Source organism: Arachis hypogaea, chromosome 11 (genome assembly GCF_003086295.3).
Source record: "Arachis hypogaea cultivar Tifrunner chromosome 11, arahy.Tifrunner.gnm2.J5K5, whole genome shotgun sequence".
NCBI classification, from domain to species: Eukaryota; Viridiplantae; Streptophyta; class Magnoliopsida; order Fabales; family Fabaceae; genus Arachis; species Arachis hypogaea.
In genome coordinates, this window is record NC_092046.1 from 12,258,739 (window position 1) to 12,330,827 (window position 72,089).

Below are 72,089 nucleotides of genomic sequence, written 5' to 3' on the forward strand. Positions count from 1 at the left end.
TAGCCTAAGTTTTCACGACACCGTACATATTATATACGAGAAACCAAAACCATACCTTGGCCGATTTTCTCGTATATCCTAAAGACACTCAAGGTCTCTGATCCTCAAAATTCTATAGCCCCAAGGTCACTCCGAACAAAATTCACCCACCAAGATACCCAATTCAAGCTCTCAATCTCTTCAAGAGTGTTCCACAATCACATACTCACTACCTAATACACATTACCATATTTAAATACCAAATTTCAATACCTAAACATATATAATCAAGGGATTCACTAGGGTTCGAAGGTCTTTACCTTAATCGTACCTCAAGCTAACAAAAACCCATTAATTCCTCAAGTTAATTTGACCATAACATCAAGACATGAGGACTTTCAATACCAATGGCTCATAATTTCGAAAAATTAGGGAAAGATGAGACTGAGAGAAAAGATGAGAATTTCTTACCAAATTTGTACTGGGCTTTGTAAAGCTCGACGCGCTGGTCGTGTGGCCGCAAACGGTGCGGCGATCGAAGTTCAGAGCGAGAAGTTATGTGGACTTTGGTGGAGGGTTAGGGTTATTCTCAATCTCTTCTCTCCATGTACATGTTTCAGCGTTTCATGCTGAATGAAGGAGGAAGAGTGTGTTTTATTAAGTGTGTATGGCTTTGTGGGTTGGGCCACAGGCCCGGTTCGTCCAAATTTTGGGCCAAATTCTTTAAAATTAGTGTCAAAATTCTTATTTTAATTGGCTCTACCTCATTAAACTATAAAATTTATATTTCTAATTTTCTTAATTAATAATTATTTTATTGGCTAATTATTTATAAATTTTGTGAGTTCTACAGTCACCAAACCCAAAACATTAACCGCATTTAGAGATAAAGCAATTGGGCAGGTAGAGATCGAAGAACTCAGGGAAGCTAGGAGGGCCAAAAAACAAATGCCCCGAAGAGATGAAGACAAGCATGGGAAACCAAATCAGACACGAGAACACAAGAAACCGTTGAAACTGACACCAACGTTTGACTCGTATACACAATTCAACACTAAAAGGGAAGACATAATCAAAGAAATCCTTCATTTAAAGATCATAAAACCACCCAGCAAAGCAGGGACTTATCAAGATCAGAAGTACATGGACAAGAGCAAACTCTACGCATTCTATCAAAAGTTCGGCCACACAACCGAGGAATCCTTGGTAGCAAAAGACCTATTAGAGCGGTTGGCACGATAAGGATTGCTAGACAAATATGTCAACGGCCGAATCCAAAGAAATACAATGGACCTCACAACAACAACTGAACAACCAAACCTTACCTTGTCATCTAAAGATAAAGGAAAATGGCACACTCCATCCCAACTTCCTACACCACGGGGAGTTATCAACTATATTTCAGGAGGTTTCGCAGGAGGTTTCGCAGGAGGGGGATCACCAGCTCGGCCAGAAAACGAAGTTATCGAGCAATGTTAACTATGGAGGGATCTTCGTCAATACAATAGTCAATCTTTCTCGCCAACAACATCACTTTCAGTGTCTCAGACTTGCAGTTACAATGCCCAAATTTTTATGATCCCGTGGTAATCTCTATAAACATAGGGATTTAACAGTCAGGAAAGTCCTACTCGATCCAGTAAGCAGTGCCAACGTGTTGTTCTATTCAACTTTCCAAAAGATACAACTTAGCGAAAGAGCATTACAACCTTCAGCTGGCAAATTGGTAAGGTTCTTCGGAGAAAGAGTTTCCGTGACAGGTTATGTTTGGTTGAGAATAACCCTAGGGGAGTACCCATACTCGAAAACCCTAGACATTCAATTTTTAGTAGTTGACTATGTCAGCCCTTATAACATTATTTTGGGACGACCATCCCTAATTATTTTTGGAGCTATTGTTTCTACAATTCACTTGTGCGTAAAGTTTCATGTGCAGGACGATGTCGTTGCAACCGTACATGCCGACCATAAAGATGCAAGACAATGTTACAATGCAGGTTTGAAACCAAGTTCACCATCGTCAGAACCTATTCAACAGGTCAACTCTGTATACAACACTAGTCGACATCCCAACCCTAGCTGAGCTTGACCCCGGGACAATGTCAACAACCGACCAATACTAATGGATGAACTCTGCAAGGTACAACTCAAAAAAAATGAATTCCAATATACTAATATCGGATCTGCTTTCCCTATAGGTAAACCACAAAACCTCACCAAATTGCTTCAGTCCAATGCTGATATCTTCGCGTGGACCCCAACAGATATGCCTGGAATCGACTCAAATATCATATGTCATAAGCTCGCCATCAACCCTAACGCCCAACCGGTCTGACAGAAAAAGTGAAACCTCAACACTGAAAGGAGAGATGCTGCCATTATAGACACTTAGAAACTGCTCGACGCATGATTCTTGCGTGAAATCATATTCACATCATGGTTGGCAAACGTGGTTATGGTAAAGAAAAGCTCGAGAAAATGGCGCAAGTTTGTAGACTTGAACAAGACCTGTCCCAAAGATTCATACCCCTTGCCGAGCATTGACAATTTGGTAGACAATACCTCTGGCTTCAAAGTTTTAATATAAAATCTCTAAAAATAAAAATCTTGAATATATATAATAATAAATCATAAATAATTCATTATTTAAATTCCAAAAATTCGGAGTATTACACAGTAAGCCAGTAACAATTAATCAACCCAGAACAAACAAGAACAAGCCAATAATAGTTGATCAACCCAGAACAGACAAGAGCAAGCCAGTAATAGTTAATCAACCCAGAACCGACAAAAACAAGCCAGTAAAATTTATTATCAAGTAGTGAGCAAAGCCAATCTACCAAGAAAAAGCACCGAGCACTGACTAAGCATCCGAGGCATTACCTTTTGCAAGGCCAGTGACTAGAGATTTGAGTGTGAGCGACGGATGACAGGAAGTTGGTGACGAACACTGGCGAGCTGGCAACGAATGACGGGGAGCTAGCAACGGACAACGGGCAACGACGGAGCAGGACTTGGAGATGCTGGTGTTGGGGAATGGAAGAGCCTCCGAGCATGACAAAACAGGAAGATTGGTGAATGACCACGACAAACCAGGTGGTGGCAGTAAGACCAATGGCGGCACGATGGAGACTGGGGTTGTGTTTTGGGGAGAAATAATGAGAGTATGTATGAGACTGAGGAATCAGGAATGGAGCTCGTGGGGGGGGGGGCGAGGGCTTCAGGTGAGGAATCGTCTTTTTTCAACAAAACACAAAAATGATGTCGTTTCGTTAAAATTGGCTGGGTCCTAGTTCAGTCCGACTGGCCAGTTTTTGGCTGATTTAGCGGTTTGCGTCTAGTTTTAATATGCCGATTTTTTAGATTGAACCAAACCGCATAGGCATTTGGTTTATGATTGGACCGATCCAATCGACCGGTTCGGTCGATTTTCAGATCCATGGTTTTACCACAGTGTTAAACAATATTGAACATTAATTTTTAGTTAAATCAATTCGATTTGGTTTTTAGAATATTGGATGAAAAATAATATAAAGAAAGAAAATAAAAACATAAAATACAATTGAAAAAAATGAAGAAAGTTCATAAGACTTCCATCTCTATAGTTATCAAATTTAACTCAACTGATGTGACAATTATCTTCTCTTTCTTTGGTAAAAGCTCTCTTCTCTCTCTTGGTAGCAAATAAACGTCAGTTAAGAGCTGTCGCCGCCGCTGCTGCTATCTTGGCAGCGGTGGCTCTCCTCCCCCTCTCCCTTAACTCTCCACCCTCTCTTTCATCCCTTTTCCCCTTCCCTTCTTATTTTTCCTTGTGTTTTTGGCTTTTCAAGCCTGCTATCCCACCCTTCATCTCCTCTTTCTTTTTCACCTCTCTTACCCTCTTAGCTCCTTTCTATCTTTCCCTTCTTGCCTTTTTTTTTTGTTTCATTTCTATATTTTCTGTTTATATTTTTAGTTTCTTTGTTACAGATCTAACTTTTAATAACCATCTAGTGGTTAATATTCTCTTTTTTTGTAGTATCTTTTTTTATAAGTGTTTTAATTCTAGCAGATTTGAAAAAAAAAGTCAGAAATTTTTTTTTTGTCTATGAAAATATTTATAGATCAGGAAGACGTTCAGATCTATCGTGATAAAAAAACAAAATATTGAACTGTATTGCAGTACATCTGTATAGATTTGGAAACAAAAAGTATTTAGATTTATCTCTGTTTTTACCTTTTAAGATTTTTTATAATCAAATATTGTGTCTCCTTCCAATTTATAGTTCAACATAGAGAATATTTATCTCTCTTTTTAATGGTAGAACTAATATCTTTTCTGTTATTTGTAAGTGTCATTCGGTTATTTCTATGAATGAAAGTTTGTTTTTGTGTAAAAAAAAAAAAACTCCATTGAGTTGAGTCATTAATCAAATCATACTTTCATTGTAACTATTTTGACTGGGTGTGACCGGATTAGTTTTACACTTTTAATAAAACCGATAGCTCAACCAGTTTTGTTAGTTTGAGAGTTGAGACCCGGTCATATAATTTTTTTTTTACTTTTTAATCTCCAAAACGAGAATTTTTTTTATATATTGGATTATAAATGATGATTTCTTTAAAAATGACCTAAATTATGTTTTATACATTTTTGTGGATTCTTTTTATAATTAAAATAATATTTTTTACAAAACATCATTAACATTTTATCTTTTAATAATTAAAATAATATTTTTTTAAAAATGTAAGTGACATTTTTTTTAATAATTAAAAAATATTTATTATACAAAATGTCAATTACCAATTTATTATCATAAATTTGGATCCTCTAAATTTTAGATTTTATTTTAGAGGATAAAATATAATCTTTAATAATTTATTTTATAAATAAGGTAAAAAATATAATAACAAATATATTTAAAAATAAAAAATCATACTTTATTTTTTAAAATAAAAATCTAAAATTTAAAAAATTTAAATTTTATTATCATAACAATATAAAATATTAAAATGATTGTTGTGATAAAGATGGATGACCACGGTGGATATCATTCTCAAGACTGAATGAATCTCTTTACAAGATAAAAAGCAATAAATAAATGTTGAAAGTGGAATCACTTTACATGTATAAATAGCAAGCATCGTCAGATGCATTTTACACACAATACAAAATACAAAATCTTCTCTCTCTTACTACGTACAAAGTTCTATTATCTTTTCTATTCATATACTACAACATATAATATTAGTAGATATATTAATCATTCTTATTATATTGAGATAGTCATCATTGTGAATATTATTATTAAAACTATCTAATTATATTACATTATTACATCTTCCTTATTTATTTAGTTGTTTCACAACACATTATCAGCACGAGACTTTGATCAAATTTTTAGGAAGACTCAGGTAACAAATTTTCATTATGTCGAAGCTCTCTCATCTTGAATTCAATGCTCTTGATATATTTGAAAATAATTATTTATCATGGATACTAGATGCTGAAATTCATCTTGATTCAATGGATCTTGGAGATACCATTAAGGCTGAAAATAATGCATCCCAGGAGGATAAAGCCAAAGCCATGATTTTTCTTCGTCGTCATCTTGACGAAGGATTGAAAAATGAATATCTCACATTAAAAGATCCTGCAGATCTTTGGAAAGACATTGAAAAAAGGTATAATCATCAAAAAACAGTGATACTTCCTCAAGCCCGATATGAGTGGACGCACTTGCGTTTGCAGGATTTTAAATCCATAAATGAATATAATTCTGCAATGTTTCGAATCACCTCACGAATGAAATTATGTGGGAAAAAGATAACTGACCATGATATGTTGGAGAAAACTTTCTCAACCTTCCATGCCTCGAATGTGCTCCTGCAGCAGCAGTATCGAGAAAAAGGGTTTAAAAAATATTCTGAGTTAATTTCTTGCCTTCTTGTTGCTGAGCGTAACAATGAGTTGCTATTGAAAAATCATGAAGCGCGTCCAGCTGGCACCGCCCCCATTTCCTGAAGTAAATGCGGCAAATTACCCCAGAAGAGGTAAATGGCAAGGTTTTAATAACAAGAAAAATTATGGAAGGAAAATGAATTATATTCAAAAGAGAGGATCTCACCAGAAGTGGGATAAAAAATAAAATATCGGACAGAATAAATCAACAGAGGATAAGTGTTTTCGTTGTGGTGGAAAGGGCCATTGGTCACGTACCTGTCGTACCTCAAGGCACCTAGTTGATCTTTACCAGGCATCTTTGAAAAAGGATGACAAAGGAAAGGAAACAAATTTTGTTTCAAATGATGCTGAAAATTCCACCACTCATTATGATGTATCTGATTTCTTTGAGGACCCTGAAGGAAATATTGGTCATTTGATCAATGATGGAATAGTTTAATATGTGAGATTATTAAGTATCTATGTAAATAAATAATGTAAAGAGCTTATTGTTAAGTTTTATTTTCTATGTATTTAAGTTTCAAATGTGATGTATATAAATAATGAAATATTAATGTTCATGAATTTTGAAATTATTAAATGTGTCAAATTTTAAAATAAAATTTATGACATTATTTTGAACAGTATTTCTTAGATAAATAATTCCGATTAAGTATTCAATTTAACTGTGCATACTACTCATTTTTATTATTTGTCTTTGAAGAGAATGGCAAGAATATATAATGAAGATGTATGCCTTGCGGATAGTGCAAGTTCGCACACTATTCTCAAAAGTGATATATATTTTACCCATCTGGTGCCAAAAGAAGAATGTGTTAATACTATTATTGGCTCAGGCAATGTGATAGAAGGCTCCGGAAGAGCTATAATTTTGTTTCCTGGAGGAACAAAATTTATAATAAATAATGCACTATTATCTACCAAATCTCTGAGGAACTTGTTGAGTTTCAAAGATATTCGCCGAAATGGATATCATGTTGAGACAATGAATGAGGGAAATCATGAGTATTTATGTATCACAACTCATGATTCAAATAAGAAAGTTATACTGGAAAAATTACACTCACTTTCATCTGTGTTGTATTATACCAAGATTAGTGCAATTGAATTACATGCCACTGTAAACCAGAAGTTTACTAGCACAAATGAATTCATAACTTGACATGATAGATTGGGTCATCCGGAAACAACCATGATGAGGAGAATTATTGAAAACTCTCATGGACATTCACTAAAGAACCAGAAGATTCTTAAAACTAGTGAATTTTGTTGTGCTGCATGTTCTCAAGGAAAGTTAATTTTAAGGCCATCACCAGTAAAGATTGGATTTGAGTCCTCTGAATTCCTAGAAAGGATTCAAGGTGATATATGTGGACCTATTCATCCACCATGTGGATCTTTTAGATATTTTATGGTCCTAATAGACGCATCTTCGAGATGGTCACATGTGTGCTTATTATCTTCTCGCAACCTGGCGTTTGCGAGATTACTGGCTCAAATTATTCGATTAAAAGCACAGTTTCCAGAAAATCCAATCAAAGCAATTCGTCTTGATAATGCTGGTGAATTTACTTCCCAAGCTTTTGATGCTTATTGTATGGCTAATAGAATAAGTGTTGAACATCCAGTAGCTTATGTTCACACACAAAATGGGTTAGCAGAATCGTTTATTAAACGCCTCCAGTTAATTGCTAGACCCTTACTTATGAAAACAAATCTCCCAACCTCGGTTTGGGGGTATGCTATTTTACATGCCGCAACACTTATTCATTTGAGACCAATGAGTTACCATCAGTTCTCTCCTATACAATTAGCTTTTGGCCAGCAGCCAAATATTTTCCATTTAAGAATATTTGGATGTGCGATATATGTTCCCATTGCACCACCTAATCGCACCAAAATGGGACCCCAAAGAAAATTGGGGATATATGTTGGATATGATTCTCCCTCTATAGTGAGGTATCTTGAGATACAAACTGGAGATGTATTTAAAGCCCGGTTTACGGATTGTCATTTTGATGAATCAAAATTTCCAACATTAGGGGAGAGAATAAGCTTCCTGAAAAGGAACTTAATTGGAATGCATCATCGTTGATGCATTTAGATCCTCGATCAGGGCAATGTGAACTAGAAGTTCAAAAGATTATACATTTGCAAAGAATAGCAAATGAATTGTCTGATGCATTTTCCGATACAAAGAGGATAACCAAATCTTATATACCTGCGGAAAATGTCCCAATTCAAATTGATGTCCCAGTAGAACAAGTAGCCACTGAAGCAAATTCATGCCAGAAGCGTGGCAGGCCTGTCGATTCCAAAGATAAGAATCCTTGAAAGCAAAAAGAGGTAAATACTATTCCTGTTGAAAAAGACATAGTAGAGACACCTGCAGTTGTCCAAAATTCTGATATAATGTTAACGCCAGAAGACGTTCAGGTACCTGAAAATTGTGAAAATGATGAGATCTCGATAAATTATGTCTTTACAGGAAAGAAATGGGACCGAAATAAGACAATTGTCAATGAAATATTTGCATATAATGTGGCATTAAATATCATGCATTAAAGTAAGGATCTTGAGCCAAGATCAGTCGAAGTATGTCGACAAAGAAATGATTGGCCAAAATGGGAAGAAGCCATGAAGGCTGAATTAGACTCACTTGCAAAACGTGAAGTCTTTGGACCTGTAGTCCGTACACCAGAAGATGTAAAATCTGTTGGATACCGATGGGTATTTGTGAGAAAACGAAATGAGAAAAATGAAGATGTGCGCTATAAAGCCCGACTTGTGGCACAAGGTTTTTCACAAAGGCCTGGTATAGATTATGAAGAAACGTATTCCCCTGTAGTGGATGCGATAACATCGCGTTATTTGGTCAGTTTATCTGCATATCATAAACTGCATATGCATTTAATGGATATGGTAACAGCCTATTTATACGGCTCATTAGATTGGGATATCTATATGAAAGTCCCTGAAGGACTAAAGATATCTAAACCATCCAATGAATATTCGCAAGGGTTATACTCAGTTAAGCTGCAAAGATCTTTATACGTTCTAAAGCAATCTGGACGAATGTGGTATAATCGCCTTGCTGAGTATCTGGCTAAAAACGGATTCAAGAATGATGATATCTGTCCATGTGTTTTCATAAAGAAAACTGCATCTGGATTCATTATAGTTGCTGTGTACGTTGATGATTTAAATATCATTGGGACTCCTAAAGAGATTCCAATAATTATAAAAACTCTAAAAGAAGAGTTTGAGATGAAAGATCTTGGAAAGACTAAGTTTTGTCTCGGCCTGCAGATCGAGCATATAAAAAGTGGGATCTTTATTCATCAAACAACATACACAGAAAAGATCTTAAAGAGATTTTATATGGATAAGTCACATCCATTAAGTACCCCAATGATCGTAAGGTCTTTGGATGTGAAAAATGAAGATATCCTTGGTCCTGAAGTACCATATCTTAGTGCCATTGGAGCGCTAATGTATCTTGCTAATAATACATGACCCGATATATCATTTGCTGTGAACTTACTAGTAAGGTATAGTTCCTCTCCAACCAGAAGACATTGGAGCGGAATCAAGCAAATCTTTCGATATCTTCATAGAACGGTTGATATGGGATTGTTTTATCCATATGGATCCAAGTCACAACTAGTTGGCTATGCAGATGCCGGATACTTGTCTGATCCACATAAAGGGAGATCTCAAACAGGATACATGTTCACATATGGTGGTACAGCTATATCATGGAGGTCCACGAAACAGACGATAGCAGCAACCTCCTCTAATCATGCTGAAATACTGGGGATTCATGAAGCTAGTCGCGAGTGTTTTTGGCTGAGGAGTCTGATTCAATATATTCTGTCATCATGTGGACTGATTGATCATAAGATAGCTCCAACTGTCCTGTTTGAAGATAATACAGCATGCATTGCTCAACTTAAGGGTGGATACATCAAACGTGATAGAACAAAGCATATTTCTCCCAAATTCTTCTTCACTCATGATCTTCAAAATCAAGGGACTATTGATGTCCAACAGATCCGTTCAAGTGACAATCTGGCAGATTTATTCACCAAGTCACTCCCAAAATCCTCCTTTGAAAGATTGGTACATGAGATTGGGATACGCCGATTTCGAGACATTAAATGATGTCGGCAAGAGGGGGAGGCTGTACTCTTTTTTCCTTGGTCAAGTTTTTTTCCCAATGGGTTTTTCTTGACAATGTTTTTAATGAGGCAGTCCCCATCACTAAAGGATATTGTACTCTTTTTTCTTTACTAAGATTTTTTCTCATTGGGTTTTTCTTTAGTAAGGTTTTAACGAGGCAATAATTCTAAATGGTCATCCAAGGGGAGTGTTGTGATAAAGATGGATGACCACGGTGGATATCATTTTCAAGACTGAATGAATCTCTTTACAAGATAAAAAGCAATAAATGAAGGTTAAAAGTGGAATCACCTTACATGTATAAATAGCAAGCATCGTCAGATGCATTTTACACACAATACAAAATACAAAATCTTCTCTCTCTTACTACGTACAAAGTTCTATTATCTTTTCTATTCATATACTACAACATATAATATTAGTAGATATATTAATCATTCTTATTATATTGAGATAGTCATCATTGTAAATATTATTATTAAAATTATCTAATTATATTACATTATTACATCTTTCTTATTTATTTAGTTGTTTCACAACAATGATCAAATATTCTCGTATTTAGTCACAAAAAAACGTAAGTGACCAAAAAAAAAAAAATTCTCGTATTTCATCGAGAAATTCTCCATATGTAAAAATTTTAACTAGGTCTGATATTTTTCAATTTTCATTAAAAAATGTTGAAAAAAAACCCTAATTTACTAATTCCATCGTCAGCCTCTGCCTCACAAAGCACGGTCACACTACCTAGCCTTCCACTCGCAATAGACCAAGAGAGAACTGGTTCGCCAGTTGCCGCCGCTGGTTCGCCTTCTGCCTCCGCTTCTGTTTCCGCCGCAGCTGGCTGCTGTCTTTCCCGTGAATTTGATTCCGCGTCTCCCTCTGCCGCTTCTGTTTCTGCTTGTGCTTCTCTTCTGTGCCTCTGCTCACCTCTGGTGAGTTCTTTCTCTCTTTTTTTTTTTTTTTTGTTTCCTACTTAATTTAGCTAATTAGTTGATTTAGGCATTTTTCTAAACTAGTATAACGAACTTGAAGTGGAAGGCTAGGATTAGATGAGGTGAATGGGGAAGGAACGGAGAAGAATTGTGTGTAACAGAGTAGGACTGATTGTGGGGAATTGAAGAGAAAACGGTGGAGAAGATTCTGAATAGCGAAAAGGTGAAAACTAGAGAAGGTATTACAAAGAGTGGAGGGGCGGGAGCCGGGAAGGGGTTAATAAGAGGAAGATGACAATGCCAAAGAATATTAGTTGGTGAGTATGAACATATGTTTGAGGTTAATGGTAAGTAACTAGTATTGATTCTGCGGCGGTAATTAAAAAGAATGTGAACTGCATCACATTTGGCAAGCGAAAATTGAGGCATCAATGGAAAATACAAGCTTAGAGGGGTTGTTGGATAAAAAAGAAAGGGAACTATATTGAAGAGATTTGGGGTATGATGTGTAATGGGGAGGGACGACTAGATGCTGCTGCAGAAACTAGTACTACTTGTGTTAGTTTGTGTTCTCTTGGAACCTTGGTGTATGTGTTATCAATTTCTGAACTTTCTTTGGACTAGCATAATTGTTCAGCTAAGAGTCCTCCTCTTGTAGTTGAGCTCTCTTATTAGGTATCGAAAAAGAAAAAAGCTAAACTTAGCTTATTAGTTAATTTGTTGATTTAGTTCCACTTTACTGTTAGTTAATTAGTTAATATTTTGCGTTTGGTGTTCTTATATATATATATATATATATGATCGATCAATGGGTCAATTGCTGGATCAGTTCTGATAACTATAGTTGCAACAAACGTCTCAAAGAGAGAAGAGAGGACACTAACTCCAGAAACAGAAAAGGGAAGACAGTGGCAGCGGACGGCACGACGCTCCTCCCGTCCTCAGCGGCACTCTCTTCCCAGAACGCCATTCATCATTGACAACATAGTTTATTCAAAAGAACAAGAGTGCTTAAAAAATGCCTCGTACAACCACCGTGGACTGCATTGGATGCCCTCCTCTTCGGGCTTTAACCTTCGATACACTTGGTCTCATCAAAGGTGATTCTTCTTCCTTATTTATTTATTATTTTTATTTTTTTGAGTTTTCTTGTGTGTTTTACTAATTTACTTAGCTTTTACTTTGTTTTGGGTGATATTAGTGTTGGAGGCTCGTGATAAGCAAGGAGCTCCAAGGGTAGTAGAGAGGTGGGGTGAGCCTGATTCATCCAAAGGTATCATGGCTGTTTCAATGATTCAATGCCATTCCAACCCGGTATGTGTTTTCTTGCAATACAATATTTCTCAGTCTTTGCTCTTGTAGCATTGTTTGTAGAGTGCACAAATGATGACACAGATACAAAGATACTCCTAAACACCGAAATTTGTAGATAGTAGGAAATTTATGTGTTATTCAAGCACTAACATATTCATTACTATGTAGACTTGGCCAAAATTGTTTCAAACATTCTCAGCATTGCTACTTAGTTTGTTTGAAAATTTTGTAATAATACGTATGATGTATGGTCATTAAGATTTAAGAGTGTCTTTGAGTGTTGGATACTGACACGTGTCAGACACAAACACCTCATGTAGTTGGTGACCTGGTGTCTCTGTGCTTCATACATAGAGCATACCTTTCTTTCTTTCTTTTTTTCATTTTGTTTCTCAACGTTGAAGTCAATAAACATGTCCATAGAGATGAATATAGAAACAAACTTATGATAAAAAGGTGGGAAACAATTAAAGGAAATTGTAATTCCCCTCCTTCAATGTGTTTGTTCAACGGGTTAGCTGTTTTAGTTTGATTCTCGATATGTGAGATCTGCTTTTTAGCCTTACCTGCCATGGGATAACATGTGTTTTAGGTTTTGGCAGCTTGCTTGAATAATTTTTGCCCTTTGTTAGTTAATGATTAAGTAATCCCTTGAGTTTACATAGTTATTTTAATGATAGTTTGGAATGTAATATCTTTCCATTTCTATTTAGCTTTTCAGTATTCCGCTTTTTTGTTAATGCTACTAGGGTTTTGTTTTCAAAAAGAAGTAATGTTAAAAATATAAGTGTGAACTGCAATAGGGTGAGGTTAAGCTACCTCGAGTTATGAAAAGAAGATAAAATGACACAAAACTAAGAAACAATGAGTGTAGGAATTTAGCAGGGCTGTGTGATCGCTTGAAAAATCAGATATAGCAACTTCCTTGAGTACTAAGCTTTGGGGCTCTGCATAGGTCATTTTTGAGTCTAAAGCAAACCACACTATACTTGTCTTATAGATAGGCAGTGTATTTCAGTTTAATCTATTGTTTTTATGCCTTGGAGATTTGTCCTTAATTAATAGTTTATTAGTGATGTGGTCAGGCTTTACTCTTCATTTTTCATCAAGAACTGCACATTGCATCATACTATCTTTGTGTGCGTGTCCACCACTGCCCATCATTTTATTGTAATGATTAAATAAATTTGATATTTTTATGAATTTTTTTTCTTTTTGAGAATCTTATACGGACGTAATTGACTAGTTGTAATTATTTTCCGACACTAATATAATAACTAATTTCCACCATTTGGGTTGGCTACACTACATGGATCAGTTCACCTTTTCTGGTTCTACCCTAAACCAAATTTGAAGTAAAAGCATATAGAATAAGGTTGCTTCTTGGGTTTTCCTTGATCCCCTTTTATACTATCTTCATTTTGGTTCACTTTTCCTGTTCGAGCCTCTACTAGTCTTCTTCCATGACTAAACCACATTAGGAAAGCTTCCATTATTTTTCCTTAATAAGTACCACTCTAATGTCTAATCTTATCTTATCTTGTTTGACAACTCCACTTTGGCATTCTCTCTTTAATATGAAGATGCTTTGGTTTTTTTGGCACTAAACTACATAGCATTCACTACCTTAATCATTGTTTCTGTCCTATCTGTTTGGTAGAATTTTCTTTTGAGTTTGACAATGAAGATGTGAAGCAGAAAAGCTGGATTCTCATTGTTTTCTTATCTCCTTTTTCTTTTTCGTTGCTGGTGTTGCAGTTATTAGCTGTAGCTAGGAAAAATGGCCAGGTAAGAAGAGGCTGTGGTATTTTTATTTTTGGTGACTACAGAACAAGTTTGGTTTAAATGTTGATGTACCCCTCTCTCTCTCTCCACATGTACAGATTGAGATTTTGAGTCCTGTAAGTGGAGATCTACAGGCAACAATTTCAAGTTCTAGTGATTTGGATCTTCAGTCTGATGTTGTTGGTTTGCATTTATTTGCAAAAGCAAATCTGGAGTTATCTACAAGGTATATAAATCACTGCTTTTTGACAGTTTAAGTTTGTCTTTCATTCTTGCATGTATTGTATTTTGGTTGTGCTCTATATAAGGGCAATAGTCACACTGATTTTTTTCCCCCCTACTGAATAATTAATTCATATTGGCCTTGTTTTATGAAACTGTGAACGGAGGAGACCCTACACGAGACTTAAGTCACATATTTAGGTTGCTTTGTGGATTTATATCCCTCTTCCATGTAATCCTGCTTGCTGGTCGTTAGATTATAAATCTTATTATTAGTGGGCTATTAGCCCAAATAATTTATAAAAGGTTAGGCTTGGGTTTTGTATCACATCTTTCTTTCAAAAGTATATTCAGGGGTTATTTCTTTATTAAATCAAAACCAGACACTTGAAATGAGTCTAACCTGTTGTCCTGCACTGGTGTGGTTATTTTGTATATTTCCTTGTAACTCACATCCTTTTTTACATGGTCACATTTGCATAATTTAGTGTTTGCTGCAATGGTGTACTGTTGATGTTGATGGGATTTTGCAAGCTAATAGTTAGTTATCTCTCATGCACACAATTCATTCTCTAATTTTCAAGTTGCATTAAGCTCTAGAATTGTGTGCGTACATGTCTATTTATGTATGTATGTGTGCCAATGTGTTTTGTCAACTCGTTTACTTTTATTTGAATTCTTCTGAACATACTCTGATTTGTGATTGGTCTTAGGCCTTGTACGCTACTTACATGCACATCAAAAGGGAATGCAAGCGTAAAGTCCATTGATATTACTGATTCATCGATAGAATCTTCTTGTCTTGATTCTTCAAAAGCATGGAATGTATGTGCTAGTGGTAGCATAGAGTGTTGCAAGGTGGACGGAAGTGAGAAGTTTGCTCTATTTGGAGGGTGAGTATCTATGACTTGCATCAGTTTCGCATAAAAGATTGTAAGTTATGTTGAATGCATATGGGTACTAAAAAAGTGTTCAAATAATTTATTTATTTAGGTTTGATTAAAACATAGGAACGAAATACAAGACAGTTCACCTATCATGGTAAAAAAGGGAACTGAAAAGAGGAAAAACTAAATTACAACAGTAGAGAGGGGTTATAACAGAGACCCTTCAACTCCCAAAAACTACAAATTATTCAAGTCCCTCCAAGATAGAAAATAAACCTCTTCTATAGAAATACATGTACTCAATATCAAAACATGATAATTTTAATTTAAAATCAATAAACGATAATAATCGTAGTCTAAATTATGACCAATTGCATATTCAAAGCTTTAAAAAATTTATTATTTCTGTTACTTTTTCTTTAGGATACATTGGTAAAAAATTTATATTAACTAGTAATCTTTATTATATACCTAACAGGGTATTACAGATTACCAGTTAGATTAACTCTGTAGTCTGTATTGTTATGTTACCAATAATCTAAAAAATAGTAATCCTTTTTAGTGGTAATCTAACTTATCAATCATCTTTAGTTCTTTACCCAATAAAAAAAAAAGAAACAGAAAAATAAATGAAGCACATGAGGCTAGTTTATTGTAAAAGGGTCACACTGTCAATTACATGACAGATTGTATTTACCTCTCTGTCTTTCTCTCTCTCTCTCTCTTAACACATTGCCTCATACTTTCGTGAATTTGAAAAACCGTTACCAACTGTATAGTTGTTATAGAGAAAATTTAGCCAGAGCAATATTAAATTACTACTTTTTCTATAGGAAAGGTGTTGAGGTTAATCTCTGGGATCTTGACAATTACAGTAAGATTTGGAATGCAAAATCTGTAAGTCTTTTCTTCAACTCCAAGTTTTTCATTTTTTTTCTTGTTAATTTATTTTCCCCTAGATCATGGTTGGCACATTTTACTTTTTTTTTCCCCCTCCATGCTTGATATACCAATTATTTTGACCTATGCAGCCTCCCAAGGACAGCCTTGGAATATTCACACCAACCTGGTTTACATCGGCCGCATTTCTAAGGAAAGATGACCATCGGAAGTTTGTTGCTGGCACCAACAGCCATCAGGTAATTTTAACAAGTCAATTCTTCATTTTATCAAACTGGTTTTGATCTCTAACTAGTAAGAAATAAAATATTTTTTCCCCTTCTGATACTCTTGACAAGGATTAATAATTTGTGCAAGAGTCAGAAACCATACACTTTGAAGAGGAGAACATGTTTCCACAAGGTTTATGTAAGAATAGTTTGCTAGGATTGCATAATCTGTTCTGCGATGCTTTTAGTTCAGTGATTAAGTTCCTTCAAGCGATAAATGTGCTTCTTGTTGTTTCTGTTTATAATGATGAAATCAACAGGGAGTTTTTAGTATTGTGTTTCCGCAAAAATGCTCCATTGTTCTTTCCGCATCCATTGTGTTGCATAAATAAAAAGAGAAAGGTTTCAAATATTTGGAATAACCTCAAGGATTTTTCGGGATGAGAACTTTCTGTTTTCCATATGATTAAAGTGTAATGCGTCGACTTTATTAAGCTGTCACACCTCTATTACAATGCATAAGGAAGCATTGCTTCCAGCAGCTACACTTTATTACTCATTTTCATTACCCTTTTAACATAAACTGGACAGATTCGCCTTTATGACATCTCTGCACAGAGAAGGCCTGTTCTTTCTTTTGATTTCCGTGAGACACCAATTAAAGCATTAGCAGAGGATATAGATGGAAATTCAATCTATGTAGGAAATGGGTCTGGTGACATGGCTTCTTTTGATATACGAACAGGTACTTCCCATATCATGGGCTGTTTGTTAGAAATTTATTTATAGTGATTACAGTGTTGTTTAATTAGCATACATGTATGCAATAAAATCTTTGTTAATCAATGAGATTCGATATTCTTTGCATATGTGGCTCAGTCTCTCTAATTTTCTGAAAGTAGAGAAAAGGTTTATTGCAGCCCCCATACAATTCCTCCTTATTTTCTCTACAATTCTAAGGGTAAATGTCAGATTCTTCCCATTTTCTCTTATTCCTTTTGTTTCTCTCCAATTTCCTCTTCAACCAAGCAAAAGAGAATTATCATTTTTTATGCCCAAAGTATGACTATTATGCTTGTTTGCTTCTTCCCCTCAAACCCAACCATGAAGCTATTTTGATTATCGTCTTCTTCAGCTTGAGTATGCTATGTATTTATTGATAAAGCTTAGGAGATGGTTTCTAGTTTCTACTTATTTCTTGTAAACAATTCTAGCATTGTTTTAGCCCACTGATTGAGAGAGACGTCTCAATTTTAGCATTTACATACTTGTAGGAGCCACAATATCACTGTAATTTATGTAAAAAAAAAAGAGGGGGGGGGGGGGGTAAAAGAGGTCCGGTGAGAACAAGTAGTGGTTGTATGGAACTTGGATCCTCTTCTAAAGATTGCACTTTAGAGAATAGTAAAATAGGGGGTTTCACCATTTGATTTATAAATTGGAAATGAGTTTTGCTTCTATACTAGGGTGAAAACTCTTTGCCCTTTGTTTTATAGAATCCTTGTCCCAAATTTAATCAATATTGCTTTGTTGCTGGTATTTAGACAATTATCAACAGGTGCAATTGAGTTAAACTGTATCTTGCAATTATTATTATGAACTCTATTTGCTTATTTATATTACAGGTAAATTGCTAGGATGTTTTACTGGGAAGTGCTCGGGAAGCATCAGATCCATAGTTAGGCACCCTGAGCTTCCTGTGGTAGCTTCATGTGGTGAGCATCTCTTCTTAACCTGTACATAAATGTAGATGAGGTTAAATGGTTCATAGTTCAAAAATGGTTATCAACTTAATTTGCCATGCCCTGCTGCTAATGTCCATATCATTTTCCCACCCTCTCTTTCTGTATAGGATTGGACAGCTATCTGCGAATTTGGGATACAAAGACTAGGCAGCTTCTTTCTTCTGTGCGTGTTCTGCCTTCTTTCTTTGTCCACTGCTGTATGCTGTATAATGTTCATGATGCTTGTATGTGTATGCCACTGGAAAATATTTTTTTTTAATGATCATTTTGTTAATTTTCATTGGTTGTAGGTTTTCCTTAAGCAACATCTTTTGCATGTGGTTTTTGATTCCGGCTTCACTGTTGAAGGTTAGTAACTTTCATTCTTATTTTATTTATATTTTGAGTTCTACATTTGTTGTTTTTTCTTTTGGGAAGAAAAAATGGACAGAAGACATGGATGATCATAGGTTATGATGCCTTGAGTAATCCTCTAATATTATACCTCATTGTTAATCTGATTAAATGACATGCTTTGGAATGAAACAATGATTTAGGAGCTGTGGCCTGCAGCTGTTGGCATCAATCTTACTAATAAGACTCAAAATTTCACTCCAATAATATCTGTTTAATCTAGGTGTGTTTGTTTTAGCCTTTTTATGCAAAAAAGTTCACTTTTTTAAGACTTGTAATTTCTTTATTTTAAGATTTCTTATTTGTTTTGGGTAGCAGTTCTTTATTTTTGTAAATTTTCATTATATAAGCAGAAATACCCCAAGGGGCAGATCTACCATGCAAGGAGCAATCTGTGAATGAGATCGGTGTTATGGAAGGGATTGAAGCACCATCTTTGAAAAGGAAAAAGTCTTTAAAGAACAAAGGAAACGTTACAGATAGTGAGAGGAAGAAAAGATCTAAGCATAGCAAAGAAGGCAAAAAGTCTAAAGAAAATGATGAAGGTGAGAAGATTGTGTCAGAGTAAATCGAAATCCAAGAAAAAAAGCAAGAGCACGAAATGTGAAATTGATGAAGGGTTGTGATTCATATGGATCAAATTCCATGTGATGTTACTACAAAGTATCAGATTCTACAACCATTATAATACATGATGATGATGATGGACACATGCAAGTATTAGTTAGCAATTTTTGTGTTTTAATTGGATCATCTTAGAGGTGAATTTTAGGGAATTTAATTATTTATGTGGCATGGATGAGGCAAGTTTTTTCAATGCTCTGGTTTCTCAAAGCATGCAAGGTTAGATTAGTGTTAAGTTATTTAATATATAGAGGTTTAGTCATACAACTTTTCATGGAAAATATTCAGTGTTCTGTTTTATAGGTGTTTTGTGATCAATTGTTTTTGCTCATATGATAATGCTCAATTTTGTTAATCAGTGTAATCAAAATTGTTGAGATTGTAGTATTTAAATGGTCAAAGTCAACTTGTGAAATTGTGTTCCTGATCAAGCCTAGAGCAGAGAAAAGGGAAATGAAATGGTAGAAGAGAAAGGTGCGAGGAAGAATACAGAGAGAACAGAAAGAATAAGGATTTTCTGAGTAGGGAAAAATGATTACAAGTAACAGAATCAATTACACACTGGCTGCGTTTGGCTTAACTAGAGTGTGAGATATGGATACAAAGACATGAACAATAAAGACAGATATAAAAGATACACAAATTCTTATAACTTGTTTAGTAATTATAGACCACAATTGAACACTACATATAATAATTTTAAAAAATACCAATTTTACTCTAAAATCCTAATCCACTGCATTTCTTCCTCCACTAGCACCATCAACTAATTGTTTGTCATCATGTCTTTCAAAATTTGTGTCGCACGATAGATGTGTGTTACTGTGTCTATGTATTTGAAGAACACACACCCACTAACCAAATACAACCTAATTACTATCAGCTAATTATATACACCGTAGACCATACTGATAAATTATCCTCAAACCTAACTATACTCTTAAATTAACTCATTATGGTTAAACTAACCTACCTCTGATTCAACCTAACTAAGTTAACTCTCCATCTTGCATTGTATGCTACCTTACAAGTTACAAGCTATATCTATGCAAGCTTACTAATATTCTCCATCAAGTTAAGAGAGCTTTCACAAACACACAATACAAACTTGGACAATGAAAAAAAAACGAAATCATTGTACTTCCTCCCTCAAGCTTGGGAAGTGCAAATCTAACCGTCCTAATTTATCAAGCATCAATTTAAACGTGCCTGGAGTCAAAGCGTGAGGATTTGATTCTATCATTTAATGGGAAATCACTTCAAAATTCTCGCCTCAACTTTCTCTTTCACTGCATGGCAAAAATGGACTTGCTCTTATACGTAATGCGAACTGATTATCACAACTTTCTATATTGAGATGTATTTGCCAATTTTTCTATGCTATCTTTGCCAAATTTGGCGTTGTAAACCACAAGGACAGAAGTTGGCTTTGCTCCCAGCATCCCATATTCCTAGGAAGAATTTCAATTTTCCAAAATAATCAAACCTCGCGAAAGTTGTAACCATCCATCATCACTACAACAAAAAACAGTATTTATAACCAATGCCGTAAGCAGGCTATGGTGGGGGGGAACCTATAGGAAGGAGAAGTTCTTTCATTCACAAGTCAACTAATGAAGGCTCGCCTATCTTTGAGTGTGTTTTTATGGAACTAATGTATCCTCGAGCTACCTTTAACAAACTTCAGTTATTCTTGATCTTTTCCTTTCAGTTTTGTGATTGGAATTTCCATTGCTTTTAGTATCCCCTCTTTGCACTTTTTTTATTTTTTTATTTTTTTTGGCTATTTCATATGCATGGATATAGAAATTTTCAATGGATTCTTGCGAGTCAGTGACAATGATCACGGAGGCAATATCAACTATATAAGTGCGACAAGAAAGGGAGCTTAAGGAGAAGGTGAAGAGAGATAAGACTAGTGGAGAATGAGATGATAATGAAGCAAACATAATAGAGGTTGTTCTTGTTCAGCTGGTCGGATCTCTTCTGTGTAACTCGTCCACCTTGGAATAACTTTAGATTTTTCTGGTTCGATGAGTTATACCTTGGCTTGGTAGACGAAAAACACGAAGCGCGGATATCTGTAAAGGCCACTTATACTAAAGTCAATTTTTGGCGTTTTCTTAAAAATGATTCAAATAGCAATATAAAACATACCCCTTTTTTGTAGTCATATCACCTTTATAACTTATATGTATTATGAAATTATAGTCCTCGATGAAAATTGAGTTTCAATTTGGCCCCTAAAGTTGTACTCGAGTCCCAAAGTAATTCTCGAACTTTATAGTTATTCAATTTTGAACTTGCACTTCGAAATTCATAGTAGTCCCTAAACTATTTTCCGTCAATGAGACGTGATTGGAAAGCTAACTTGGACTTACTCTTACCACGCTGATGTGGCGGATACATTTTTTTGTCATTTTAATCCCCAAAATCCTTTTAAAAACCCTAATCCTCAGATTAGCTGCACCTTTTTAGAAGAATCAGTGGAAAAACTTCCAGCACTAACCCAGCGACAGGTTTGCAACGTGCATAAATCCTTTCTGAGCAGTTCTAGATACGGTCTACCTTCGTACTATGTCAAAGGCTGTTTCCGAGGGACATGTTCACAATCCATTTTTAGACTTGTTGCTCCCTACGCTCGTCGAACTTAAAATTCTTAAGTCTCGGATGCACGGATGGGATAGGGGACGGGGTGGGTGTCTTTGCCAGCTGAGTCAATCCAAGAGAAAAGTTGGGTCGCATTGGATTGGCGTGGCAATATGAACTCTTCGGCATCACAGTTTGGATGGATTCCATGCTAATAGGCTTTGTGTACCGACCTCGCTCAATATTTGCCACAGTACTTCACTTTCTGGGCACCGTAAAGATAACATGCCAGTGCGTCGAATGCAATTGATGTTAGATAAAAGAAACACTTATGCTTTTAAAGAAACTAGAATCATAACATGCAAATAGACACAGATAATAAATTTTGTCACAAACAACTTGCCTTTCAAAATCATATCTTGTAAGTTGCACAATGCCGTTGATGGAGTAATTGGATCAAGATCTTCAGGGTTGATGTTTTTTGAAGAGTTTTTTCCTAATTGAGATTGACTTCGGCATCCCGTAGGTTCTGATATTGTGGGTTCCCCATGTATTGAAACAGTTGGCGCATTCTCTTAACAATTGGCTCATTGTCCTCGTTATCAGAGTCGAAAGCTACTGTAAGTGTCACCATGTGCTGTGAGGCAGCTTCTTCTGTAGATGATTTTGTGTTCCTTTGACAATGCGCACCTTTCTCCTCATATCTTTCATGCTTTCCAATGTTGTAAATATCCAAGGGGCACAAAACAGAAACAACCAATATATTCAATAATGTAGATAAAATAAAGCAGAAGAAGATGAATCTAAATAAAAAATTATCCATTATAATGCAAAAATGAACATCCAATTGACACTGTCCAAATAACATCTAGCTATATCATAAAAATGAACTACGATATAAAGAATGGAACTTATACACGCAATAAAATGTACTCACCTTAGGGGCCACTGTCTGTCTTTTCCGGTTGTTATGTGCGTCCATGTCTTGAGGGTGGTTTTGTTGTGGTCTTGCGAGGCTGCCCTTTCGTGGATTCCTCCTTGCTCTCTCTAGCGATGGTGCTTCGCTGTTCGGATACATCCAGAAAATAACCATGCAATTGTTCACATAAGAATACCAAAATTGTAACCATATAAAATATCTAATGCACACCGAAACACAACCACTTTTACAATTAGGAAAAATTACACCAAACTATTAAATATTCTACTCACTTCAACTCGCATCATTCTCTTACTTGAAAGATAACCAATGAAACTTACTCAAATTCAAATAGGTACTTACTATGGGAGGCATTGAAGTTTTTTGTACTCTCTTTGAGTGTGCTTCTTTAGAATGTGGTTTTGTTGGCGTCTTACGTGCTCGGTCCTTAAGTTCTTTACCTTTTTCTGCTTTGTTTGCAATGCATATCTGATTTTTAAAGATCCAATGTATCAGATAGTAATCCTCCAAATTAGATATGAAAAAAAATTCCAAGTTATAAAAATTATATTATTCTTGTGAAAGCAAGGTATCATAGTACAGCATAAATAAGAACTCGTTTAAATTAGTACCTCGGAAAGAACAACATTAGTTGCCTTCTTCTTGAGTTCAGCAGTAGTCCATGCAGTGATCTATGGCTCCGGTTCTTGAAAGTCATCGAGCGGACCATGTTTCAGTCGATGGAAGTACAATACCTAGAGAGAAGGAGGTAACAATTTATGGTTTGCAACATGAATGGTATGCTGCATCTATTAATAATTTAATAATATAACATACCAAGAGGACGAACATGCAACCCTCGCATGTTTGGTGCTTTTTAACTTTATATTTTTAAATTGCCTTTTCCAATCACTTGAAAGTCTTCAATGGCCAATTGAATCTACTTGGATCCGAGACATCCAGAATCGAGGGTATGTGCCACGGTGAGATTGTTTGTTGGGCATAGGAACATCTTTAAGACCACTAAAATGAAATGTCGTCAGAAATCCATCCTGTTTGCTTCAGTTTCCATAGAGCAGCTGTAGTCGACATCGCGCAGTTCGGTGGTCATTCTTATGTGGAAATGTCCTATGACAGCCACATGGGCACCATTCTTTTTGTTGAACTCGGAAAAAGTCATCGCCTACTTTATTGAAACATCTAAATACTTACAATTATCGGTAGGATAGAAACATCGAAATCGAACGACTAGGCACAACAAAAGCTACTTAATATGGAAGATAAACTCACCATCAGAAGAAATACCTAAAATCCGCCCAATCAACTTGGCGTTAATGCAAATGTTGCTGACATATACTTTCAATGTGCTTGTTCGGATGTCGTAGGCCTTTGCTAGCTGAACCATGATATCCTGCTTCACAGGCCAGTGTAGGATTCGCTTCAGAAATCTGAATCTTATAGCTTCTATTTCTACTCGCTATGCTTCACCATTGTTTTTTTTTCCAAGTGGTTGATTGATAAAACCCAATTTTGTGGTTTATCTTGTGTTGAATTTAGGGGGATTTTATCAACTTATCTAACATTTATTTAATGAAATAGCATGTTTTGTGAAATTCTCCTAATTTGTGCTTAAGAGTTGAAAACATATTTTTTAGGCCTTAAAATAGCTAAATCTAATTCACTTTAATTCCATTCGATGCCTTGATATGTTTGTTGAGTGATTTCAGGCTTATAAGGCAAGGATTGGATGGAAAAAGTGAAGAGAAAAGCATGCAAAGTGGAGAATTCATGAGGAAATGAGCATTTGTAGAATTCATGGCCACGCGCACGCGTCATCCACGCGTACGCGTGAGGAGGAAATTTGCCAGCGACGCGCGCGCGTCGTTCACGCGCACGCGTGACGTTCGTTACGTGACCTCATTAAAGGCAACACGCTGGGAGCGATTTCTGAGCCATCCAGGCCCAATCTAACTCATTTCTAAAGCTATTTGATGCAGAATTCAAGATGGGTCAAGGAGGAGCAATTAGTGTAGCTTAGGATCATGCTTTAGGTAGTTTCTAGAGAGAGAAGCTCCCTCTTCTCTCTAGAATTAGGTTAGAATTAGGGTAATCTCTCTTAGATCTAGGTTTTAATTCTTGTTTTTATCTAGTTTTCTTTACAATTTCTTGTTCCTACATCCTTATTCTCTTAATTTTACTTGTTAATTCCCCTTTTATGTTCTTTTCATGTTCATACACTATTGTTGGATTTGGATTTTCTTCAATGCAATTTTATGTTTTCATGTTATTGATGTTTAATTGAGTTGTTATTGTTATTTTCTCGCATTGGGTAGTAGTAGATTTTATTATTCTTTCAATTTTATCATGCTTTTCTTTTATGCGTTCCAAGTGTTTGACAAAATATTTGGTTGGGCTTTAGAGTAGTTTTTGAGCATTCTTGGCTTGGAAAGAGAAATTGGACAATCTTGAGTCATTAATACCCAATTTAGATTGGTGATCTAGAGTTGTTAGTTAATATTGTTTCCATTGATGCTAATATTTTGCTAATTCAATTAGTAAGTTGATTAGGACTTTTGGATTGAGATTAACTAGTCCTATTTGACTTTCTCTTAATATGAAGATAACATTGTACCTTCTTTCGATGTTGGAGATGACGAAATAGGATTAGCTCTTGTTAATTATTGTATGATGATTAATGACTAGGATAGAAAGTCTTGATTCTCAATCCTTTCCATGAATGCCTCTTGTTAGTAATTGTTATCTTTAGTTGTTTGTTTTAATTTCTTGTCATTTAAATTTCTTGCACTTTTATCAACCCAAACCCTTGAACCTCATAACCAATAATTAGGCACTCGATTGTAATTCTTAGGAAGAACGACCCGGGACTAATACTCTCGGTTATTTTTATTGGGTTGGACTTGTGACAACCAAAAATTAAACTTTGATTTAGTGTTATCTGTCGGTTTGGAACTATACTTGCAACGAAGTTATCTCTCTTATTGAGAAGAAATTCTAAGCCGACGGTAACACTCTTTTCAAATTTTTGGCGCCGTTGCCGGGGAATCGCAATGTGTGCTTGCTATTAGTTATTGTTCATATGTAAATAATGTGAATAGTTTGATTTTTGCTTGCTTGCTAGTCTTAGGACTTGTTTTCTTTGTTTCTTATTAGCTTTTGTTGTTGTTTTCCCTTTTCCACTATGAATTCTTACCCTTTTAGCTATGAGTTTGGTTCAAACTATGTTGCAGAAAATGGAAACTTCAATGGAGATTTGCATCAAGGATTTGAAAATCAAAGATGGGAGGAGCCTCATTCATACGGACAACCTTCTTGGCAACACCCTTCTCCGGTTTCTTATGGGTACAATCCAACTCCTAATGCTTACCAACTTAATGGATATGATGTAGTGACCCTCATTGTGGTTGTCAATCACAATCACCACACACATATGACCCCTTCCCTTAACATAGCCCTCAACCACCATACTCACAAGCCTCCTACCGCCATTCACCTCCATATGATCCTAATCCATACCTACCATACTAACCGCCTTACGAGCCATATGAACCACACTTAAAGCCACCGCCATTCCAACACTAATACTCCCAAGAATTACCATCTCCATATACACCACCTCAATACTCTCACCAATATGAGCCACCTTCCAACTATGACACTCTTCCTCCAAACAATGAACCCTCTCTTCCACCACCACCTTCATTGGACGAATCTCTCCAACCCCTAATGCAAGAACAATAAGAACTTCTAACTCGTTGCCAAAAGCAAGGGAAAGTCGTGGCTAACTTAACTGAAGTGATGAGCCAGTTGGCATCATTGTGCTCAACTATCCAAGACACCCTTATTATTAAATGTGGAGGATTAATTAAGGAGCACAATGAGAAGGAGAATTTAGAGTTTCAAGGTGAAGAAAAAGAGTTGAAGCAAGAATTGCAAGAAGAGGAGGAAGTAGAGATAATTGAACTGGAAGAAGTGGTTGAATATTTAGGAGATGTTGAATGCAAAGAGGAATCCCAAGTTGAAGAATCTTCTTTCATAGAGTTTGAAATTGATGTTGAGGAGGCTAGTGCACAACCTCCAAGGTATATTGTGAATGAAGAATTGGAAGAAATAAGACAAGCAACAAACCCTCCCATTTATGATGATTCTGTATCAACATATGATCCTTTTGAGCTTGATGAATCCTTCCCCATTGAATTTGAAGTTGATGTTGAAGTAGATTTCACTCAATCTCCAAGATACGATTTGAGTGATAGGAAAGAGCTAGAAGAAATTGGTGAGGAATAATGTGAACCTTAAGAAGCTTGGAAAGAGGTAGAGCTTGAAACATCTTGTCAAGTGGTGGAAGCCTTTAGAAGAGGATGGATGGTGCGGTATTTACAACCACACTTACTTACCGGCAAGTGCACCGGGTCGTACCAAGTAATACCTTACGTGAGTAAGGGTCGATCCCACGAGGATTGATGGACTAAGCAACAATAGTGTTTGATAGGCTTAGTTAGACAAACAAAAATTGGTGTTGAGATGCAATATAAAAGACATTAAACAATATCAAAAATATTGAAGAAAGGCAAGTAAATACTTTGGAAAAAATATGGAGAAGATAGTTAAGGTTTCAGAGTTATCTATTTTTCCGAATTAACTTTTCTTACTAACTAATTTAATTATGCAGGATTTAATTTATGGCAAACTGTATGGTAGCGTTTGGTGGAGAGACAGAGATAGAAAGACTAAGACTGAGAGACAGAGACTAAGAGACAGAGATTGAAATAAATTTCAGTATTTTGTTTGGTGCAAAGTGGGAGACAAAAATTAAAACACGAATAAAATTCTAATTTAATTTGTACAAATGATAAAATTGGAATTAATTAATTGAAATGAAAGTATTTTAGGTATAAAATGTTATTAAAATTTCAGTCTCTATCTCTAAAAATTTTAGTCCCCTGTGTCTCTACTTTTTGGAGGTACTGAAATACTGAAACTTTGGAGACAGAGACAAGAATTTTAGTACCAGTCTCTGAACCAACAAACATAATACTGAGTCTCAGTCTCTCAGTCTCTATCTCAGTACCTCAAAACAAACGCTACCTATGTGACTAGACCCTAATTCCTTAGACCTTCCTAGTCTCCTCTAAAATTCATTAACTGCCAATTCCTTGGTCAATTAATTCCAATTAGAGGGTGATAATCAATTTCTAGTTTATATGCCACAAAACTCTAATTATCCAAGAGGTAAAAGGATTATATGTCACGTATCCTATTAAATTCAGATAATTAAAATTTAGGAGAAATAGTTTTCAAGCTGTTGTTCAGGTAAAGAGTTTTTCAAAGTTTTACAAGAACTCAAATAGAAAGAGGGTCATACTTCCGTTCCACCCAAATTCATAAAATAAAGAGCGAAAACAATTCTTAAATTATAAATCCATACATAAATTAAAATAGTAAAAGCAATAAAATTAATCATAGAAATAGACAGAGCTCCTAACCTTAACAGTGGAGGTTTAGTTGCTCATGGAAAAGAGAAAATAAGGATTCAGGTAAAAAGGTACAGCGTACCAATCTGATGGTATCAGATCCCTTTTTATAACTAATCCTAATAAATTTAAAATCTAATATTAAAAAATTAAACTTAAAATAATATATTTTTCTAATTTAAGATTTGAATTTAAATTTGAATTAATTAACAGATCTTCAGTTGATGGGTGGGGACCACTTGTTCTATCCATTCTGCAGCTTCTAATCTGTGTTTACTGGGCTGAAAATTGAGTTAAAACAGCCCAGAAATTGCCCCCAGCGTTTTTCTGCATTTTCTGCACGTGGCGCATGTGACGCGTCCACGTCGTCCATGCGTTCGCGTCATTTGTGCAGATTCCAGTCCACGCGATCGCGTCAGGCACGCGATCGTGTCATTGCGATTTCTTCCATTCCGTGCGGTCGCGTGAGCCATGCGTCCGCGTCGGTATTCGCTGGTCATCTCCTTGGCTTCTTCTCTTTCTCTGCAAAAACTCCATCAAATTCTGCCAAATGCTACCTAAAATAAACAGTATTGCACAAAACTCAAAATAGCATCCATAGTGGCTAAAATATAATTAATTCTTAATTAAACTCAACAAATTAGATGCAAATTCACTAGGAAAAGATAGACAAGATGCTCACGCATCAATGGACGGGAGTGGAATGTGCTTTATCAAGGTCATTGAAAACTTCTCTACCTAAGTCACCATCTATTCCTTCATTTGAGTGGGTAAAACTTATTACTCTTAGCTTTTTTTATCCCACTTGAATTTGGTTTGCTTTAAACAGATGACCAACTTAGGGCGCTTTGTGGAATGAAGCGTAAGAGAAGGATGTTTAGTCGTTGGCGTTGTAAATCTAGGTTCATTATGGTTGGAAGCTCAAAGTTTAGGAGCATGGATTGGTGTAGTTCTCAATTGATAGGATCTAGGAGGATGTTTGGGTGCTTATATGAGAATTCTATGTGCATATCACCCGGATGGAATTACCATGATCAACTTGAAGATAGGTGTGAAAACAACGTTTGGAATCCTGGATTACAAGACGCGGATCAATTTTGAGAGCTCCAATCTTGTGAAGAACATCACCAAGGTTTGGTGCACTTAGTTAGAAATTCTGACAACCAATGGAAGACCAAGCATTGGTGGAAGTTCAAGGATGAATTCAAGCACAAGCCACCTTAATGAGAGCTTTCCATAAGTCCAACTTAAGGACAATAAATAAAAGTGCTAGGTGGGAGGCACCCCACCATGGTAACATCTTTTCGCTTTTCTCTTTTGTAAATATTGGTAAATAAGTTAAATTTCATGTTTATTTTGGTTTGTTGAGTTTAGTTGGTAGTCTAGTATGTCAAATAAGGTTTGATGGTGTTTTGGTAGTTGTTTAGATGTTTGGAATGCTTGCTTTGGTGCTAGAACTTGAAAAATTTTGAAAAACAGAGCACCCAGCCACGCATACGTGTCACCCACGCGTACGCGTGAACCCAAGTTTCCAACCCATCCACGCGTACGCCTCGCCCACGCGTATGCGTGACCCCCAAAAATTTCCAGGTGCAGTACAAAAACCAGAGAGTTGTGCGCGTAGGGTGCGAGAATTGTGCGTCTAGCACAAATTCCTCCCACGCGTACGAGTGATCCACGCATATGCGTCACCCTCAATTTTGTGCCTTCCACGCCTGCGCGTCTTCGACGCATATGCGTCACACCCCAACTTTGCCATGCACGCGTACGCGTGACGCCCTGTTCTGTTTCACTCACTTCTTTTCTTCTCTTCTCTCCATTTCTTTTCTTCTTTTCCCTTCTCTTCTTCTCTTTCCTTCCTCCAATCATCATCCACCACGACCATGCACCATCTATCACCACCGTATTTAGTTAGCTAGCTAGTTAGCTACTTACTTAGTTAGTTTAATTTCTGTTTTTCTATTTTTCATGATAAGTGTTGGATTATTAATTTAGTTTGCTGTTTATTGCTACTTATTATTAACTTAATGCTATTTTAGTATAATTATTTTTTATATTCATTGTTGGATTTCTTTATTGAGGATACAATTGGTTACTTGGTTTTGAATTTTTCATGCTCAACATTTCTGCATACCAAGTACTTGTACATTGCCTTCAAAGCACTTTAAATCTTTTTAATTGCATGTTTGGCCACCATGTGATTTGATTTCATTATCCATTATTAGGCAATTACTTCTATTCAATGCATTTTTTGTTAGGTAATGCTGTTTATGATTGAGTTTTATTTAGATTATTTATTTCATGTATTGAGATTTTGGAATTGTGAAATTGGATCGTAAGCTTACATAATTGCATATTTTTTAGCTTTTCAAGCTTTGTGGACCATGCTTGCTATGTGATTGATTTTCACTTCTATCTTCCTTTTCCTAAATTCTATAGCACCCATGTCTTCCACTTCTATGTCAATTAGGTATTGCAAATAAAATTCAAAAGTGTGTCATTGATTGATGTGTAAGTTTCATATTCCATTTTGTTCATTAAAGTTACCTTGCACATCAATTTATGTCCATACCTCATCCAATTCACAATTATTTGATTTTTACTTGAGTACTTTTATGCTTCTCTATTGCTTGTTGTTTGCCTTAACCAACAAGTTTACTTTAAAGTATTTCAAGCGCACTAAAATGAGTGGAATACATACTCTTTTTGTGTAGTGGTGACACATTTGTTTGTATCAATGTCACACACTTATTACTTCGCTTCATTTTAGTAATTCTTACCTCATTCCAACAATATATGCTTCCTTGCTTTTGCATTTACTTGTCTTACTCACCTATTTTCTATCTTTCAGGATGATTTACCATAAGCGAAAATGGAAGCGGAAGAAAGAACACGCAGCAGCCGGTTGATCCACCAGCTGAAGGTGGCAATCCGTATAATCGCCGTACTCCCTTGCTCATCTTTGAATACACTAAGGACGGTGCAAACTTTTAAGTGTGGGGAGGTCGTCTGACCAATCGGTGTTTTTGGATGAAAAATTTCTAATCCTAACACTTTCGTATTTCATCTTTAGGTCATTAGAATTTTTAGTTGCATTTTCTTAGTTTGCATATAATAAGCTTAGTCAAAATAATGAAATCTTCCAAGAAAATTTTATCTATAGGGCAACCCCCAATTGATTTGAAAAAAAAAAATTTCATTGAACTTGCTTGAATTATATATTGTGGAGCATGTTTTTGAGCTAAGAACAGATGAGCATGTGAGTCTTGAGCCTAATTGTGTGTATTATTCTCTTTCTATGATTACAATCTTTGATTTGTTTGATTCTTTATGTCCATTATTCTGTGTATGAATGCATTTATATGATTGAGGCCTTCATTTCATTGAGCTCACTTACCCAAATGACCTTACCTTTTATCTGCCATTGTTAGCCAACTTTGAGCCTATGTTAATCCCCTTTTGTTCTTAATTTTAGTACATTACTAGCTTTAATGTGAAAAACAATAAATGTCCTTCATTTAGATCTTTGATTAGCTTAGACTAATGAGGGTGTTTATCATTCGATTGTGAAAAATTTGAAAACATTGGCAGAGGTAAAAGTGTATTTTGAGTTTTCATTGAAAATTGGGTATGTACTTATGCATTAAATGTTTAAACCATATGCATTGGTTCTTTTGTATATAATTCATCAAAAAGAAAAAAAAAAGAGAAAAACAAAAGAAAAAAAAAAGAAAATATAGAAAAAGAAAAAAATAAAAAAATAAAAAGCGATAAAAAGGGGACAAAATGCCCCAAAGTTAAAGTAATAATAACAGTGCATATATGTTGTGATAAAAAGAGAATGCATGAGTGTGTGAAAAAGTGAAGAATTGGTAGTTAGATTTGCTTTGAATTGTATAGGTTGTTGTTTAGGTTAGGTGAGAGCTTAAACTAGTCAAATATTCAAATTTCAAGCTCACTTAACCAAATACAATCCTACCTTGATCCTAGCCCTATTACAACCCATGGATAAGTTCTCATGATATTTGTATGCATGCATTTGAATAATTATTGATTGTTAGATGAAAAACAAATATTGAAAAACATGATTAGAGGAGAATTGAGTGAATTAACCATATACACTTGAGTTACTAGAGCAGAAACACATCCGGTGAGGATTCGATCTCTCAATTACATGTTTTCACCCATGATAATCTCTTATCTTGCAGGTTTATAATTCTTTTTAATAACTAAATTCAATTGTGGATTTGACTTGGTTGTTAATACTTTTAGCCCTCATGTTCATATTTGTTTTCTTGAAAATTGATTTATTTTGATCAAGTAGTTGCATGCATTTAGATAAATTACATTTAGATAGATTGCATCTAGATAGTTTGCATTGAATAAATGTTGATACCCTTTGTCTCTTTCTTGAGTTTAGCATGAGGACATGCTTAGTTTAAGTGTGGAGAGGTTTGATAAACCCCAATTTTGTGGTTTATCTTGTGTTGAATTTAGGAGATTTTATCAACTTATCTCACATTTATTCAATGAAATAACATGTTTTGTAAAATTCTCCTAATTTGTGCTTAAAAGTTAAAAACATGCTTTTTAAGCCTTAAAATAGCTAAATCTAATTCACTTTAATTCCATTCGATGCCTTGATATGTTTCTTGAGTGATTTCAGGCTTATAAGGCAAGGATTGGATGGAAAAAGTGAAGAGAAAAACATGCAAAGTGGAGAATTCACGAGGAAATGAACATTTGCAGGATTCATGGACACATGCACGCGTCATCTACGCGTACGCGTGAGAGAGAATTTTGTCAAAGCCACGCGCACGCGTCATCGACGTGCACGCATGACGTTCGTCACGTGACCTCATTAAAGGCAACACGCTGGGGGCGATTTATGAGCCATCCAGACCCAAATCCAACTCATTTATGAAGCTATTTGATGCAGAATTCAAAATGGGTCAAGGAGGAGCAATTAGTGTAGCTTAGGATCATGCTTTAGGTAGTTTCTAGAGAGAGAAGCTCCCTCTTCTCTCTAGAATTATGTTAGAATTAGGATAATCTCTCTTAGATCTAGGTTTTAATTCTTGTTTTCATCTAGTTTTCTTTACAATTTCTTGTTCCTACATCCTTGTTCTCTTAATTTTACTTGTTAATTTCCCTTTTATGTTCTTTTCATGTTCATACACTATTGTTGGATTTGGATTTTCTTTAATGCAATTTTATATTTTCATGTTATTGATGTTTAATTGAGTTGTTATTATTTTCTCGCATTGGGTAGTAGTAGATTTTATTATTCTTGCAATTTTACCATGCTTTTCTTTTATGCCTTCTAAGTGTTTGACAAAATACTTGGTTGGGCTTTAGAGTAGTTTATGAGCATTCTTCGCTTGAAAAGAGAAATTGGGCAATCTTGAGTCATTAATACTCAATTTAAATTAGTGATCTAAAGTTGTTAGTTAATATTGTTTTCATTGACGCTAATCTTTTACTAATTCAATTAGTAAGTTGATTAGGACTTTTGGATTGAGATTAACTAGCCCTATTTGACTTTCTCTCAATGTGAAGATAATATTGTACATTCTTCCGATGTTTGAGATGACGAAATAGGATTAGCTCTTGTTAATTATTGTATGATGATTAATGACTAGGATAAAAAGCCTTGATTCTCAATCCTTTCCATGAATGCCTCTTGTTAGTAATTGTTATCTTTAGTTGTTTGTTTTAATTTCTTGTCATTTAAATTTCTTGCACTTTATCAACCCAACCCCTTGAACCTCATAACCAATAATTAGGCACTCGATTGTAATTCCTAGGGAGAACGACTTGGGACTAATACTCTCGATTATTTTTATTGGGTTGGACTTGTGACAACCAAAAATTAAACTTTGATTGAGTGTTATCTGTCGGTTTAGAACTATACTTGCAATGAAGTTATCTCTCTTATTGAGAAGAAATTCTAAGCCGTCGGTAACGCTCCTTTCATTGATCATACCATTCATGTAACGAGGTGAACAACGTGTCTCTACTAGTTTCTGTCAACAAAGAAAGTAGCCGTAAGAAGCAAATACAATCATGTTAAAGTATAATCCAATAACAATGAACTGCGTATTACCCTTTTTATCATCTGGCAAAACTTTTCACTGGCACAAATCAGGTGGGTTTATAATATGGAAAAAAAGGATAATACGCAGTTCACTGTTATTGGCTTCTATTTCAACATGATTATATTTGCTGCTTACGGCTACTTCCTTTGTTGAAAGCAACTAGTAGAGACACGTTGTTCACCTTGTTACATGAACGATATGATCAACCACTTGGAAAAAAAACAATGGTGAAGCAAAGCGGGTAGAAATAGAAGCTATAGGATTCGAATTTCTAAAGTGAATCCAACATTGGCCTATGAAGCAAGATATCATGGTTCAGCTAGCAAGGTCCTACGACGTCCGAACAAGCACATTGAAAGTATATGTCGGCAACATTTGCATTAACGCCGAGTTGATTGGGCGAGTTTTAGGCATTCCTTCTGATGGCGAGTTTATCTTCCATATTAAGTAGCCTTTATTGTTCCTAGTCGTTTGATTTCGATGTTTCTATTCTACCGGTAATTGTATGTATTTAGATGTTTCAATAATGTAGGCGACGACTTCCCCAAATTCAACAAAAAGAATGCTGCCCATGTGGCTATCAAAGGACAATTCCACATAAAAACGACCACCGAACTGCGCGATTTCGACTACAGCTGCTCTATGGAAATCGAAGCAAACAGGATGGTGTTCAGACAACATTTCATCTTAATAGTCTTAAGATATTCATCTGCCTAACAACTCAACAAACAATCTGGATGTCTCAGATCCAAGTAGATTCAATTGGCCGTTGAAAACTTTCAAGTGATTAGAAAGCCAATTGAAAAATATAAAGTTGAAAAGCACCCTTGCATGTTTGCCCTATTGGTATGTTACATTATTAAACTACTAGTAGATGCAGCATACTATTCATGTTGCAAACCATAAATTGTTACCTTCTCTCTAGGAATTGTACTTCCAACGACTGAAACATGGTCAACTCGATGACTGTCAAGAATTGGAGCCATAGATCACTGCATGAACTGCCGCTGAACTCGAAAAGAAAGGAACTAGTGTTCTTTTCGAAATACTAACTTAAACGAGTCCTTTCTTATACTGTACTATGATACCTTGCTTCCACATGAATAGTATGATTTTGATGTTTTTCCCAAATCTAATTTGGAGGATTACTATCGGATACATTGGATCTTTAAAAATCAGGGATGCATCGCAGACAAAGCAAAAAAAGGTGAAAAACTTGAGGGCCAAGCACATAAAACAACAACAAAACCACGTTACAAAGAAGCACATTCAAAGAGGGCACGAAAAACTTTAGTACCTCCCAAGGTAAGTATCTAATGAAATTTGAGTAAGCTCCATTGATTATCTTTCGAGCAAGAGAATGATGCCAGGTTGAAGTGAATAGATTATTTAATAATTTGGTATAGGTTTCCCTAATTGCAAAAATAGTTCTGTGTTTCGGTGTGCATTGGATATTTGGTATGATTACAATTTTAATATTCTTATGTGAACAATTGCATGGTTATTTTTTTATTTTCTGGATATATCATAATAGGGAAGCACCGTCGCTAGAGAGAGCAAGAAGGAATTCATGAAAAGGCAACCCCATAAGAGCACAACAAAACCACCCTCAAGATGAGGACGCACACAACCGAAAAAACAGACAGTGGCCCTAAGGTGAGTACATTTTATTGTGGGTATAGGTTCCGTTCTTTATATCGTAGCTCATCTTTATGATACAGTTGGATGATATTTGGACAGAATCAATCAAATGTTCATCTCCACATTATAATGGATGTTTTTTATTCAAATTCATCTTCTGCTTTATTTTATCTACATTATTGAATATATTGGTTGTTTCTGTTTTGTGCCGCGTTGGATATTTACAACACAAAAAAGCATGAAAGCTACGAGAAGAAAGGTGTGCGTTCTTGAAGGTTGATCATGTAGAGAGAACACAAAACCATCTATAGAAAAAGCTGCTTCATAGCGCACGGAGACACCTTCAGTAGCTCTCAACTCTGATGACGAGGACAATGGGACAATTGTTAAGAGAATGCGCCGACTGTTACCACACCTGGAGAACCCACAAGATGAGAACCTAGGAGATGCCGATGTCAATCTCAATCAGGAAAAAACAATTCAAAAAACATCAAGCCTCGAAAGTCTCGATCCAATTACTCCATCAACAGCACTGGTGCAACTTACAGGATATGATTTTGAAAGGCAAGTTGTTTGTGACAAAATTTGTTATCTGTGTCCATTTTGCATATGCTATGATTCTAGTTCCTTTAAAAGCATAAAGTGTTTCTTTTATCTAACATAAATTGTTTTCGACGCAGTGACCTTGACATGTTCTTGTGGTGCCTAGAAAGTGAAGAACGGTGGAAAAACATTGAGCGAGGTCAGTACATAAGGCCCATTAGCATGAAAACCATCCAAACTGTGATGCCGAAGAGTTTATATTGCCACACACCGAGTCCAGTGCGACCCAACTTTTCTCTTGGATTGACTCAGTTGGCAAAGACACCCACCCTGTCCCCTATCCCATCCGTGCATCCGAGGCTTAAGAATTTTAAGTTCGGCGAGCGTAGAGAGCAACAAGTCCGAGGATGGATTATGAACGCGTCTCTCGAGAAACAACAGCATTTGGCATCAAAGGTAAACCGTATCTAGAACTGCTCAGGAAGGACTTATGCACGTTGCAAGCCCGTTGCTGGGTTAACTGCATTGTAGCCATACATTATATCTTTAAAAAGTGGCATAATTCCTACCTAAAAACTTGGCCATGCAGATCGTGCAATGGATGTGTTACACATTCAACGAATTGGAATCATCAAGATTCAAACACGATTTTTACTGTGTATATCCCAAAATATTGGTATTTAAACTATAATATAATTTCAATCTTACAACACCTATTAGCATACTAACTGCTGTTGATTTAACAGGAAATGGTCACACAACCACGAAATCTGAATTTCTTCAAGGACGGGGCAATTCTGGTGTATGTGTGATCGGGTGCAAATTTCGATGACAATATTAGATACTTCGACAAAGTCAAAGCAACCAAGAGAAAATGGGTGAGCCAAATTCTGTTATACTATTCCATATTACACCTTCCTAAGATGACTTGAACTTATTTATCCGTGTAATTGGTTCTATCTGATTTATTGAATTTCTCACGCATATGTTAGGCTATGCTAGGTACCTTGTTTTTAGTCAAATTGTTAATTGTTACTTAAGAATTAAGGGGGATGTTCAATGTGACTATTGCCCATATATTGAACACAACCAAAATACAATATATGCAAGAATGAAAGACAACCTAAATTGTCAAAAAGTAGTGATTTATATACCTTGAAGAGAACTCCAGATTTGCTTTTGCGAATAAATGCAAACCAACATCAGACTAAAGGTCCAAATCACTAGAAGTTGAAATTGTTGCCTGTAGATTTCCACTTACAAGACTCAAAATCTCAATCTATACAAGTGGAGAGCAATGTTTTAAAATATTGGTTATGGCAGCACCATGGCGTTATGGTGTGGCAGAATTTGGCCTTGCCGCCATATAGAGGCCACCGAGACTTGATTTTCACAACGGGTGAAAAGGCGCCGATTGCAGTGGCGCATGGCAGAATGTCGTGAAATGGAATTTTTTTTCAGATTTTCAAAAAATTATGAGGGTAATTAGGTAAATTAGGAAACTTTAAATGATATATGTAACCCTAATTAACCTCTGTTATTCAAAAATTGCTCTTCCTCTCTTATTCACGTCAAAACGGCTCTCCATCTTTGTTCTCTCTTCTCTGTGCTTGCCGTCGGTGCCGATCTTCATCGCTGGTCGTTGCCGCTCATCACTACAATTCCCTCTCTTTCTGGTTCGTAGTTACATATAATCCCTTTTTTTCTTCGTTGTTCGTTCAGTTCACCGTCTCCTTCTCTTCCCTCAATAAACCTCTCTTCCTCCAATTTTTTTTCGTTCAGTTTCAGTTCACTATGTCAACTTTCAAACCAACCCCTGATTCTAATACTTATGTCCCTGCCCCTGCCTCTGCTGATCATGCTGCTGGCACTGCTCCTGCTCATCTTGCCGCTACTGTCCGTTCCAGTAGAATTGATCCAATGTGAAAATATGTTAGTACTGTGAAAGAATGAGACACCAATGACACCATACGTAATTTTTGTGAAAAAATTATAAAAGGAGAGATTACACGGGCAAAGAAGCACTTAATGATTAAGCCTGAAAATGTTACTGGATGTAAAATAGTCCAAAGGATATTATTGCTGAATTATGGGAGTTTTACAATCAGAAAAAAATCCAGGAAGACAAAGTGCTACACGGGCAAGCACCAAGGAACATAATGTCAATGCTAGGGAGCTTGATTCAGAAGTTTGGGGTTTAGATTGTCAGAAGAAGATGCTCAAGGAATTGATACAATTCCAAATCCAACTCCAATGGCGGTAGTTAGAGGGGGTGCAAGTTCTTTGAGAAGTCTAATAGATTTGTTTGTTAAAAGACCCAAAACTGCCATTGTAAGAAACAAAAAAGAGAAATTAAGGCAGCAGAATATCAAGAAAGCATGTAATAAGGAAGCAGTTCGTAGAGTTCATCGATACATAGCACAATGATTCTACCAAGTTGGGATTCCATTTAACCCAGTAAGGTTGAAGAGTTTTCAAAAAATGTGGGATGTTGGAAGCTTTGGTCCTAATTTACCTGCTCCCACTTATCATGCTCTAAGGGTTCTGCTCCTTAATGAGGAGTTGGAATACACCAAAGACTTGTTGAAGGGTCATAAAGAATAATGAAAAAAGTATGGCTGCTTTATTATATTAGATGCTTGTATGGATAAGAGACAAATGAGCATTATCAATTTTCTTATAAACTCTCCCGCTGGGACAATGTTTTTGAAGTCTATTGATGCCTCTAATTATGTGAAGACGGGTGAAAAAATATTTGAGCTTCTTGATGGTATTGTTGAGAAAATTGAGGAGCAAAATGTTCAAGTTGTAACTGACAATAGGAGCAACTATGTTCTAGCCGATAAGTTGCTAATGGAGAAAAGACCGAATTTGTTTTTGACCTCGTGTGCTGCCCATTGTTTGCATTTGATGTTTGAAGACATCGGGAAGATACCATTAACCCAAAAAATCATTAAAAAAATGCCATTTCTTTGGTTAGCTTCACTTATAGCCACTTCAACATTTTATCCATGGTGAGACACTTCACAAATGACAAGGAATTGGTGAGGCATGCAATCACCCGATTTGCCACTTCATTTCTCTCTTTGGAAAGACTTTATGAGGAGAAAGAAAATCTAAGAAAAATGTTCACCTTGGATGAGTGGGTAAGGAATAAGTTGTTAAAGGAGGCAAAGGAGAGGGAGGCAACAAAGATGGTTATCAGTCCCTCTTTTTGGAATCATGTCAAGTACACCCTTAAGATCATGGGTCCTCTTGTTTGGGTGCTTCGACTTGTTGATGGGGAGAAGAAACCACCAATAGATTATATATATGAAGCAATGGAGAAGGCAAAGGAATGCATCATGAAAACATTTTCTAATGATGTGAGCAAGTACACTGAAGTTTTTAAAATCATTGACAACAGATGAAATTGCCAACTTCATCGACTTCATCGTCTGTTGCATGCAGCTGGTCATTTCGGAATCCGGAGTTGTTTTATGACAACCCTCTCATTGAGTTGGATTTAGAAGTTACAAAGTGGTGGTTTGAGTTCATCACTAGATTAGTGTCAAGTCCAGCTGTGCAAGAGAAGATATTGGAGGAGTAAGCACTATACAAGGCCGGCTATGGACTTTTTGGATAAGCATTTGCAAAATCTCAGAGAAAAAAGCTTTCACCTAATAACATTAGCATTGTTAACTTAGTTAGAATGTTAGATTAAAATCTTAAACCAAATTTATTTTAATTTTAATATTTTATAGCATTTTGGTGGCGGACATACGAGCATGAAACTCTAAACATGCGAGACTTTGCAATCAAGATTTTGAGCTTAACTTGTAGTGCTTTAAATTGTGAGCGCAACTAGAGTATTTTTGAGCATGTAAAATATCACCTAAACTCGTTAAAGTTTCTAAGTAATAAACTTCCAAACTCCATAATAACTTAGATTATATTTAATACTTTTGCAGATTCATACCAAAAAAAGAAATAGGCTTGAGCATGAAACGATGGAGAATTTGATATTTATAAAATATAACTAACAACTCATCAAAAAGTACGACCTTAAAAATGAAGTTGACCCTATTACACTCAATGATATTGATTAGTGTAATGAGTGGCTAGTTGGAGGACTTCGGACTACCACCTTTCAAAGTGATGATAATGTTGAAGATGATGCGGGTTTGGTTCATGAAAGTGACAACACTTTGAGTTGGAACCTTGTGTTTGAATCAATGAGAGGAGATGAGCCTACGACAAATACTAGAAGACAACAAAATAGAAAAGGGAAACAACCTGTAGCTCTAAAGGGTGGACCGAGTGGGTCTAAGGCCTCCAAAAAAGGAAACGCGATAATTGTGGAAGAGGAAGAAGAACCAGAATTTGAAAATTCAGAGGATTCCAAAAATGAAGAGGAGATTCAATTTAATGATACTGATTCAGATGATGATAAAGGGGCAGAGGAGCACGATAATAATCGTGTTAATTTGGATAAAGTTGATGAGAGCTAGAATTTAGATTATTTATTTCATCAATCTTTAGTTTAAAGACATGATGAGAAAGACTTTGGTCTTTCTTTTAAGTTTTTAGTTTTTATGTCTTATGTTTATTTGCTGAATTTCCTATATATTTGCTACATTAATTGAATGTCTTATGAGTAGAAAAATGATTATATAGATTAGATTTTATAGTTTATTCATAGTTTTTTTATTGCGGATGGCAGCTCATGGTGGTGAACCGAAAATTCGCCATAAAATAATGGCGAATGACATTGCAGAAAATGACAAAAATGGCGGATTACCTAAAACATGCATATAGTACAAAAAAACATGTAGAAAAAATGCAAATATATGTGTTCAAGTTTGGAAGTTTATTACTTCTAAATTTTAACGAGTTTTAGTGATACTTTACATGCTCAAAAATACTCCAGTTGCACTCACATCTGAAGCACTACAAATCAAGCTCAAAATATTGATAGCAAGGTCTCGCATGTTTGGAGTTTCATGCCCATATGTCCACCACCAAAATGCTATAAAATATTAAAATTAAAATAAATTTGGCTTAAGATTTTAATCTAACATTCTAAGTTAACAATGCATTGGAAAATTAATCTTACCGGGTAAAAGCTTTTTTCTCTGAGATTTTGCAAAGGGTGATGCAAAAAGTCCATAGCCGGCCTTATATAGTGCTTGTTCCTCCAATAACTTCTCTTGCACAGCTGGACTTGACACCAATCTAGTGATGCACTCAAATCACTCCTTTGTAATTTCTAAATCCAGCTCAATGCGAGGGTTGCCATAAAACAACTCCGAATTCAGAAAATGACTAGCTGCATGCAACGGACGATGAATTTGGCAATTCCATCTGTTGTGAATGATTTTAAAAACTTCAGTGTACTTGCCCACATCATTAGAAAATGTTTTCATGATGCAATCATTTGCCTTCTCCATTGCTTCATATATATAACCCATTGATGGCTTCTTCTCCCTGTCAACAAGTCGAAGCACCCAAACAAGAGGACCCATGATCTTAAAGGTGTACTTGATATGATTCCAAAAAAAAAAAGGACTGATAACAATCTTTGTCGCCTCCCTCCCCTTTGCCTCCCTTGACAACTTATTCCTCACCCACTTATCCGAGGTGAACATTCTTCTTAGATTTCCTTTCTCCTCGTAAAGCCTTTCCAAAGAGAAAAATGAAGTGGCAAATCGGGTGACTGCATGCCTCATGAACTCCTTGTCATTTATGAAATGTCTCACTATGGATAAAGTGCTAGAGTGGCTATAAGTGAAGCTAACCAAAGAAATGGCACTTTTTATGGTTTTTTTGGATTAATGGTATCTTCCCATGTCTTCAAGCAACAAATCCAAACAACGGGCAGCACACAGAGACCAAAACAAGTTCGGTCTTTTCTCCATCATCAACTTACCGGCTAGAACATAATTGCTCCTATTGTCAGTTACAACTTGAACAACATTTTACTCCCTAATTTCCTCAACAATATCATCAAGAAGTTCAAATATTCTTTCACCAGTCTTCACATAATTAGAGGCATCAATTGACTTCAAAAACATTGTTATGAGAGTTTACAAGAAAATTGATAATGCTCCTTTGTCTCTTACCCGTCCAAGCATCTAACATAATAGAGCAGCCATACTTTTTTCATTGTTCTTTATGACCCTTCAACAAGTCTTTGGTGTATTCCAACTCCTCATTAAGGAACGGAACCCTTAGAGCATGATAAATGGGAGCAGGTAAATTAGAACCAAAGCTTCCAACAGCCAACATCATTTCTTGAAAACTCTTCAACCTCACTGGGCTCAACAGAATCCCAGTTTGGTAGAATCACCGTGCTATGTATTGATGAACTTTACGAACCGCTTCTTTATTACATGCTTCCTTGATATTCTGCTGCCTCAATTTCTCTTTTTTGTTTCTTACAATGGCAGTTTCGAGTCTTTTAACAAACAAATCCATTGGACCTCTCATAGAACTTGCACCCCCGTTAGCTGCTGCCATTGGAGTTGGATTTGAAATTGGATCAATTCCTTGAGCATCTTCTTCTAACAGTCCAAATCCCAAACTTTCTAAATCAAGCTCCCTAGCATTGACACTATGTTCCTCGATGCTTGCCGGTGTAGCACTTTGTCTTTCTCGATTTTTTTCTGATTGTAAAACTCTCATAATTCAGCAATAACATCCTTTGGGACCATTTTACATCCAACAACATTTCCAGGCTTAATCATTAAGTGCTACGTTGCCCGTGTAATCTCTCCTTTCATAATTTTTCTACAAAAATTACATATGGTGTCATTGGTATTTTCTTCTTCCACAGTACTAACATATTTCCAGCTTGGATCAATTCTACTAGAACGGACAGCAACTCCAAGATGAGAAGGAACAGTGCCAGCAGCATGACCAACAGAGGTAGAGGCAGGGGAAGGGACAGAGGTATTAGAATCAGGAGCTGGTCTGAAAGTTGACATAGTGAATTGAACTGAATGAAAAAAAATTGGAGGAAGAGAGGTTTATGAGGGAAGAGAAGGAGACGACGAACAGAACGAACAACAAAGAAAAAAAAAGGAATTGTATGTAACTACGAACCAGAAAAAAAGGGAACTATGGTGATAAGCGACGGCAACCACCAACGATGACGGGCAGCGACCACCAGCGTTGATGAGCGGCGACGAATGACGACGAGCAGCGGCTAAGATCGGCGCCGACTGCAGTCACATAGAAGAGAGAACAGAGACGGAGAGTCGTTTTTTACGTGAATAAGAGAGGAAGAGAAGTTTTTGAATAAGAGGCTAATTAGGATTACAGGTATCGCTTAGGGTTTCCTAATTTACCCAATTACCCAAAGATTTTTTTGAAAAATTCAAAAAAAAAAACCCGCCATTTCCGCCATTTTCATGGCGTTCCGCCATGGCGCCACCGCAATTGCGGCCGCCTTTTCACCCGCCGTGAAAACCACGTCGCAGTGGCCTCTATATGGCGGGGGGGCCAAATTCCGCCATGCCATAACACCATGGCGCTGCCATAACCGATATTTTAAAACAGTGTGTTTATTATATTTGCACTTTTTCTGCATGTCTTTTTGTACATATATATGCATTTTTTAGGTAATCCGTCATTTCCCGCAATGCCATCCGCCATTATTTTATCACGGATTTTTGGTTCATCGCCATGAGTCGCATAGTTTTTGATTGCGGATGGCGGCTCATGGCGGTGAGCCAAAAATCCGCCATAAAATAATGGCGGATGGCGTTGCGGGAAATGGCAGAAATGGCGGATTACCTGAAAAATGCATATATATGTACAAAAAAACATGCAGAAAAATTGCAAACATAATAAACTATAAAATCTAATATATGTAATCATTTTTCTAGACATATCCAATTAATGCAGCAAATATAATATCAAATGTAGGAAATAAACATAAAACATAGAACATAAAAACTAAAAACTTAAGAGAAAGACCAAAGCCATTGTCTCATCATGTCTTTAAACTAACAAATGATAAAATAGTGAACTGAACTGAAAGGAAAACAAGTTGGAGGAAGAGAGGTTTATGAGGGAAGAGAAGGAGACAGTCAAGTGAGTGCACTAAATGAAAAAAAAAAAAGGAATGTATGTACTGTAACTGGTACGAACCAGAGAAAAGAGGGAACTGTGGTGATGAGCGGCGGCGTCCACCAGCGGCGACGGATGGCAGCAGGCGATGGCGTCCGGCGGCGACGAACGGCGACAGGCGATGGCGAATATCGGCGGCACAGGAGGCACACAGAAGAGAGAAAGAGAACAGAGATAGAAAGCCGTTTTGGACATGAATCAGAGAGGAAGAGTCGTTTTTGAGTTGCAGCGGCTGAACTGGGTTAGTGGGTTACATGTATCATTTAGGGTTTTGCTAATTTACCCATTTACCCTCGAATTTGTTTTAAAAATTCGAAAAAACCCGCAATTTTCGCCATTTTCCTGGCGGTCCGCCATGGCGTCACCGCAATTGCGGCCGCCTTTTGCCCGCCGTGAAAACCCCTTCGCGGTGGCGTTTGTATGGCGGCGAGGGCAAATCCCGCCACGCCATACCGTTATGGCGCCACCATGGCCGATATTTTAAAACACTGATGAGTCGCCATCCACAATCAAAAACTATGGTGGAGAGAGAGAGAGGTACATCAACATTTAAACCAACTTGTTTTGTAGTCATCAAAAATAAAAATACCACCACCTCTTACCTGGCCATTTTTCCTAGCTACAGCTAATAACTGCAACACCAGCAACAAAAAAAGAAAAAAACAGATAAGAAAACAATGAGAATCCAGCTTTGTTTCACATCTTCATTGTCAAACGCAAGAAAATTCTACCAAACAGATAGGACAGAAAGTCACCAAAAAAAAACAGATAGGACAGAAACAATGATTAAGGTAGTGAACGCTATGTAGTTTAGTGCCAAAAAAAAAAAACAAAGCATCTTCATATTGAAGAGAAAATGCCAAAGTGGAGTTGTCAAACAAGATAAGATAAGATTAGACATTGGAGTGGTACTTATTAAGGAAAAATAGCAGAAGCTTTCCTAATCTGATTTAGTCATGGAAGAAGACTAGTAGAGGCTCCAACAGGAAAAGTGAACCAAAACGAAGATAGTAAGAAGGGATCAAGGAAAACCCAAGAAGCAACTTTATTCTATATGCTTTTACTTCAAATTTGGTTTATGGTAGAACCAGAAAAGGTAAACTGAGCCATGTACTGTAGCCAACCCAAATGGTAGAAATTAGTTAATATATTAGTGCCGGGAAATAATTACAACTAGTCAATTGCGTTCGTAGAAGATTCTTAAAAAGAAGGCCACATTTGGGCTAGTGGTGAGGGATTCCGATAGTATGCATGAGTCCCTAAGTACACACCTCATCACATCCATATGCCCCAAAAAGACAAAAAATTCATAAAATATCAAATTTATTTATATACCATTACAATCAAATGACGGGCAGTGGTAGACACGCACACAAAGATAGTATGATGCAATGTGCAATTCTTGATGAAACATGGAGTAAAGCCTGACCAAGTAACACATTACTAATAAACTATTAATTAAGGACAAATCTTCAAGGCATAAAAACAATAGCTATTAAACTGAAATAGATTGCCTATCTATAAGAATAGTGTGGTTTGGTTTAGACTAAAAAATGACCTATGCAGAGCCCAAAGCATAGTACTCAAGGAAGTTGCTATATTTGATTTTCAAGGGATCACGCAGCGCTGCTAAATTCCTACTCTCCTTGTTTCTTAGTTTTGTGTCATTTTATCTTCTTTTCATAAATCGAGGTAGCTTAACCTCACCCTGTTGAAATTCACACTTATATTTTTAACATTACTTCTTTTTGAAAACAAAATCCTAGTAGCATTAACAATTTAGATCATATTATCAGGAACAATTAACAATTTAAATCATACTAGCACCATTAACAATCCCAGTAGAGCATCTGATCAAGAGGGTAGATTAGAAAGGAGATACATTAGTGGTTAGGGGCAAAGAGAGACCTAAGAAGACTTTGTATGAGGTGGTCCAAAGAAATCTAAGCACAAATGAGCTTACTGCAGCAATGATACATGAAAGGGCACAACAGTATTGTTTGATCCATCTAGTTGACCTTAAATTATAGGATACAAGTTTGTTGTTTTTGTTGTTGTATCAAGCACAATTAAATTTAGACCCACAATCTGCTTGCTTATCAATGCCAACCAACATAATTTCAGATGAAATTAGAAATAATAACTAAGTTGTCTTTAAGTTCAAGTCTTAGAATTAGCCCAAAAAAAAGAACAAACAAACAAACAAACAAATGTGAATATATACATGACAAATGGTATTTTAGGAGAAAAATAGGGGGAAAAAAAAGGAGGTTGTGCACCAACCCCTTCCAATCCCCTTTATATATAGTAAATTTCACTGATGGTGATAGCAAATGTAACTATAAAGCATAATCCAACATAATACTTGACTTCTCAAATGCATCAAAGTGCACAATCATCTATCGTTACTAAAGTATTAACTAACAGTAAAGTAGAACTAAACCAACAAATTAACTAATTAGCAACTTTCAAGTATTAAATCAACCAATCAACCAATCAATCAATGGACTAATTAGCTAAATCGAGAATTAAATCAACCAATCAACAAATAACTAATAAGCTAAGTTTAGCTTTTTTTTTCTTTTCCGATACTTAATAAGAGAGCTCAAATACAAGAGGAGTACTCTTAGCTGAACAATTATGCCAGTCCAAAGAAAGTTCAGAAATTGAGTAACACATACACCAAGCTTCCAAGAGAACACAAACTAACACAAGTAGTACTAGTTTCTGCAGCAGCATCTATTCGTCCCTCCCCATTACACAGCATACCCCAAATCTCTTCAATATAGTTCCCTTTCTTTTTTATCCAACAATCCCTCTAAGCTTGCGTTTTAATTAATACCTCGATTTTCGCTTGCCAGAAGCGAATGCAGTTCACATTCTTCTTAATTACCGCCTGCAGAATCAATACTCGTTACCTATCATTAACCTCAAACATTGTTCATACCCAACAACTAATATCCTTTGGCATTGTCATCTTCCTCTTATTAACCCCTTCCCGGCTCCCGCCCCTCCACTCTTTGTAATACCTTCTCTAGTTTTCACCTTTTCGCTATTCAGAATCTTCTCCACCGTTTTCTCTTCAATTCCCCACAATCAGTCCTACTCTGTTACACACAATTCTTCTCCGCTCCTTCCCCATTCAACTCATCTAATCCTAGCCTTCCACTTCAAGTTCGTTATACTAGTTTAGAAAAATGCCTAAATCAACTAATTAGCTAAATTAAGTAGGAAACAAAAAAAAAAAAGAAAAAAGAGAAAGAACTCACCAGAGGTGAGCAGAGGCACAGAAAGGGAGGCAAGAGCAGAAACATAAGCGGCAGAGGGACACGCGGAATCAAATTCACGGGAAAGACAGCAGCCAGCTGCGGCGGAAACAGCAGCGGAGGCAGAAGGCGAACCAGTTCTCTCTCGGTCTATTGCGAGTGGAAGGCTTGGTAGTGTGACCGTGCTTTGTGAGGCACTGAGGCTGATGATGGAATTAGCAAATTAGGATTTCTTTTTTCAACAATTTTTAATGAAAAAAAAATATCAAACCAGTTCTTTTTTTTTTTTTTGTCGACAGTCTCCTATCCTAGTCATTACACCCAACACAAAACATTCACACACTACCATGATACTATGGGCTCTTAAACAATATCCAGTCTTAACTGAGATTTAAACTCGGTGCATCTCCTAGCAAGTCAAACATAGTTGCCACTAAACCAAACCTTGTGGTGCAAACCAGTTCGTTTTGAAATTTAGAGGTTAAAAAGTAAAATTAAAAAAAATAAAATAAAATAAAATGGTGTGACCCAAATACCCAATCTCAACTCTCGGGTTAACAAAACTAGTTGGGCCACCAGTTTTATTAAAACTGATTAGGTCACACCCAATTAAACTAGTTTCAATGAAAATACAATTTAATTAATAACTCGACTCAGTTGAGTTAAATTTTTTTTGACACAAAAATAAATTTCCATGCGTAGAAATAACCAAACCACACTTATATTTATGAGTAAATAGTTAAATTGGTCTCCGAAAGATAGTCCGATTCAAACGAGTCCCTATAAAAAAAAGATAATAAAATTTGTCCCCGAAAAATTTAAAATTGGTAACGTTAATCCTTCCGTCAGTTGGATGATGACGTGTCACGTTAAGTGCCACGTGGCATATGATGACGTGGAGGGCTAATGCCACGTGTCACAAGATGATTGGTTGACATGTCAGATCGGTGACACGTTGCACGCCACGTGGCACTTGACATGTAAAAAAGTTATTTATAATCAAAATAGTCCTTGAAAGTTCAGACGTAAGTCATATTCATCCCTAAAATTTTAAAAATTAATCAAATTAGTCATTATATAATTTTTTTATTTTTTCTTGATAATATTAAATTTAAAATATTTTTTGATACTACTAATTTTAATAGAAATGTAATTGACAATAAAAAATTAGTAATTGTATCTTTTCTTCTTAAAAATTTGTTCAATAAAATTATCTCTCTCCTCTAATTCTTGTCAAAATTTCTCTTATTCTTTTCTATTCTAAAACATTTTTCTTACATTATTACATTTTGTTGGAATATATATATATATATATACTCAAAATTGAAATGTAGGTATTTGTTAACCTAAACAAAGTTATATGCTCAAAATCAAAATTTATGTATGTTAATCTAAATGAAAGTAATAACGTAATGAAAAAAAAGATGTATAAATTTTTATTAAATTTGTTTAGGTTAACATACATAAATTTTTATTTTGAGCATATAACTTTATTTAGGGTAACAAATACATACATTTCAATTTTGAGTATATATATATATATTCCAGCAAAATGTAATAATGTAAGAAAAATGTTTTAGAATAAAAAAGAATAAGAGAGATTTTGACAAGAATTAGAGGAGAGAGATAATTTTATTGAACAAATTTTTAAGAAGAAAAGATACAATTACTAATTTTTTTTATTGTCAATTACATTTCTATTAAAATTAGTAGTATCAAAAAATATTTTAAATTTAATATTATCAAGAAAAAATAAAAAAATTATATAATGACTAATTTGATTAATTTTTAAAATTTTAGGGATGAATATGACTTACGTCTGAACTTTCAAGGACTATTTTTATTATAAATAACTTTTTTACATGTCAAGTGCCACGTGGCGTGCCACGTGTCACCGATCTGACATGTCAACCAATCATCTTGTGACACGTGGCATTAGCCCTCCACGTCATCATCCAACTGACGGAAGGACTAACGTTACCAATTTTAAATTTTTCGGGGACAATTTTATTATCTTTTTCTTACGGGGAATCGTTTGAAGATCGGGCTATCTTTCGGGACCAATTTGAATATTTACTTAATAATAAAAACACATTAGTTCTACCACTAAAAAAAGATACATATTTTTATGTTAAATTATAAATCGAGAGGACGAAAGCACAATATTCGATTTCGAATAACTTTAAAAGGTAGAAATAGAGATAAATTTAAGTTTCTTTTGTTTCTAAATCTACATAGATATACTGCAATACAATTTAGTATTTTATCTTTTTTCTCACAATAGATATGAACGTTTTCCTGATCTATAAATATCTTCATAAACAAAAAGTTTTTTCCCTAATTTTTTTCTTTAGATCTACTAGAATCAAAGCACTTATAAAAGAGGACATTACTAAAGAAAAGAATATTAAACATCAGAAAATTATTGAAAGCTAGACCGGTAACAAAGAGACTAAAAACATAAATAGAAAATACAAAAACAAAAAAACAAAAAAAAAAGAGACAAGAAGGGAGAGATGGAGAGGAAGAGAAAAAAAGAGGTGAAAAAGAACACAGAAAGAAAGGGGTGAGGTAAGAGGTTGGGAAAGCCAAAAACACAAGTGGAAGAATGGAGGGGAAAAAAGAATGAAAGAGAAGGTGGGAAAGAAAAGGGAAGAAGAGAGGGTTGAAAGTTAAGGGGGAGGGGGAAGAGAGGAGGATCAACAGCAAGGTTGCGAGAATCGGATCGGTCATTGAACCGATCAGGTGACAGGTTCAATAGTTCAATGGTCCAACCGGGTTCCAATCGAAGTTGAATCGGTTTCATTAAATATATAATATAATTATTAAAAATTTAATATACAATTTTAAATATACAAATTCAATAATTTCTTAATTGATAAAATTCAGAAGTTTATAACTTGACATAATAATTTATTCATATTTTATTATTAAAATTCTATAAAATAAATTTTTTTTTAACTAACTTCTAAATTATAACAAAATAATCAACAAGAAAATTTATCCTTTAACTCAGAGAATGCTTTGGTACAGAATAAGTTGGTTTAAATCAATGATCTATGTCTAAATTTCATTTCAAGCTAGACAATGTCCATGAAAAGGTAACCCAATACTCAAAGCTGGTTAGAGATATTATCAGTTATCTCTGCTCTCTGAGTATCGACTGGCTACTATCTGGGAGGAACTTCAATAAAAGAAGAAGCGAGGCAGGAAACTAAAAATTGGTCATTGCAATAAAAGTTTAGAATCACAAACTTACATTTAAAAATTTTAATCCATCAGCAACGAAAAAAATTCAGAGTTACAGCAAATTTCAAAAACAACCTTTCAATCTATTCAACAATAAAACTCAGAAAACTTAGAATCACAAACTTACACTTACACTTAAAAATTTCAATCCATCATCAACAAAAAAAAATTCAGAGTTATAGCAAATTTCAATAAAAATCTTTCAATCTATTCAACAACAAAACTCAGAAAACTAAAAATCCAAATCCAAATCCAGAGAATCTAGAAACAGAAAACCTAACTAAAACAATCCAAACTTAACCTCCAAACTAAATTCAAAACCACATGAGCAACAATCCAACTCAGAACACAATCCCAATTCAGAAGTCAGAATCTTAGAAATTGAAACTGAAGAAGCAGTGGCTTAATTATTACCGGAGACACGGCGAAGGAGGAACATCGGTGACAGAGTAAGCTCGGAAGAGGATCATTTTGCGACGGCGAGGCCCCGAGCAGTGATTTTACGGCGAGGCTCTGGGCAGAGATTCACGGAGGAGAGGATGCGCTTAAAGAGGATTGAGTAACCGTTTGCGTGACATAGAGGATAAGAAGAACGAGGACGAGGACAACGACGGCACCCTCTGTCACTGCCGACGACAACGATCACAGAGGCGGGCTTCACGACGAGCACAAAGATGGTGAGCACAAGAGTGGCAGCAACTGGGGGTGACGATGGCTGGTGGGGCTTCGCGACAAGTAGAGACGGTGAGGAAGAGAAGAGTGGCGGCAGCTGGGGGGCTGACGGTGGCTAGTGGGGCTTCAAGATGGTGTTGGGGCTGATAGTGGCAGCGGTGTTTTCTCTCATAGGTTAGGCAAATTAGGGATTTTGGTTGGAATGTGAGAGTGAGACAGAAGGGAGAGGGTCGGGTGTTTTAGGGGGTGGGGTTTTTACTTTTTTTTTAGAGAACCGGTCTTTTGAAAAACCTGACCGGTTTAACCGATTTACTGGTTAACTATCGGTTCGGCCAGTTTTTAAACTGGTTTTTTGTAAAGCGGTTTTGCGTATCAACCGGACCGGCCATAAGATCGATTCTCGGTTAACCCAGTCAAACCGACCGATCCGGTCTAATTTTCAGAACCTTGGTCAACAGTCCTCCACCGACAGTCACTTTGCTACCAAGAGAGAGAACAGAGCTTTTACCAAGGAGAGAAAAGAGAGTTGTCACATCAGTTGAGTTAAATTTGATAACAATAAAGATGGAAGTCTTATGAATTTTTTTCATTTATTTTCAATTGTATTTTATGTTTTTATTTTCTTTCTTCATATTATTAGTTATTCAATATTTTGAGAACCAAATTGAATTGGTTAGTTGAATTGGTTTAACTAAAAATTAATGTTCAAGCTTATTCAATACTATGGTAAAATCATCATATTTAAAAATCAGCATCGAATCAAAAAATATTTAAAAAATTGTCAAATTGCAATGAACTATAATCCAAATGGTTTTATGGTTCTTTTAATATATGGAGAAAAGAAAAAGACAAAACGACATCGTATTTTAGGTTAAAAACAAAAAGAAAAGCCAACAAATTATAAAAAATAGAACAATCATGACAAGCAAATAACTGCACTAATGAAAACACAACCACCACCAAGCAGTAAAATAGAGGGAGAATATGATGATAGACAAGTGATGAATAGTGGTAGAGCATAAAAGAATGACAGTGGAGTGATGAAGGAAAGAAAGAGAAAAATCATGAGACTGTGATAGAATATGGTAATATAGGAGGAAGACAATGGCAAATAAGAAATGAAGATGGTGGTGCCAATAAAGGATGAAAGGAAGAAGACAACGGTAGACAAGCGACAACAACAGTTCTATGAAATAGAAAGGACGACAAAGGTGGTTGCACCGTTGGGTGAAGAGTTAGGAGACCTAAGATTTAAGAGATAATGGAGATCTGAGATTGGTAAGGGAGATTTATAAGTTAAGAGCTTAAGAGAAATGTGAGGAAAAAGATATCCAGCTGCATACAAGTTTTATCATCATCGTCATGTCTTTGTCTTTCTCTTTGGTTGTCATCACATCTTTATTTTTCTCTTTGTCGCCATCACATCTTTGTCTGCTTTGTTGTCTTCTCTTCCTCCGCTACATCTTTCTTTGCCTTTATTGTCTGATTTGCTATTCTATATCCCAAATCTATCTTTTCTAACTTTTTTTGTTTTCTTTTATTTTGATTAGAAAATCACTTTGTGATTGTAGATGGTGGTGGTTGATTGTGTTCAGCATGGATGATTCTCGTAGTGCGAGTAGGGGATGATGTTGTTGGTGGTGAGAACTGTTGGTGGTGGCAATGATGAAGATGATGTGACTAGTGGCGGTGCTACTGGTGATTAATGTGATGGTATATTTTTTCAGAAAAAAAAAAAACATTAAGATTATAACGAGCTTGTAACATTCTTTATATTTTGTCTATTATTTTATGAGAAAGTATAGGGGAACAATGCATATAGTAAACAACGCGAACAATAGATTAAAAAGGAATGGTAAAATTAATTTTAAATTTCAGATTCTTAATTAATTAATTATTATCAGATTTTAAAATTTAAAAATTTAGGATTAGCACCCATAAACACATTTACACTACGTACGGTTCTCCCATCCCACCGTAACAGCAATTCCAACCTCCACCACGCAGCCTATACAATGCCCTGCCAGTTCGCATCCATATTTCACCATCATCGCTGGAGGAATCTTTGACTCGCGGTACTTGTCGTTTCGGAAGTGTCGCTGTCCTGCGAAACTCGTGCAACTGCTGTTGTTTCGAGTTATGCCATTTAGATATAAGTGATTAAGTTATAAGACTTTTAAAAAAAATTTGTGAGAATAAGGCCTATTATCACAAATTTTTTACTAAAAAGCTAAATCCTATTTAAGTTAGTCATTTGCCTAAAATATAAATTAGTAAATTATAAAATATATGTCACTATTAAGATAAGTGTGTAATAAATGAGAAAATTAATGGACATGTTAGAAGTTGTGGTCAATTTAAAATATGTTGGATATTCATTTTACTAGGTAGGTAGATGGTTATTTTCATTCTAAAGTGGATGTTTATTTGTTTTGGATTGGATTTAACTTAATTTTGCCTGATTTTGCAACAATAGAATCACCCAAGTTAAAAAAAAAAAGAATGAAGCATCTATATGTTTGTGCCTGGAAAACATCACACTGTGTCTTATAAAGAAACTCCAATTATTCAACAAATAAATATAATAAAGAGGATTATACTATTCAACTTTCTTCGGTTGTTCTTTTTCTCACTTGACAGTCTTTTTCACGGCTAATCCTTCAGTCCATTGTATCATGGTCCTCGTGTTTGGTGCTGTGAATGGTGTTCTCACCTCCTTACGCTTGTTTCTTGGATGGTTGCAGCGTAGAGGTTCAGGTTGGTCTTCCAACACCTTTAGCACTTGATCAACCAATGAATTATATGGACCCAAAACGATGTCTAGCATCAATTTTGATCTGAATGAATTTAGGATATCCTGTATGGTAAATTTAGTTGCGAGTGATAGGATAGAAGCATCAGAAAAATGTGTATTGCACAGAACATAAGATAATTCTAGTAGGATTGGTAAGCTCACATTGTCCCATTCATCCAGTTGACCGTCTTCAGTCTACCTCTCCATGAATGTTATGGCATAGATGCCACAATCACAGCTACATAAATAAAGATGATGGATTTTATTAGGAGACTACACACATATCTAAAGTGAACTACGAATACATATATTGGTGTGTTTCGATGCAATTCACCTGTTCGGTTGTTTAGAAATTTTGGCGTATGCACGAAGCGGGCCGTTTGCAATGCGCTCGTAGGAGGGAATGGCTATTTTAGCCATGTCTTCAATTAGTCTCCTTTAGAAAACAGGTTCAGTTTCATTGTTATAATATATTACAGGTAAATGACTAGAAAGGTTTACAGGGTATATAGGAGGTCTTTTTTATCGCATATGCATCTATTTTTGTTCAATCAGCATCATGCGCCTGAAAATGCAAACTATCCAGTACCAGCATGCGATCTCAAATGTATACAGCCACCAATGACCGTTCAAACATATGAAAAATAATCATTGCCTCAATATACACACGGAACAAAACATTCAAAACATAAAAACTTTTTATTGCATTCATACTAGTGCACCTTATCTAATTATGTCAAATCAAGCATAATCAAACTAAGTTTAAACAGATCTTTTAATTAACTCCCAAACCACATAGGATATCAACTAACAAATTGACCAAAATTAAACTAAGTCAAATCCAAAGTAATGGTATTAACCAAATAAATATCCACTTATCATGCAAAAGAATCAACCGGCATACATGTTAAAATGAGCATCCCCCTCAATTCTTAAGTAACAACTAACAATTTGACCAAAACAAAGTAACTAGCATAGTTTAACATAGGCGTGAGAAATTCAGCAAATCAGATAGAACCAGTTACACACAAAAAATAAGTTCAAGTCATCTTAGGAATGTGTAATATGGAATAGTTTAACAGAATTTAGCTCAACCATTTTCACTTGGCCGCTTCGACTTTGTCGAAGTATCTAGTATCGTCACTGAAGTTTGCACCCAACCCCACATACACCGGAATTGCCTCCGTCCTTGAAAAAATCTAGATTTTGTGGTTGCGTGACCATTTCCTATTAAATCAATAGTTGTCAGTATGCTAACAGGTATTGTAACATTGAAATTATATTATAGTTTGAATACCAATATTCTCGGACACACGCAATAAAAATCATGCCTGAATCTCGATGATGCCGATTCGTTGAATATGTAGCACATCTGTTGCACGATCGGCATGGTCAAGTTTTCACGTACAAATTATGCCACTGATTAAAGATATAATATATGGTAAAAATGTAGTCATTATAAATAGTTGTTAGTTTGATTTACGTATACTGTTATTGACCCAACGATGGGTTTGCAATGTGTATAAACCCTTCCTGAACAATTCTAGATACGGTCTACCTTTGTACGATGCCAAAGGTTGTTATTTCTCAAGGGTCACTTCAGAATCCATCCTCAGACTTGTTGCTCCCTATGCTCGCCAAACTTAAAATTCTTAAGCCTCGGATGCACTGATGGAGTAGAGGATGGGAAGGGTGTCTTTGCCAGTTGAGTTAATCTAAAAGAGAAGTTAGGTCGCACTAGACTCGGTGTCTGGCAATATGAACTCTTCGGCATCACAGTTTGGATGTGTTCCGTGCTAATAGACCTTGTGTACTGAGCTCGCTCAATGTTTGCCCAAAGTTATTCACTTTCTGGGTCATTGCGTCGAAAGCAATTCATGTTAGATAAAAGAAACACTTTATGCTATTAAAGAAACTAGAATCATTCATATGTAAGATGGACACAGATGACAAATTTTGTCACAAACAACTTGCCTTTCAAAATCATATCCTTAAGTTGCACTAGTGTTGTTGATGAAGTAATTGGATCGAGATCTTCGTGGCCTGATGTTTTTTTAGAAGTTTTTTTCTGATTGAGATTGACCTCGGCATCCCCTAGGTTCTCATTTTGTAGGTTCCCCACATGTTGAAATAGTCAGCGCATTCTCTTAAAATTGGCTCATTGTCCTCGTCATCAGAGTCGGGAGCTACTGTAGGTGTCTTCGTAAGCTGTGAGGCAGCTTTCTCTATAGATAATTTTGTGTTTCCTCTTCATGATCTGCCTTTAACAATACGCACCTTTTCTCCTCATAGGTTTCATGCTTTCTTGTGTTGTAAATATCCAACAAGGCACGAAACAAAAACAACCAATATATTCAATAATGTAGATAAAATAAAATAGAAGAAGATGAATCTGAATAAAAAAATCATCCATTATAATGCAGAAATGAACATCCAATTGACCCTGTCCAAATAACATCTATCTATATCATAAGACGAGCTATGATATAAAGAACGGAACCTATACATACAATAAAATGTACTCACCTTAAGAGCTGCTGTCTGTTTTTCCGGTTGTTGTATGCGTTCTCGTCTTGAGGGTGGTTTTGTTGTGGTCTTACGAGGCTACTTTTTCATGGATTCCTCCTTGCCAGTGTTGTAAAAATCGGACCGAACCGGCCAGTTCAACCAAAAAATCGATGAACCGGACTCTAAACCAGTCTGGTCCGCTAATTAAACAAAACAAGATAGAGAACTTATGTGAACCGGTCAAATCCGGAATGAACCGATAAGAACCGGTCAAACTCGATAAAACCGGTTCAACCGAACCGCTAAAAGTGAAAATTTGTCAAAATGGGTGGGGTGGATTTCGAACCCCTATCCTCAAGGAAAAAAGAACATGTCATAACCACCAAGATGTCACAATTCATGGCTCCGGTTCTTGATAGTCATCGAGCAGATCATGTTTCAGTTGCTGGAAGTACAATACCTAGAGAAAAGGAGGCAACAATTTATGGTTTCCAACATGAATGATATACTGCATCTACTAGTAGTTTAATAATATAACATACCAATAGGGCGAACATGCAGCCCTCGCATGTTTGGTGTTTTTTAACTTTATATTTTTTGTAAAACCCGGTTAATTAATGACTAATTAACCCATAAATTAGAATTTATTCTAAAAAATTAAAAATGTGATTTTTATGATTTAATATGATAGAGAAAATTAAAACGAAAATTTTGATACTAATTTTAAGGAAAAAGGCCCAAGATTGGATCGAACGAGCCAAACCAGGCCAATCGGACCCATATTGGGCCCTTGGCCCAACCAAGCTCAACCTAAAACCCTAAAACAACACTCTATCTCCTCTCTTAAACCTCCAAAACGCTGAAATGTGTGAGGAAAGGGGGAAGAACACTCTTCCAAAGTTCTAATCCTCACTTGATCTTCAAACCACCATAACTTTTGATCCGAAGCTCCGATTGCCGCACCATTTGCGGCCACACCTTCACCGTGACAAGCTCTACAAAAACCACAACTTTTTTTTGAGGTAAGCCACGATTTTAGTTCAGTTTTCTCAGCCCTTAAATTCAAATTTTCAGGTAAAAAGTGTTGAGATTTTGGGCTCTTTGATGTTATAGGATCCAACTAACTTGAAGAAGAGGCTTAATCTTGTCTCCTTGATCCTTGGGTGTGGTAAAATTCTCAAACCTAGTAGAATTTATTGATTTATGATGTTTGGGTATTGAGTTGTTGTGTTTAGATGTGATAATTGTGGTTTAGGTAGTGTGTATGTGAATATTGAAACTTGATTGAAGTTTTGGAAAGCTTGGAAAAGGGCTTTGGTGTACTAAAAATCTGATCTTGGAGGTGTTGAAGCCTTGAGAGCTTGTGAAAAAGTGATTTGGAGGTGTTCCGGGTTGAGCGAGGAATCGGCTAAGGTATGGTCTCGGTTTTCTGTATCTAAAATGTAATGTGGTGTGAAAACTTAGGTTAGAGGCCCTAAGATAGGATTTGAATTGTTGATGTTGTTGAATGGTTGAGATGAATTGTGTGGTCATGTATGTGATTAATGGATATTGATGTTTTGATGGTATGATGCATGAGAGATATGCATGTTTTGATATATGCTTAATGATTGGTTGAGGTTGAATTGTAGGTGAAACCATGTTGATGAGGAGAATGATATTGATTGTATGTATTGATGGTTGATTGGAAATGGTATTGTTGGAAATTGGGATGATGAAAGATATATATATGACATGATATTGTATTTAAAATTGAGTTATTTGATTGAGATTGGTTAAAATGGTGGATTGGTGGGTTATGAATTTGATAAAAATGTCAACATATGAGTTGAGGATGCTTGAGGTTGATTTTTGGTATGTCTTGGTTAGTTTTAAAAAGGGGTGAAATTAGTTTGTTTTGAAAATGGAACTTTGTGGTTTTGTATGAAAATGTGGTTTTTGGTCCTACTTTGACGGAGCATAACTTGGTCTCCGGATTCCCAATTTGTGTCAAACTTGTTTAGAAATAAAATTGGATTTGAGATGTTTATTCCATTTGAAGAACATATGGAAAATGATTTGAAACGAAAAATTTATGCTCGTCGAAAGTTTGGGGTTTGAAAATGGAATCCTGCAGCTTTTTAAACTTAGTAAAAATTTTGGCAGATCGTACTCCCATGCGCACGCGTGGCTGACGCACACGTGTCAATCTCAGATTTTGCTCCATCACGCGTGCGCCTGGCCGATGCGTACGCGTCGGATGTGTGGATGCAAGTGCCCAGTAAAAAATCCAGAGAGTTGCACTGGTATTGTGCTGGTTTTGTGCGAGAAGCACAAAATGTACCCACACGTACGCGTGGCTAACGCGTGTGCATCACTTGGTCTCTCTGCTTCCCATGCGTGCGAATGGGTGACGCTCATGCGTCACTCTACGTTTTTGGCCTCCCACGCGTGCGCATGGGTGACGCGCACGCGTGTCACCATTTTCATCAAAAAACTGATTTTTGAGTTTTCAAAGCCAAATTTCAGACTTCTAAGCTTCTGTTCTCACCCCTTATGCCCTGAATCTTTATAGTATGCCTAGCAATGGGAAGGAGCTAGGAAATGTGATAACTTGTGGATGAAGTAAGGAGAGAATTAATGATGAATGATGAGCAAAGATAATTATATGAGATACGGAAGATGATTGTGAAAGTGCTTTATATGCCATGAGCCGAAAGGCTATAATTGTTAACAAAATTTGCTGGTTATGGATTGTATTATGAGTCGAATGGCTGAGTTATTGCCAAATTATGGCTGAGCTATTATTGAATTATGGCTAAGTATGATTGCATATATGCTTATTGAATGAAATGTGAATGTTGCACTTTCACTATCTGAGATACGAGTTTCCCTGGGTGAAAGTAGTGGCTAGCCAGCACGTGTTCCAGGTGGAGACTCAATACTCTGCTGACCCTATGTCGTAAGTGTGGCCGGACACTGTGAAAGTTCTAGATGAGCTCGCCCCCATGGATAAACACCAGTGTGGGTGTTGTGAATATGTATTGATGATTATGATTGAGTATAACTCGAGTTGGGGATACACGACAGAGGGACAATCCAATGGTTAGCTACCAGGATTTTTCGAGTTGACTTTATAACTAACAGATGAGACTCATCAGCCACTAGGACAGGCATACATCATATGCTTTATATGTGAATTGTTTGGAATTCCTAATTGACTGCATAATACTCGCTAATTGTGTAATTACCGTACCTGCTTCCAATTTGTGCATTTCCTTGTTAATATAATTGTGTTTGCAATATCAAATTACTGATGGCGGTTGGGAGGTTCGCAAGATTTGGAAAGGGGAATGTTAGTTAGACTGAAGATGTTTATCTAGTTGCCTGTTCTATTTATGGTTTAGTCTGTTCATAAGCTTTGATTATCTGTTGGAAGTTCTAGGATTGCTGATGAGCGGATAATTTATACCCTTTTTGGTATTGTTTTTACATAGTTTTTAGTATGTTTTAGTTAGTTTTTATTATATTTTTATTAGTTTTTATTCAAAAATCACATTTCTAGACTTTACTATGAGTTTGTGTATTTTTCTGTGATTTCAGGTATTTTCTGGCTAAAATTGAGGGACCTGAGCAAAAATCTGATTCAGAGGCTGAAAAAGGACTACAGATGCTGTTGGATTCTGACCCTCCTGCACTCGAAGTGGATTTTCTGGAGCTACAGAAGCCCAATTGGCGTGCTCTCAATTGCGTTGGAAAGTAGACATCTTGGGATTTCCAGAAATATATAATAGTTCATACTTTTTTTGAGATTTGATGGCCCAAACTGGCGTTCAAACCCAGCCTAAAACTTTCTAGCGTAAAACGCCCAAACTGGCACCAGAATTGGAGTTAAACACCCAAACTGGCACCAAAGCTGGCGTTTTAACTCCAAGAACAGCCTAAGCACGAAAAAGCTTTAATGCTCAGCCCAAGCATACACCAAGTGGGCTCCGGAAGTGGATTTCTGCACTATCTACACTTAGTCACTCATTTTTTGTAACCCTAGGTTACTAGTTTAGTATAAAAACTACTTTTAGAGATTTATTTTATATCTTTGGACCATATGTAACTTTTTACACTTTGGAACCTCCATTGGAGGCTGGCCATTTGGCCATGCCTAAACCTTTTTCACTTATGTATTTTCTACGGTAGAGTTTCTACACCCCATAGATTAAGGTGTGGAGCTCTGCTGTTCTTCATGAATTAATACAAGTACTATTGTTTTTCTTTCAATTCACACCTACTTCTTCTCCAAGATATAATCTTGTACTTAATTCAGTTAAGTTAGAATGAAGGGGTGACCCGTGACAATCACCCACTATCTTTGTTACTCGCTTAGCCAAGATCCGCGTGCCTGACAACCACAAGCAGTCTACATGATGTTCAACGTAGTCATTGGACGACAGCCGGAGTATATTCTCTTGGATATCTAATACACGGACCGAGTCCATGAGATTAGTATCTTCGTGGTATAGGCTAGAATCATTGGCAGCATTTCTGTGATCCGAAAAGTCTAAACCTTGTCTGTGGTATTCCGAGTAGGATCTGTGAAGGGATGACTGTGACGAGCTTCAAACCTGCGAATGTTGGGCGCAGTGACAGTGTGCAAAAGGATCAATGGATCCTATTCTGATGCTAGCGGGAACCGACATATGATTAGCCATGCGGTAGCTGTGCCTGGTATTTTTCATCCGAGACAAGAAATCCGATAGTTGATTAGCCGTGCAGAAACCGTAGAGGACCATTTTCACTGAGAGGATCCTACAGCTTGCCATGGAAGGGAGCACGCATGGTTGGAAGAAGGCAATAGGAAAGCAGAGGTTCAGAAGCAACAAAGCATCTTCAGACGCTTATCTGAAATTTCCACCAATGAATTACATAAGTAACTTTATTTTATTTTATGTTTTATTTATCTTTTAATTATCAAAACCTCATAACCATTTGAATCCGCCTGACTAAGATTTACAAGGATGACCATAGCTTGCTTCAAGCCGACAATCTCCGTGGGATCGACCCTTACTCACGTAATGTTTATTACTTGGACGACCCAGTGCACTTGCTGGTTAGTTGTGCGGAGATGTGAAAAGTGTGAATCACGATTTCCCACTACCAAGTTTTTGGCGCCGTTGCCGGAGATTGTTCGAGTTTGGACAACTGACGGTTCATCTTGTTGCTTAGATTAGGTAATTTTATTTTATGTTTAAGCCTTTTATTTTTAGTTTTCGAAAAATTCAAAAAAATTATATATATTTGTTTTTGAAAAATTCAAAAAAAAAAATTAAAAAAAAAATGTGTTCTTCAAAATTTTTAAGAATGAATTCCATCTTCGAGCTTCATGATGATATGTTAAAGCTTGGCTGGCTATTAAGCCATGTCTAATCTTTTGGACCGGAGCTTTAACTTATCATGTTCATTGAATTGTTGTATGTATTTATTATGCTAAAGCTTGGCTGGCCTTCTGGCCATGTCTAACTCTGTTGGACCGAAGCTTTGAATAACATTGCATCAGTTTTGGGATTCTCATTTATAATTCTATGCTAAAGCTTGGCTGGCCATTGGCCATGTCTAATTCTTTTGGACTGGAGCTTTAGACTAACATTACATGAATCCTGGAATTCTGATTAAAAATTTTATTTTCTTTTTCCAAAATAATTTCGAAAAATACAAAAAAATCAATAAAATCATAAAAACCAAAAAAGTTTGTGTTTCTTGTTTGAGTTTAGTGTCAAATTTTAAGTTTGGTGTCAATTACATGCTTTAATTTCTCTTTAATTTTTTAAAACTCATGCATTGTGTTTTTTCTTAATCTTCAAGTTGTTCTTGATGATTTTCTTTGTTTGATCTTTAAATTTTATTGTTTTGTGTCTTTTCTTATTTTTCTTGTGCATTTTCGAATTCATAGTGTCTAAACATTAAAAAATTTTAAGCTTAGTGTCTTGCATGTTTCTCTTCTCTTAAAAATTTTCAAAAATATATTCTTGGTGTTCAACTTGACATTCAAAGTGTTCTTGGTATTCATCTTGACATTCAAAGTGTTCTTGCATGCATTATTAGTTTTGATCTTAAATTTTTATGTCTTGTGTCTTTTAGTTGTTTTTCTCTCTTCTCATTAAAAATTCAAAAATTAAAAAAATATATTTCCCTTATTCTTCTCATAAATTTTGAAATTTTGATTGACTTGGTCAAAAAGTTTTAAAATTTAGTTGTTTCTTATTAGTCAAGCCAAAATTTCAATTTAAAAATTCTATCTTTTCAAATCTTTTTCAAAAATCAAATCTTTTTCATTTTTTTCCTAATATTTTCAAAAATTTAAAAAAAATTGATTTTCAAAATCTTTTTCTTACTTTTATTTCATGTTTTCGAATTTATTGCTAACATTTAATGTTTTGATTCAAAATTTCAAGTTGTTACTTGCCTATTAAGAAAGGTTCAATCTTTAAATTCTAGAATCATATCTCTTAGTTTCTTGTTAGTCAAGTCATCAACTTTAAAATAAAATCTTTTTAATTTCTTTTTCAAAATAAATTTCAATCATATCTTTTTAAAATTTTAATTTCAAAATCTTTTTCTAACTTCTTATCTTTTCAAAATTGATTTTCAAATCTTTTTCAATTAACTACTTGACTTTTTGTTTGTTTACTATTTCCTATCTTTTTCAAAACCACCTAACTACTTTTCTTCTTCACATTTTTGAAAACTAACTAACTATTTTTCAAAAATCTTTTCAATTAATTAATTATCTTAGTTTTTAATTTTCTTCTATTTCTTTTCTTATTTTCGAATTCTAACTTAATTAATTAAATAAAAATAAAAATATTTTTCTTCTCCCTCTTTTAAAATTCGAATTCTTCCCTCTCTCATCTCTTTCTATTTATTTTATTTAATTACTAACACTTCTCTTCTTAAAATTCGAACCCTCTCCCTCTCTCTGTGTTCGAATTCTTCTTATTCTTTCTCTACTTCATTCTTCTATTCTTCTACTAACATAAAGAAATCTTTATACTGTGACATAGAGGATTCCTCTTCTTTTCTGTTCTCTTCTTTTTCATATGAGCAGGAACAAGGATAAAGACATTCTTGTTGAAGCTGATCCTGAACCTGAAAGGACTCTAAAGAGGAACCTAAGAGAAGCTAAAGCATAACACTCTGGAGAGGACCTTACAGAAATTTTCGAAAAAGAAGAAAACATGACCAAACCCAATAACAATGGTGGAGATGCAAGGAAGATGCTTGGTGACTTTATTGCACCATCTTCTGACTTCTGTGGAAGGAGCATCTCAATTCCTGCAATTGGAGCAAACAACTTTGAGCTTAAGTCTCAATTAGTTTCTCTAATGCAGTAGAATTGCAAGTTTTATGGACTTTCATTGGAAGATCCTCATCAGTTTTTAGCTGAATTCTTGTAAATCTGTGACACTGTTAAGACCAATGGGGTTAATCCCGAGGTCTACAGACTTATGCTTTTCCCTTTTGCTGTAAGAGACAGAGCGAGGATATGGTTGGACTCACAACCTAAAGAAAGCCTGAACTCTTGGAAAAAGTTGGTTAATACTTTCTTGGCCAAGTTCTTTCCACCTCAAAAGTTGAGCAAGCTTAGAGTGGAAGTCTAAACCTTCAGACAGAAGGAAGATGAATCCCTCTATGAAGCTTGGGAAAGATACAAGCAATTGATCAGAAGGTATTCTTCTGACATGCTTTCAGAATGGAGCATCTTATGTATATTCTATGATGGTCTGTCTGAATTATCCAAGATGTCATTGGACCACTCTGCTGGTGGATCTCTTCATCTGAAGAAGACACCTGAAGAAGCCCAGGAACTCATTGAAATGGTTGCAAATAGGGCTGGAAGTGAGCCGAGCTGAGCCGAGCTAGGCCAAGCTCAAGCTCGGCTCACGAAAATTGAGCTTGGCTCACGACTCGGCTCATTAACAATCGAGCTTATTTCTTAAGCTCAAGCTCGGCTCACTAAAAGCTCACGAGCTGGCTCGAGCTCACGAGCTGGCTCAAATAAGAGAAACATAGATACATAATCTATAATTTTATATCAATAAATTATAACTTATATATTTTTAAAAATATTTGAAAAGATCAATTTTATATATTGTTTATCTATCAATAAATTATAATTTTTTTTATTTATGTCCTGTATTAAAATTATATGTAAAAAATAAATATAAATATTCAATAATTAAAATTGTTATAATATATATATAATCGAGCCAGCTCACGAGCTAATGAGCTAAGCTTATCCAAGCTCAAGCTCGACTCATTTAATTTATGAGCTCAATTTCAGGCTCAAGTTTGGCTCACCAGCTCACGAGCTTAGCTTATCGAGCTGTTAACGAGTCGAGCTCGAGCTGGCTCATGAGCTGGCTTGACTCACTTCCAGCCCTAGTTGCAAATAACCAGTTCATGTACACTTCTGAAAAAAATCCTGTAAATAATGGGACAACTCAGAAGAAAGAAATTCTTGAGATTGATACTCTGAATGCCATCTTGGCTCAGAATAAAATATTAACTCAGCAAGTCAATATAATTTCTCAGAGTCTGACTGGAATGCAAGCTGCATCCGGCAGTACTAAAGAAGCCTCCTCTGAAGGAGAAGCTTATGACCCTGAGAATCCTGGAATGGAAGAAGTGAATTACATTGGAGAATCCTATGGAAACACTTACAATCCTTCATGGAGGAATCATCCTAATCTCCCATGGAAGGATCAACAGAAGCCTCAACAAGGCTTCAATAATAATAATAATGATGGGAGAAACAGGTTTGGCAATAGCAAACCTTTTCCATCATCTTCTCAGCAATAGACAGAGAATTCTAAGCAGAGCCTTTCTGACTTAGCAACCATAATCTATGATCTATCTAAGACCACTCACAGTTTTATGACTGAAACAAGGTCCTCCATTAGAAATTTGGAGGCACAAGTGGGTTAGCTGGGTAAAAGAGTTACTGAACTCCCTCCAAGTACTCTCCCAAGCAAAACAGAAGAGAATCCAAAAAGAGAGTGCAAGGCCATCAATATGTCCAAAATGGCCGAACCTGTAGAGGAGGGAAAGGCAGTGATTTCCAATGAGGAAGACCTCCATGGACATCCACTGGTCACTAAGGAGTTCCCTAATGAGGAACCAAAGGAATCTGAGGCTCATACAGAGACCATAGAGATTCCACTGAACTTACTGTTGCCATTCATGAGCTCTGATGAGTATTCTTCTTCTGAAGAGGATGAAGACGTTATTGAAGAGCAAGTTGCTCAGTATCTAGGAGCAATCATGAAGCTAAATGCCAAGCTATTTGGTAATGAGACTTGGGAGGATGAACCTCCATTGCTCATCAATGAACTGAATGCTTGGGCTCAATTGAAATTACCTCAGAAGAAATCGGATCCCGGAAAATTCTTAATACCTTGTACCATAGGCACCATGACCTTTGAGAAGGCTCTGTGTGACCTGGGGTCAGGAATAAACCTCATGCCACTCTCTGTAATAGAGAAACTAGGGATCTTTAAGGTACAAGCTGCAAGATTTCTCATTAGAATTGGCACACAAATCAAGAAAACAGGTTTATGGACTTGTAGAGGATGTATTGGTGAAGATTGAAGGCCTGTACATCCCTGCTGATTTCATAATCCTAGACACTGGGAAGGATGAAGATGAATCCATCATCCTTGGAAGATCCTTCCTAGCCACAGCAAAAGCTGTGATTGATGTGGACAGAGGAGAGTTAGTTCTTCAATTGAATGGGACTACCTTGTGTTTAAGGCTCAAGGATCTCCATCTGTAACCATGGAGAAGAAGCATGAAAAGCTTCTCTCAATACAGAGTCAAACAGAACCCCCACACTCAACTTCTGATTTTGGTGTTGGGAGGCCACCATTAAGCTCTGAATCTCTGTGAGGCTCTCCAAGATCTCACTATCAAGCTATTGACATTAAAGAAGCGCTTATTGGGAGGCAACCCAATATTATTTAATTATATAATTGTTTTCCATTGTTATTTTATGTTTTCTTTAGGTTGATGATCATGTAAAGTCACAAAAACAACTGCAGAATTAAAGTAAAATGAAAAACAGCATCAAAAACAGCACACCCTGGAGGACAGGCTTACTAGCGTTTAAACGCCAGTAAGGATAGTAGAATGGGCGTTTAACGCCCAATCTGGCAGCATTCTGGGCGTTTAATGCCAGAAAAGGGTGTCTGGCATCTGGCTGGCGTTAAACGTCAGAAATGGCAGACAGACTGGCGTTTAACGCCAGAAAAGGGTGTCTGGCTGGAGTTAAACGCCAGAAAGGGGCAGCAGACTGGCGTTTAACGCCAGGAAAGGTAGCAGAGCTGGCGTTAAATGCCAGAATTGGCACACAGTGGGCGTTTAAACGTCAGAATGGTGCAGGGACCCAATTTCCTTGACACCTCAGGATCTGTGGACCCCACAGGATCCCCACCTACCCCACCTCTCTTCTTTCCTCTTCACACCTTTCCATAACACTCTTCCCCAAAGACCCTTGACCAATCTAATAAATACCTCTTCCCCAAATATCCTTCACCTATCAAATCCTACCCTTTTCTCCATACTCTCTTCACCACTCACATCCATCTATCATAAAATCCCACCTACCTCACCATTCAAATTCAAACAATTTCCCTCCCAAACCCACCCCTTCATACACGCTCTCTCTCTCTCTCTCTCTCTTACCCTATAAATACCCCCTCCTTACCACCTTCATTTCCACACATCATACACACTCAAACCCCTTGGCCGAACCCAAACCAACACTCCATCTCCCCCATTTCTTCTTCTCCTCCTTTCTTTCTTCTTTTGCTCGAGGACGAGCAAACGTTTTAAGTTTGGTGTGGAAAAAGCTCTGCTTTTTATTTTTTTCCATAACCATTAATGGCACCTAAGACCGGAAAAACCTCTAGAAAGAGGAAAGGGAAGGTAATTGCTTCCACCTCCGAGTCATGGGAGATGGAGAGATTCATCTCAAAGGTCCATCAAGACCACTTCTATGAAGTTGTGGCCAAGAAAAAGGTGATCCCCGAGGTCCCCTTCATGCTAAAAAAGAGTGAATATCCGGAGATCCGATGTGAGATTCGAAGAAGAGGTTGTGAATCTCTCACCAACCCCATCCAACAAGTCGGGATCTTAATGGTTCAAGAGTTCTATGCTAATGCATGGATCACTAAGAACCATGATCAAAGTGTGAACCCGAACCCAAAGAATTGGCTCACAATGGTTCAGGGAAAATACTTGGATTTCAGTCCGGAAACTGTAAGGTTGGCATTCAACGTGCCAATAATGAGAGGAGATCATCATCCTTTCACTAGAAGAGTCAACTTTGATCAAAGGTTGGACCAAGTCCTCATGGACATCTGTATAGAAGGAGCTCAATGGAAGAGAGACTCAAGAGGCAAGCCGGTTCAATTGAGAAGGCCTGACCTCAAACCCGTGGCTAGGGGATGGTTGGAGTTTATCCAACGCTCTATCATTCTTACTAGCAACCGGTCTGAAGTTACTATAGACCGGGCTATCATGATCCATAGTATCATGATTAGAGAGGAAGTAGAAGTTCATGAGATCATATCTCTAGAACTATACAAGGTGGCTGACAAGCCTTTCACTTTGGCAAGGTTAGTCTTTCCTCATCTCATCTGTCACCTATGCAATTCAGCTGGAGTTGTCATAGAGGAAGACACCCTCATTGAAGAGGACAAGTCCATTACTAAGAAAATGATGGAGCAAACAAGAGAGCCCACTCATGGACCTCAACAAGAGCATGAGGAAATTCCTCATCATGAAATCCCTGAAATGCCTCAAGGGATGCATTTTTCTCCACATAACTATTGGGAGCAACTCAACACCTCTTTAGGAGATTTGAGTTCTAACATGGAGTAACTAAGAGTGGAGCACCAAGAGCACTCCATCATCCTCCATGAAATCAGAGAGGACCAAAAGGCCATGAGAGAGGAGCAACAAAGGCAAGGAAGAGACATAGAGGAGCTCAAGCACTCCATAAGATCTTCAAGAGGAAGAACTAGCCGCCATCACTAAGGTGGACCCGTTCTTTAATTTCCTTGTTCTTATTTTTCTGTTTTTTCAATTTCTATGCTTTATATTTTATCTATGTTTGTGTCTTTATTACATGATCATTAGTGTTTAGTGTCTATGTCTTAAAGCTATGAATGTCCTATGAATCCTTCACCTCTCTTAAATAAAAAATGTTTTTTTATTGAAAAATAAAAAGAAGTACATGAATTTCGAATTATATCTTGAAAATAATCTAATTATTTTGATGTGGTAGCAATACTTTTTGTTTTTTGAATAAATGGTTGAATAGTGCATATTTTTGATATTGTTGTTTATGAATGTTAAAATTATTGGCTCTTGAAAGAATAATGAAAAAAGAGAAATGTTATTGATGATATGAAAAATCATAAAATTGATTCTTGAAGCAAGAAAAAGCAGTGAAGAACAAAGCTTGCGAAAAAAAAAGGTGAAAAAAAGAGAAAGAAAAAAGAAAAAAGCAAGCAGAAAAAGCCAATAGCTCTTTAAACCAAAAGGCAAGGGTAAAAAGGATGCAAGGCTTTGAGCATTAATGGATAGGAGGGCCCAAAGGAATAAAATCTTGGCCTAAGCGGCTAAACCAAGCTATCCCTAACCATGTGCTTGTGGCATGAAGGTGTCAAGTGAAAAGCTTGAGACTGAGCGGTTAAAGTCGTGGTCCAAGCAAAAAGAGTGTGCTTAAGAGCTCTGGGCACCTCTAACTGGGGACTTTAGCAAAGCTGAGTCACATTCTGAAAAGGTTCACCCAGTTATGTGTCTGTGGCATTTATGTATCTGGTGGTAATACTGGAAAATAAAATGCTTAGGGTCACGGCCAAGACTCATAAAGTAGCTGTGTTCAAGAATCAACATACTGAACTAGGAGAATCAATAACACTATTTGAATTCTGAGTTCCTGTAGATGCCAATCATTCTGAACTTCAAAGGATAAAGTGAGATGCCAAAACTTTTCAGAAGCAAAAAGCCACTAGCCTCGCTCATCTAATTGGAACTGAGCTTCATTGATATTTGAGATTCATTGTATATTCTCTTTTTTTTATCCTATTTTGATTTTAGTTATTTGGGGACAAGCAACAATTTAAGTTTGGTGTTGTAGTGAGCGGATAATTTATACCCTTTTTGGCCTTGTTTTTACATAGTTTTTAGTATATTTTAGTTAGTTTTTATTATATTTTTATTAGTTTTTATTCAAAAGTCACATTTCTAGACTTTACTATGAGTTTGTGTATTTTTCTGTGATTTCATGTATTTTCTGGTTGAAATTGAGGGACCTGAGTAAAAATCTGATTCAGAGGTTGAAAAAGGACTGCAGATGCTGTTGGATTATGATCCTCCTGCACTCGAAGTGGATTTTCTGGAGCTACATAAGCCCAATTGGCACGCTCTCAATTGCGTTGGAAAGTAGACATCTTGGGCTTTCCAGCAATATATAATAGTTTATGCTTTGCCCGAGATTTAATGGCCCAAACTGGCGTTCAAAGCCAGGCTAAAACTTTCTGGCGTTTAACTCCAAGAACAGTCTAAGCACGAAAAATCTTCAATGCTCAGCCCAAGCACACACCAAGTGGGCTCCGGAAGTGGATTTCTACACTATCTACACTTAGTCACTCATTTTCTGTAACCCTAGGTTACTAGTTTAGTATAAAAACTACTTTTAGAGATTTATTTTATATCTTTGGACCATATGTAACTTTTTACACTTTGGAACCTCCATTGGAGGTTGGCCATTCGGCCATGCCTAAACCTTTTTCACTTATGTATTTTCTACGGTGGAGTTTCTACACCCTATAGATTAAGGTGTGGAGCTCTGCTGTTCTTCATGAATTAATGCAAGTACTATTGTTTTTCTTTCAATTCACGCCTACTTCTTCTCCAAGATATACTCTTGTACTTAATTCAGTTAAGTCAGAATGAAGGGGTGACCCGTGACAATCACCCACTATCTTCGTTACTCGCTTAGCCAAGATCCGCGTGCCTGACAACCACAAGCGGTCTACATGATGTTCAACGTAGTCATTGGATGACAGCCGGAGTATATTCTCTTGGATATCTAATACACGGACCGAGTCCGTGAGATTAGTATCTTTGTGGTATAGGCTAGAATCATTGGCAGCATTCCTGGGATCCGAAAAGTCTAAACCTTGTCTGTTGTATTTTGAGTAGGATCTGGGAATGGATGACTGTGATGAGCTTCAAACCTGCGAATGTTGGGCGCAGTGACAGTGTGCAAAAGGATCAATGGATTCTATTCTGACGCTAGCGGGAACCGACAGATGATTAGCCATGCGGTAGCTGTGCCTGGTATTTTTCATCCGAGACGAGAAATCCGACAGTTGATTAGCCGTGCAGAAATCGTAGAGGACCATTTTCACTGAGAGGATCCTACAACTTGCCATGGAAGGGAGCACGCATGGTTGAAAGAAGGCAATAGGAAAGCAGAGATTCAGAAGCAACAAAGCATCTCCAGACGCTTATCTGAAATTCCCACCAATGAATTACATAAGTAACTTTATTTTATTTTATGTTTTATTTATCTTTTAATTATCAAAACCTCATAACTATTTGAATCCGCCTGACTGAGATTTACAAGGATGACTATAGCTTGCTTCAAGCCAACAATCTCTGTGGGATCGACCCTTACTCACGTAAGGTTTATTACTTGGACGACCCAGTGCACTTGCTGGTTAGTTATGCGGAGATGTGAAAAGTGTGAATCACGATTTCCCACTACCAATTGCCTTCGACTTTCCCAAGACATTACATGTTAGATATGTGGGCGCTGTTACCATACTGAGAACCTCCGGTTCTCACCCATGCGAATTTTGTAGTTTTCAAATGCAGGTCGTAAGGCTCCTCGCTGAGGCATGCTGGAGACTTCTGGATTAGCGAAGATCCTTAGCTCTCGGTACTTTATTTTGGTTTTATATACTTACTTAGATACTTATTATCTCCACTATATACATATATACTATTTTGACTCCTCTTAGAGGTTGTTTTGGAGAACAG

At 36.3% G+C, this 72,089-nt stretch overlaps 2 protein-coding genes across 8 annotated transcripts; one reads left to right on the top strand and one right to left on the bottom strand.

Annotated features, from left to right (window-relative positions):
• Positions 1–10,652: 10,652 nt before the first annotated feature.
• LOC112720282 (uncharacterized) lies at positions 10,653–19,534 on the top strand. 2 transcript variants are annotated; one of them, XM_025771167.3, is made up of 14 exons: positions 10,758–11,040; positions 11,870–12,140; positions 12,242–12,354; positions 14,113–14,142; positions 14,238–14,365; positions 15,075–15,254; positions 16,082–16,145; positions 16,280–16,387; positions 16,949–17,102; positions 17,983–18,072; positions 18,210–18,265; positions 18,393–18,450; positions 18,639–18,718; positions 18,849–19,534. In XM_025771167.3, the coding sequence occupies exons 2-13, from the start codon at positions 12,059–12,061 to the stop codon at positions 18,674–18,676; spliced, it is 1,101 nt and encodes a 366-aa protein (XP_025626952.1). In that variant the 5' UTR covers positions 10,758–11,040; positions 11,870–12,058; the 3' UTR covers positions 18,677–18,718; positions 18,849–19,534. The 2 variants fall into 2 exon arrangements, with proteins under 2 accessions (XP_025626951.1, XP_025626952.1); XM_025771166.3 differs by lacking the exon at positions 18,639–18,718 and having other exon boundaries at positions 10,653–11,040.
• A 1,834-nt stretch (positions 19,535–21,368) lies between these two features.
• On the bottom strand, positions 21,369–48,107 carry LOC112720283 (uncharacterized). 6 transcript variants are annotated; one of them, XR_011867275.1, is made up of 8 exons: positions 47,783–48,107; positions 45,116–45,145; positions 23,465–24,038; positions 23,260–23,382; positions 22,991–23,116; positions 22,646–22,772; positions 22,112–22,420; positions 21,369–21,973 (listed from the first exon to the last, which is right to left on the bottom strand). XR_011867275.1 is itself a non-coding variant. In XM_025771169.3 (8 exons), the coding sequence occupies exons 5-8, from the start codon at positions 23,355–23,357 to the stop codon at positions 22,205–22,207; spliced, it is 567 nt and encodes a 188-aa protein (XP_025626954.1). In that variant the 5' UTR covers positions 23,358–23,382; positions 23,465–23,810; positions 23,918–24,038; positions 45,116–45,145; positions 47,783–48,107; the 3' UTR covers positions 22,019–22,204. The 6 variants fall into 6 exon arrangements, 2 of the variants coding, with proteins under 2 accessions (XP_025626954.1, XP_025626955.1); XM_025771169.3 differs by lacking the exon at positions 21,369–21,973 and having other exon boundaries at positions 22,019–22,420; positions 23,465–23,810; positions 23,918–24,038; XR_011867276.1 differs by lacking the exons at positions 22,991–23,116; positions 23,260–23,382; positions 23,465–24,038.
• Positions 48,108–72,089: the final 23,982 nt, after the last annotated feature.

Excerpts from the sequence above, each read along its gene's own strand:
- LOC112720283 (XM_025771169.3), bottom strand. The coding sequence starts at position 23,357 with ATGGTCCGCTCGATGACTTTCAAGAACCGGAGCCATAGATCACTGCAT. Across the intron at positions 23,117-23,259 it reads CTAATGTTGTTCTTTCCGAG|ATATGCATTGCAAACAAAGC; the intron begins GTACTAATTTAA and ends TTTAAAAATCAG. Across the intron at positions 22,773-22,990 it reads AAACTTCAATGCCTCCCATA|CGAAGCACCATCGCTAGAGA; the intron begins GTAAGTACCTAT and ends GTATCCGAACAG.
- LOC112720282 (XM_025771166.3), top strand. The coding sequence starts at position 12,059 with ATGCCTCGTACAACCACCGTGGACTGCATTGGATGCCCTCCTCTTCGG. Across the intron at positions 15,255-16,081 it reads AAGTTTGCTCTATTTGGAGG|GAAAGGTGTTGAGGTTAATC; the intron begins GTGAGTATCTAT and ends CTTTTTCTATAG. Across the intron at positions 16,146-16,279 it reads AGATTTGGAATGCAAAATCT|CCTCCCAAGGACAGCCTTGG; the intron begins GTAAGTCTTTTC and ends TGACCTATGCAG.